Consider the following 62,724-nt stretch of genomic DNA (forward strand, 5'->3'; position numbering starts at 1 on the left):
TGGGGAAAGAGCTCTGGGCTCTTTTTGTTTATTAACACACATTTAACCTCCCGTAGCTGAGTAAATTTTTATACTGTCAAGTATTTCTGTTCGCTGTTTTCGTGCTTTTTTGGTTGTTGTTTGGTCGTTTGTTCGATTGTTTGTTTTATTTTTTATATTTTGTTTTATATTTTTTCAAAAAAGCTTACATTTAACCTCCCGTAGCTGAGTAACTTCTTATACTGTCAAGTATTTCTGTTCGCTGTTTTCGTGCTTTTATCGTTGTTGTTTGGTGGTTTGTTTGATTGTTTGTTTTATTTTTTGCCAATATATAGCCACTATACTTGTTTTTGTAGAGCACCTTCCACTATGACTCCAGCCTTTGGACGAACAAAGACACTTTCAACCTTGCTGGAGGGGAGACTGGGTTCGACACAGAAGAGACCAAGTTACCGACCTACTGGAGCACACCGTTCTCCAAAATTTGTCTTGGTATAAAGATTGACGGCGAGGAAACCACACGTTTTGTCGTCATACAGAAGACCGCTGACTCGCTATACTCACTGATCGCTGACGGGCAATTCCGCGCCACATCACTGGGTCGTGACACGTGGAAAGCGTTGCTTGGTTCCCAAGGCTCATTGCAGCTTAACTGTAACAGAGAAGGGTTCAATGCAGTTAGTGACAGCGGCTGGGCTCCCAAGGCGAGAATCGGTATTCTTGGTAACAATGAGGATGAATGTGCTTCCTGTGATTCAAGAATAGGTTTTGGTACAGGAGGGTTACACGATAACTCCAACACCTGTGGAATCGACGTGAAATACGGAGGAGATAATGGGGACAGGTCCATCAAGACTATGGGATACATCTGGATTCAGTGACAGCCGCTTTCAACTTATTTCTTTTATTTGTAAAGGGAAATGATATGACAAATACTCCTTTTTTACTGTGTCGCTGCGTGGGCAAACTCCATTACAGCTACAAGAAATAGTCCAGCAAAATCAAACACTATGTTAGAATTTTAGTTTTCCTGGCAGAACACCCCACCCCCCCCCCTGCCATTTCAATCATTATTTTGAGTTTCCAAGAATAGTAATTATAAGGAGAATGGATTGTAAACTATAGATCCCATGGGGTGTCGCAGTTATGCCGACTGGGATGATGCTTTATTTCATCAAGGCTAGTTGTTACCAAGGCATATTTTGACGTTAGAAATGGAGTAAGAGTTAGGATTCAATACAAATATAAAACAAACAGCGGTGATAAAAATTATGACAAATCACATTATACTGAACTTGACGTTTTGTATGCTAAGCAGCATCCGTTTTCAAAACAAATATCGTTACAAACTTTTGACTACTATATTGTTATAAAATAGGTCTGAAACTTAGACTGGGAAAATTGATTTCCAGCCGTAAAAAAAAAAAAAAAGTACGACAACCTCTCACTGCCGACGTTGGCATTTAATGAAGGTGATTTGGGGCCCTTGTGTTGAAATAACACCACGCAAATTAAAAAAATATTATCACTCCATGCCAGTTTCAGTAAAACCGGCCGTTCTGAGACTTGAAATGTGCGGTTTGACTCTTTTTGCATTATTCGCCATTACGTGGATTGATCCTTATGTTCACTCTAGGTCCAAAAAAATCTAAAAAGGAAAGTGCTACATGAGCCACTGGAGATAAGGATTTTAGACCTTAGGGTTAAAATAACACCACGTGGATTAAAGCTTATTTTTTTTTACTACAGATCCACCAAACCCGGCCATTTGGAGACTTGGAATGCACAGTTTGGGTCTCTTTGCAAATCTGTTTACTTCAATTTCAGCTAAACAGGACAGTTTAAGAAGTGGAATGTACAGTTTGGGTCTTTTGCAAATCCGCCATCACGTGGATTGATCCTTATTTCCACTCCAAGCTCAAAAGAATCGACTGAAGAATGTGCTACATGAGCAACTGAAAATGGCGAAGTTCTGCCCTTGTGTTGAAATACCATCGCATATAGATTAAAGCTTGTTTTCACTCTAGATCCAGCATAACCGACCTATTTAAGATTTGAAATGTACAGTTTAGGTTTTTTGCAAATCTGCAATCATGTTGATTCATCTTAATTTTCACTCAAGGTTCTAATATAAAGAATCGACTGAAAAAAGTGCAACATGAGCCACGCGTAGATTGAAGCTTACCTTCACTCCAGATCCAGGAAAATCAACCAGTCTGAGGCCTGAAATGTACAGTTTGGATCTTTTTAGCAATTCGGCATCACCTGTATCCATGCTAATTGTTATTCCTTGTCCAAAAAATTGAAATAAGAAAGTGCAACACGAGCAACTGAAAATGTCCATTTGGGCTATTGTTTTAAAAAAATCTCCACATAGATTAAAGCTTATTATCACCCCAGAACTAACGTGGCGGCCACTTTGAGACTTGAAATGTACAGATTGGGTCCTTTTGCAAATCCGCCATCACGTGGATTCATCCTAATTTTCACTCCAGGTCCAGAAGAACGACAAAGAAAATGCTACATAAGCCACTGAAAATGTCGATCTTTGGCCCTTCTGTTGAAATTCCATAACGTTGATAAAAGATTATTATCACCCCAGATCTAGCAAAACTGGCCCCTCTGGGACTTCTAATGTACAGATTGGGTCCTTTTGCAAATCCGCCATCACGTGGATTCATCCTAATTTTAACTCAAGGTCCAAAAGAATCGACTTAAGCTATTTGCTACATGAGCCACTGAAAATGTCGATTTTTGGCCCTTTTGTTGAAATACCATAACATTGATTAAAGCTTTTTATCATCCCAGATCTAGCAAAACCGGCCTTTTGAGACTTGAAATGTACAGTTTGGGTTATTTTGCGAATACGCCATCACGTGCATTGATCTTATTTTTTAGTCCAGGTCCAAAAATATTGACTAAAGAAACTGCTATATAAGCCACACAAAATTTCGATTTTTTGCCCCTTGTACTGTGTTGAAATACCATAACGTTGATTAAAGCTTACTATCACCCCAGAACTAACGTGGCGGCCACTTTGAGACTTGAAATGTACAGATTGGGTCCTTTTGCAAATCCGCCATCACGTGGATTCATCCTAATTTTCACTCCAGGTCCAGAAGAACGACAAAGAAAATGCTACATAAGCCACTGAAAATGTCGATCTTTGGCCCTTCTGTTGAGATACCATAACGTTGATAAAAGATTATTATCACCCCAGATCTAGCAAAACCGGCCACTCTGGGACTTCAAATGTACAAATTGAGTCTTTTTGCATATCCGCCATCACGTGGATTCATCCTAATTTTTACTGCAGGTCCAAAAGAACAACTAAAGAAATTAATTATTTAATATTTTCACTCCAGTTGCAGCAAAAAACAGCCAGTTTGAGACTTAAAATGTTCTATTTGGGTCTTTTTGCATATCTGCCATTTACATGAATTTATTCTTATTTTAACTCCAGTTCCAGCAAAACCGGCCAGTTTGAGACTTAAAATGTTCAATTTGGATCCTTTGCAAATCCACCATCGCGTTTATTCATCCTTAATTTCACTCCAGCTCCAAAAGAATCGAATAAGAAAGTGCTCCATGAGCCACTGAAAATGACGATTTTGTGCCCTTGTGTTGAAACACCACCACGTACATTATAGTATATTTTTACTCTAGATCCCAGCAAAACCGGCTCGTTTGAGACCTGAATTGCACAGTTTGGGTCTTTTTGTATATCCGCCAATACGTAAATTCATCCTTATTTTCATTCCAGGTCCAAAAGAATCGAATAAGAAAGTGTTACAAGAGCCTCTGAAAATTACAATTTTGGGCCCTATACCACGACGTGGGTTATAGCTTATTTTCACTTCACGTTTAGTAAAACAAACTAGTTTGAAACTTGAAATGTTTTTTTGGGCCCTTGTGTACATGTATGTGAAAAAATATTATCAGGTAGATTAAAGCTTTTTATTTTACTCCAGATCCTGCATAACCAGACAGTTTAAGACCTGAAATGCACAGTTTGGGTCGATTTGCAAATCCTAATTTTCACTACAAGTCAAGATGAATCTAATAAGAAAGTTTTACATGATCCATTGAAAATGACTGATTGTTGAACGAACAAATGCTGCTAATTTTTGCGGTGGAGGTAGGTTTTGCCAGACGCTATAATGTCAAAATGATCCTATTGACCTCTGGTTTTGATATGATCAGCAATAGCTGATGGATAATCGCATTTAGCAATGGCCTTAAAATGTTCTGTTTTTGTGTCATGAACTCGTCATTTTGTTTTCCCTATATAAAAATCATTTCAGTCACAGCAGCTAGCTTTGAAGATGACTTTTGATCGTTTGAACGGTTAAGGCGGTCCTTGTACGGAAAGATGGATTTGGTGCATCTTGTGTTCTGAAAAATGCTCTGGAAGATAACAAGTTTAATTCACAGGTTTTTAGACGTTGAGTAATTTGGTTGCTGGGACGACCTTAGAAGGGTAGCAGGATTAAGGTATTTTTTTAGAGACTGTCGCAACCGGGACTGTGTATGGCTTGGTTCTGTGTCGTGTCCACCGAAGTTGCCCCGTCCCGTTCAGTTTACAGAATTTGTTGGAGTTTGCCACTGAGAAGAGCCATTTATTTTTTGATGACCAGTCCTACAACCAAATTGACGGTGTGGACATCCCTTAACTCCCTCTCCCAAGCCTCCCTTGTAGGGGGTTGAATCCAGCGTGAGAAAAGAAAGACCAGAGACCATTTTGTGTGGACATAAATGATATTTTTGTAATTAGTCACCCTACATAAAAAGTTTGAGTGGGTGTTTAACAGTTCTAATTTAACCAGAAGGTGTGTTGTATGCATCGTTGTATAAAGAACATAACTTAGCGAGTCAAGTAAAGCGTAGTCGTCTGTTTCTCCTAGGCGCACACGAGCGTTGCCTTTCGACCAGTTCGTAGAACCTACCATAAACTGGGACGCGTATATTTGTTTTCGTTGAATCTTACTTGAATTTATTTAGGGTTTTAGTCCGCACTCTGAAACAGACAACAGGTCAAAACTATATTTCCTCAGATGAATGTTGTCATAAAGCAGAAACTCCAGCGGAGCCATTGACAAACTTAAATTGGAGTCAGAATTTCGTTATTTCGATTAACTCTGAGGATGGCTGTTTCATTATATTATCGTCGTTTCATTATATTATTGTCGTCGTCGGATTTTGCTCAATTAATTTTTTCTAGATAACAGAATAAAAATCAATCACAATCATTATTGTCTTAAAGGAAACTTACCTGCTGAGCGTTTTGCTTAAAGGGGTAAATAGGTTCTGGGATCGACGGATTTGGTCTAAAAAGAAACACGGATTGTGGATTTTTGCGATACACTGAGCGGATTCGTGGATTTCGAAACTACGTCAGACCGCGTATAAAGTGAAAATGTTGGCGTGGATTCCGAATTTTTCGAATCAGAAAGTTCGGATCGTGGATACTAGACGAAACGGATCACTTTTGTCGGTCTTCGTCGGTTTGTTGGCGGAATTGAAGCAAAAGCAAGCAATCAAACAAACTTCTTCAATAAAACCAACAACATTATCCATTGCACTGAAACTATACCATACGAAGTTTTTAAGTAGTGCGGATTCAAATTTGAACGAAAATTGTGGCGGATTGATCGATTCGTCCAAACAATAGCATGGATCGGCGGATTTGCGTACCCCTGTTCATCCCCCCTCTTTCGTTAGTAATTAGACAAGAAAATAAGCTAAATATCCTTGTACAGCATAAGACAAAAAGAACTTATTCTTCCATTGGCATTACGAAGCTACAGTGGCTGAAGAGACTTTACCTCGTGCGTTATATTTGTTTAGTAGTTTTGACCATACCATAAAAGTGTGCTTGATCAAACAGACGACTTTAACGCTACTGTTTCTTAATTATTAATTAATCCCATTGTCCATTGAACCAAATTCTTTTTGTGTGAGAAATTTGGGACACCGAAAAATGTATATAGCTTTAATTATGTTTTCAGCTGATCACCATATCATAGCATCATATTTGTCTTACTAAAAATTACTAGTGTTTAATTCCTAAGATATGTTAATTAAATAGGATAATGTATAGAAAATTTTGTGATATACTTGGTTTTGAATAAACACTTGACCCATGTATCCTTTGAATTACTGGCTTTTTTTATTCAGACGTGCTAAGTTATTTACACACAGTATGTTTCAACACCGCTCACGGCTTGATACTTTATATTCAATTCAATAACTTCATTCGTTTTAGAAAGTTTAAAGTTGTAACTGTTAATCAGCCTTCACAGATTTTAATAACAGTAGAGAGACAAACTTTCCGACCCTTTGATTTATTCTTTAGCAATAACGTGATTGCAAGGAATTTGTAAGTCGAGTAGGTTATTAGAAAAACACGCGATATTTTAGCTTACAATGCATCAGAATGGGCCCATAGGACGTTATTGTATGTTTACAGTTAAGTATTATACATATATTTTCTTTAAAGAATGACGGACGTCGACATCAGATTCGATCCATCATCGTGAGGCCGACAGAGCTCTAAAAGGTTTATTGAAATGTTTGCTGAACTGCACTCATGCACATCACACCGGATTCTTATCAATTAAATGTCTACCGACATTTAAAATTTGTAGAACTTTCATCCTGAAGAAAAGAGTCGATCTCATTTTAGGTCAGTTATAAGAATTTGTTAAATTGTTAAAAAATCCACTTTTGCATTTCAGCCGAATAGTTCACTGACGCAATGTCAGAACAAAATATTCACCTATTCATTCGACTAATTAAGGGCTGTAGATTTTGTTTAGAAAATAGAAAGTTAATCAACTCAACCTAAAATAATCTGAATAATATATATGGTCCTGTTTGAAGCCGGCAAAACAGAAGCAACCAAAACAAACACGAAGGAAATAAGAAGAATAGAGGACATTGAGATTTAAAAAAGAAATCACAAGTAGTTTCAAACAAATTCCTTTACTGCTGAGTGATGTAACATATAGTAAATGTGAAAATTCTTCGTCTCTAGAGCACTCTCCGAGGGCGGAATCCTTACTCAATTGTAAGATTATAAAAGGAGTATATCCATAACTCTTATTATTATATAAACATCAATGAAATACCAGGAAATCTTTCGCATGAAAAAATCATATCTTCACACGTGAAAATAACATGTTATTTTCACATGTGAAGATATCGATTTCGGAACATTTTCTGGCAAGTTTGCCCTGTTTCAATGCTTAATGAGCCAAAGAAAATCGATATTAAGTCGAAACATCCTCGGATCTTCCTCGGCAATCTTCGGATATCTTCGGACATTTTCGGAAAAGTTCGGAAAATGTTCGGAAACATTCGTACGACCTTCGGACAACATTTTGAAAATCTTCGGAAATCTTCGGAAAATAGTCGGAAATCTTCGGAAAATCGTCAAAAACATCGTAATTAGTAGGTTTATATAATAAACAGAATATTACATGGTTGCTTGGAGATTTGAAGTTTATCTTCTCGTGTTCAAATCAATATCCCACTCGTTCGCTGCGCTCACTCGTGAGATATCGATTTGAACACTCGAAGATAAATTTCATATCTCCGCGCAACCATGTAATATCCTCTATATATGTTTCTAAAATATGATTACACTTCAATTTTTCTAGAATTTTTCAAAAGCGGGCGAGTTATTATTCAGAGGAAGTGTGTTACGTTTTCAGTGATAAATATATAGATGAACAATATTTGCCTTTGAACCAATGACCGCAAAGAAACATTAGTTCACCAATGGATACAACTGAGGGCAATTGAACGCCATTGGTTCAAACAAACAATAAATTAAATAAACAATGAAAACATATCGACAGCAGCAACTTGACCATTATAAATGTTTTTAGTTGAAAGTTGTATAGATTAAAAACACGGTAAGGCTTTTTGCGGAATATATCGTTCAAGATCAGTCATGTCTCCCATTCCAATGTTCTTTGGCATGTTCCTGTTTTCGTCTGTATTACCAGAGGCCGGTTGCTCGGTAGGTAAGTTTCTACTAAAAAGTTTAATGGTAATCTTTGCAAATATTGCTTGTTTTATCTAACCTATTATGAGAAGAACATATAAATATTTTAGCCATAACATTAGTTGATTCTTGCGAAGGGTGACTACAATTCCTATCAATTTTCTAACTGGATCGTTCTTATTGACAGAAGTGATCAATTTGTTATTTCTATCCTTATAAATGATTATTTTTTTTAACTTAAATTACAGTAAAAGAAATAGGACAGAAAGGTCAATATTAAAAATCATACATCGAAACAAACTGGATTTCATCAAGGGATAGCGAATGGGGATTTAGAAGACTCAAAATTTAATTGAAGAATTTTTGCAACTGAGCTGATTATACTTTAAGGTCTGATTTCAAGGGGACACTTCCATGGCCGAATTACCCACAAAACAAAACTATGTATTTGTTGCTGCTATAATTACGAGCGATTTGTTATCGTCGATAAAAGTAATGTAGTCGTTGTCGAGCCCCCCCCCCCTGGGTATCAAGTACCTGAATTAGAAATTTAAATTCATACATTGGCTTTCTTTCGGGGCCGGGTCGTAAGATTTTGTTCCATCTCTCATCACTCAGAAATAATTTTAAGCAGGACAACAAAACAACACTGTAAGTTTCTTCAGTAAGGGACGATTTCCCTTGAATAATATTATACACTTAATGTCTGGTCCAGAGGAAAACAGTTAGTTTTTTTTTCCCGAGAAACTCGATGCTCCCCGAAACGAAGTCGAGGGAAACATCGAGACTCGAGGGAAAACAAAACTAACTGTTTCCCGAGGGAACAGACATTAAGTGCTTTGTTATATATCCTAAAGAACAAATTAAACAAACAATCGACATAGCGTTAACAACAGCACGCCTGATCACGACTTTTTTTTTCTTTTATCAAAAACTGCAAGGGGGGGGACTGCGATGGACTAGCATTCTATCCAGGAGGGAGTAGAAATAATCTTAGCCGCTTAATGCGATCGAAACCGGGATAAGCTGTGACAGTATGGGCCATTTGGCTTGAGGCTCCGCTTTTATTTATTTTTAGGATTGATTTCTTTAAAACTCGAAATTGCGCATGCCTTCCAAATTTTGATTTAAAAAAAATTTGGTGGCATTTAGAAGTTCTTGTTGGCACAAGCGATCAGCGGTCTCCCCATTTATGCGGACCTCTGCGGAAGCAGCATCACACGATACTCGATTGTCGAGATGTTCGCTGTAAATGGTGATGTTTCTTCGGAATTCAAACCTCAAATCGCGGCTATGTTCTTTGAATACCAGTCTCTCGGAGTGTGTTTTGTCTGATTCTTGAAGAAAAACGTCTCTGAAACGGTGTTTAATGGGCTATTTAGTGCGAAATGTAGCCTTGGATTCAGGCTTTCGCTCGCTAACAAGGGACTCGATAGATGCCGTGGTGCTCAAGTTTTGAAGGCAATACCTACCAAATTGCGGGCGTTATTGTGGGATTTAGCAATCTGCGGATCGTGTACCGTCTAACGTTGGACATAAACCGAGATGAGAAGCAGGTAGGCTGCATGTGTGTCAAAATCTGCTCGAGAGAGTTCGATTTCAATAAAGGCGAAAAAAATCGAAAATGCTGGTACATGTGCTGATAAAAACGGTCACAACTTTTGAAATATTGAAAACGTACATGGGATTTTGCACATATTTGCAGATAAACGACTACTCTAGTCGGCTGTATAGGCGAGAAGTATTAGGTTGGTCCCAAAATTTAAAAAAATACCCTCTAAATCGAAGCCAATTACAGCCTTCACTCGATGGCGATTAGTAGTGGTCATAATACGCTCGATTTTGCCTTTTCAGGAGAATTGAGAGGCAAGTTGTGACTGTCTTGGAGAACTAGAAAGGTTTATGAGCAAGTTGATATAAAATTTGCGGCCAGATGATGCGAAATAAATATTTTATAGTGTTACGAAAAGTGCCTACTTTTCAATTTTCGAGACGTTGTGACGGGGGCTGACAAAGGAAAATATTTTATGGCTTCCTAACGCGTCCAGAATATCATTTCAAATCAAACCAAATCTGTTTTAGTTCTTACCTCGGTAAAGTCTTTCAGTTGACAGAGTTTCAGGCAAAATTATTTTTTACGCGAAATTGAGTGGGTGTTTCTAAGAAAGACGCCCTCTTAATTGCTTGCAAAATATCCTGTGAGATTTTTTAGTTGAACCACTATACATAGGAGACATATTTTTTCAGAAAACACTTTTAATATTCAGACAGTCATTTTCCTCCAGCACGCCTTTCTTTGTTCATAGTCTAATTATGTCGTTTTCAAAAACACATTGAATTTAAGTCTTTTTCCTATACAATGTTGTTGAAGGGAAATTGCTCGAGAAAAGAAAGACCCGAGTTGTTTAAAAATATATCATTACCTGCGTACATATAAGCGCAAGATAACTTCTGATCTTCAATTTAAAACTGATCATCCATTTTCTCAAAAGCCCAGGATAGACTAAACGACAAAATCTAAGGATTAAAACCGTACGTTTATATTTAATAATGTGCATTTATAGCGAGGATAGTTCTAAACCCCTTTACAGTCACCATATCTGTGGAATCGTTGTTGTGGCTGCTTTAGTTTCCATTTCGTGGAAAAAAAAGATGGCCTGTTGCTGAACCGTCGAAGAACCACTGAGGGCATTGCCATTCGGTCCCAGTCCTCCTTTCTACACCCTCACTCCTTGCTTTAACTTAACTTCATAAAACACCACTCAAATAACGAGGAAATCAACAACAAAATAAGTAATACAGCGACCGAATTAGCCGTTTAAGTTTCGTGTTAGATAGATCGAGGTAGATCGGGGTGAAATAATCTATTTTAGAAACCTCGACATTTTTCACAAAATTATACTAATTATATTTGGATTTCTCTTGCCTGCCTATCAAACAGTGTATTCCGCCATGGCTAATAAGCGTCGCCGCTAACAAAATGATAACAATCGCCTTGCCCAAGGTTGGTGATTCTATAACCATACTGATTGGTTCTCAAGATTTGTATTGTTCTGGTAAATAAAATTGCGAAAAATTTAAAAGCGTTATCATTTTTGAACAGGGGATTGGGGGGGGGGGGGGGTGGGGGGAAACCTCATTTGTTACACGACTCAAAAAGGAGGCACAGCGGTGAAAAGCAACCGAGTGTGCGCAGTAGCTATCGAATGGTTGCTAAGGCATAGTGAATAGCTTGAAAAAGTTCTTTGTTTTTGTCGCATTTTTCGGTCTTGACCGTGCACAAAACACAATAGTTATTTGCATTTTTCAGGAGCCCATTAGTAATGGGCTCCTGCATTTTTTTGTTCCCTTCAAGTTTGCCGAACAACAAAACAACAAACAGTGATAACGGTGACCAGTCTGGAAAAAGTAAGGCTTGCGAATTATACTAATTATTATGAAATGAGTTACCACTTTTTGGTTGTTAAATGTCAACCGTGACAAATTTTCGCTTGTTTTTCCGCGCCTGCGAAACCATTTTCTGTAATGTGAAACAACTGTGAGAAAACTGGCTGAAAATACCAAAAAACCGCCACTATTCGCGTTTCACACGCATGCAGTCATTGATATTTAATCTTTCTCAGTAAAACAAAACTTTGGGTGGCGTCTTTGTTGGCAACGGTTTGATTGACACCGACTTGCACCGTTTCCCTGCACCGCTATGCCGTCAAAGAAAAGTGCAGACTTTCCTACCCCCCTCCCCCCCACCCCCATCCGTTTCTTAGTTAATTTGAGCAGCAAAACAAAATTTACATATTGTATTTTATGTTATATTTTTTAATGAATTAACCAACGTTGACAACAGATTAGATCCGTCACCGTGAAGCCGTGAGAGCTCTTAGAGTTTTACTGAACTGCACTTTCGCACATCACACGAGCCGTTTCAATTCTATATCCCTCGCGTTCGGTATATCAATTCACTGAACCAGTGGAAGAACAAGATTTTGACCGTTTTATGTTCAAAAGGGGATGTTAAGTTGGTTTCGAAATCACTAAGTAGCGTAAACGAGCCAAATTGAAACGACCTGAAGAATGTGTCTTTGTCAAGGACAAGACATAAAGCCAAAACAGAACAAATCAAAACGAAACAAAAAAGAAAACAACCAGAAGCAAAACTAAACTAACAGAAATAAGATAAGAAAGCATATATTAGAAGGGAGTTACCTGAAGTAATAAATATAAGTAGATTCAAAATCACGGTAGGATATTACACGGATAGACGTTTTGAATTTCGGGAGATTGATTGTATAAGATCGGTCGGTCATGTCTTCCATTTTATTATTCTGTGCCCTGTTTTTGTTTTTGTCTCTAATACCAGAGGACGGCTGTTCTACAGGTACGTTTCTCCTATTTTCTTTTTTTTTCCTTTTTTAAGGAGACGTTAATATTTGAGCCATAAGAGTGACTAAACTGCCTAAAAAAACATATTTGGAATAGTGCTCATTGACATTATTGATATATTTGTTTTATTTCATTATTTGGTTTAACCCTAAGCAACGGTAAAGAAGCATGGCAGAAGCTTATTATTTAAAATAAAGATCATGTGAAGCATACAAACTGAGGGGGTAGCGAAAGGAAATTTATGAGGCTCAATATTTGATTTCATTAAGACTATTGGCAACTGAACAGATAGTACTCTAAAGACCGTTAAAAGGGAAATAGTTTCGTGAGCCGAATAACATCTGAAAACAATATTAAAATATGTATCTTCCCACAACCCAAACAAAAATTTGTATATGCCGCTGCAAAAAATAACAAGCGCTATTATTGCCAATTTCAAAGGTTCCATAACGTTTTATCGTACCACTACATAAATGCACTTGTTGTTTACCTCCACAATACCATTCAGGTATGCCTAAACATCAAGTACCCGAATTAGAAGTTTTCAATAAAAAAAGATTTTACTTCATAAAGCCAAAAAACGTTTTATTAAGTTCCATCTAATGTCGCTTAGGATAATTTTCAATTGGACAACGGAACGTGACTGTGAGTTCCGAAACAGGTAATTAACCTTGATGCATGATCGTGTTTGTTTCTGCGGGAAGCAGTAACTCCCTTCTACTGTTTTCCTAACACTTTTTTTCTTATTTGCTAAACTTAACTATTTTCTAACTAATTAGTGGAGCTCTGCTTTTGAGGAAACATGGCTAACATACCGATGCAGAAAAGTAGCTATATGGCTTTCCCATGAGGAAACTGACCAAAATGCTCCAAAATTTAATTATTGTATGCAAAAACAAAGCGCGTTGTGGCAATTGTTTAGGAAGTTAAAGGAAAAAACACACTAATAAAACTGTCCACGGGGCGCTGACAGTCTCTCAGTGGACATTTTGCCAACGCACAAAACTGTAAAGCACACCAAAATTGCATGGTTGAGTATACAAAAAAACCGGTCAGGTAACCGTTTACTGTTGATAGAGTCGTACAATTAATTGCTAGTTGGCACATACCTAGTCAAGTAGTTTGGACAAGTATTCTGGGGAACTACTAAACAATAGAAGGTTCAATTTATTTCTTTGTTATTTTTTAAGCTATGACATGGTATGCGACGCCATGCTATACCACACCAACGCCGCACAACGCCGCGCCATGCCATACCACGTCATGCCATGCCGGAGCTTGTCATTCCACGGTTTGCCATCAATGGCATTTCAAGACAAACTATGCCATTGTATGTCATTCCATGCAATTTAATGCCATGCTAAGCACTGTACTGTAAATGTCACTTTTAAAAGCAGAAAACTTGAGGGTTATGCTATTACGCTAATAGCATTTAAAATGAAACCATAAAGATACAGTGAATGACTGATAAAATGAGTAAAACTTTACTGGCTCACTTACACAGAAATTCCTGGAAGCTGCTTCGATAAAGCTGTTGGGGTTACCAATCGTAGTATCATTCCTGATGATCAGATAACAGCATCCTCTCAATATGACGATGGCTACCAGGCCTTTTAGGGTCGCCTTAACGGAGACCGAGGCGATGGCTGGTGTGCAAAAGAAGCTAACAGAAATGACGACTGGCTTCAGATTGATCTTGGAAAATCGATTGAAGTGTGCGCTGTTGCAACGCAGGGAGACAGAAATGGGAATGAATGGGCTACAGACTTCACGATTTCATACTCAAGCCATGGAATCAGCTGGACACAATATAAAGGACCAAATGGCGCGGTTGTGGTAAGCCTCCATTTACATTCTAAAATCAAGTACTCAGCTACATGTACGATTTTTTTTTAGCTTTTGGAATGTATAAGACGCTCCAGTTTACAACGAATAACCCTGGCTTTTACCTTGAAGGGAATGTGGGCTTTGCGTATCCAGAATGATCACAATTTTGGTCGTTGCGATATGAAAATAAAAAAATTGTAAATATTTCAAAGGTATTTCTTCGTCAAAATGTAAAAATTCGCTATGTTATTAAGTTACACACAAATTTAATGAAACAAATTAATTCTTAATGATTGTAAACTTACAATGAAGTGAATGAATGAATGACAAGGAAGCAAACAATTTACGCGAGTATTTAAAATGAAACTGACAAAATTTATTTCAAACAGTGAAAACTATCTATGGCTAATAAAGCTTCAACCTTAGACGCACCTTTAGTTGGATTTTTACTGACGCGTAAATTTTCACGTGCTTAAAAAAATTGTATGAACTACTTGCGTAAACGTGAACGCAAGTCGTTCATACATTGTCTTTATTTATTTTTTTTTTTCACGCACGTAAACGCACATAAAAAATAACGTGAAAGTGAAAATCCGCCCTTACTCAGTGAAGCGTATTACCTCTTTACACAGGAATTTCACAGGCAGGGTGATAGCAACACAATTGACCAACACAAGTTCCCAGTGCTAGTACCTGCAAGATATATTCGCTTTCATCCAACTAAGCAACATCAGTGGAATTGTCTCAGGGTCGAGGTATATGGAATGGATGGTGAGCTTTCATGTTTCCATATGCTGTCCCAGCCTGCGAGCAGGTTCTCTTGTTTAGGATACAGCTATTCCAATTACGTTGTCGGATCAAAGCTAAGTTTTGCAAGACAAGATCGAAAGGTTCGATGGGTAGAAGAAAGCTACTGCACTCGTTGAATGCTATTGGTACTTAACGACCTGATGGCAAACATGATTTTCTACGCTTGCGTTCTCTTTAGACATGTGTAAACAAGGTACATTTAGCATACCGAATTTAAGAATAATTTTCCAAACTCAAAGCCATGTGGCAGTGAAGATGAAGTTGCAGAGAAAGGCTTTCTGAGAAGTAAAACAAATACTTTACGTGCAAAAATAAAAAATTACGCATTTCGTCTAGGTCAATAGGCAAATTTTCAATAATACCCAGACCACCAATCGATCCTGTTTCGAAGGCTTAAACACTACATCGGACAATGCATGTTAATTGAGATAGCTGTATCTCACAATTACAAAGCTACGAGTACCGTAACTTACAAGTCAAAAAAGGTTAACCTTAAACAGGAAACTGTGCTTGCAGGCTATTGCTGTCCCAACCTCAGAAGGGAAGGCTGTCTGATAAGCAATTTCTGCATAATGTAACAATGAAAAATGTTTTCAGGTCTAAGCAGCCAACGACGGAGGCTCGGATAACATTTTGATTCTTCTGGGAATTACAAAAACGAAACGTAGCTGTTGATTTATTATGCATTGCTGTTAAGGAAATGAAGATAATCAATTTTGTCTGTGTCTTCCGTTCGTGAGTTTCTTCCGCTGGTTTTCTTCGGCTACTTCCGCGGATTTTTTCGTATTTTTTCGCATCTTTATAACATTTGAAACTGCTATACTTTCAAATAAAACGCTCTTGTCACGTGCCGGCGCTCTATCCTTGACAAGAAAACCCAAGTACCTATGCGGCCGTATTCTGTTGAATTATTTCTTTACCACTTTTTAGAATTAGATCTATTTAGCTTTCCTGACGATATTGCAAATTGTCAGGGTAACTTTACATGATGTCGGGGAAAGGTGGTGGGGGAACCTTGAAAAGCCGTGAAATTGTGACAAGAGATTACAACAAAGCGATGCACTGTTATTGCCTGATTTGAGGCTGATTAGACAATTTTTCACTTGCGGATTTCTGTTTATCTGGTTGCGTTCGAAGTATATTCATTTGGCAAAGTGTAATAAAGTGAAGTCATGACAGTGCCGGTTTCTTCTTTTCCAGGCCAATGTCGTCACTTGCAGTTTACAGCGGCCCGAGTGTTCAAAGAAAAACGTCTGGTAAACCACGTGATTCATACTGCTGACGTAATGGATGAGGGCCTCTGTAGGGTACTATGTTTTTCAGATTACAACTGTGTCAGTTATAATTTTATGACGGGAAGTGAAACTGGAAAACACAAATGTGAACTGAATAATGCTACCCATGAAGAGCATAAAGAAGACCTGGAGGAAAACCTACATTTTGTGCACCGAGGAGCTTCGGTAAGAATGAAAGTCAAATCTTCGCAATTTGATCCAAATGAATTCAGTGCCGCAATGCTGAGTTATCAGTACCAACAAAATTCCTCCCAATCTCCCAATCTCACACTCTCTTATTATAATAAGGCTTCTCGTACTAATGCTTTACGTGTACAATTCACCGTTGTTACGTTATTCGATTAAGAAATGAGGGAGGCAAATCTTCAACGGACAGCAGTATAAAACTTTGAACGGTCATTCACAAGAAATGAAGTAAAAAGACAAAAAAAACAAACAAAACACGTTTCAATTATAACTCAAATTATTTTTTTTTTAAAAAGAACCTGCTTGAGCGACCTTTTTTATTACAACTACATAAGCTTTAAAAATACAATGTAATATTTTATCTTAATTTTTATAAACATGTTTTTTTTTTTTAAAGATTGAAGCGCAGCCAGGATGAGACATAATAAAATCAATAAAAACGTTCACTGGCTAAAAATATTAAAATTAATGAGCTTTCGGCTGTCGCTCTACAGCCTTCCCCTGAATTTAGACCACCAATTGAACAACAACCGAACGTAGTTTACAAAATTCCTTGCGCTGATTGTGACTGGTGCTATGTGGGTGAAACCGGCCGATGTTTTGAAACCCGCAAAAAAGAACATATCAGGAATGTAAAAACCTGTGCGAATGGCTCAAACATTGCGAAACATGCGTGGTCATCCGACCATCGCATAGACTTTGAGAACTCTAGTGTCAATGACAGAGGCTCTTTTCGCATTAGTAAAACTTTGGAGGCTTGGCACACCTCTGCTACTAAGCATGCTGACAATAATTCAAAGCCCATTCCAAGCCAATACTGTATTTTTTTTAAAAAAATAGCCTCTTAATTTGCACTTTTTTACTTCGCTTTTGTTTTTCATTATCTTCTTTTTATCTCACCTTTCTTGTATATATTTTATTCATTTTGTACTCAATTTTTAATCCGTCGAAGGCTGTAGAGCGACAGCCGAAAGCTCATTATTTTTAATATTTTTAGCCAGTGAACGTTTTTACTGATTTTATTATGTTTTTTATTTTATTCTTATAATTTGTTATATAATTAGTTATATAATTACATAACTAGTTATAACTAATTAGTTAATTAGTTATATTTCTTATTATCTTTTAGAAGCGTCATTATTTTAAAGCATTAAGCATATACAATGGCAATAATTGTGAATATATTTTTTTTTAAATTAAGCTTTCTGGGAGGACTACTTGTTCATAAGCTCTGCTGCTACTTGTTCCCACTTTGAAATAAATTCGTCATTATAAATAAAATAAAAATTATTTTATTTATTATATATATGACTGGATTTATGAAAACCAGGTTAGTGAAATTGTCACCGTTGTTAGCGCAAATCGACGTAAACGCGTTTTTTTCTCGCCGCCAAAGTAGACGATATAAAAACTAAAGTGAATGTCAGTCTTTTTTTCTCTCCTCCTCTCTCTTTTCTACCTTTCAGCGCTGTAGTTCATTTTTTTCCTTTCTCAGCATGTTTTTAGGCCACATCGCAGTGTAATGTACTTGGTCAAAAACACTCAGGTCACCGGCTTTTCTTTGACCACGTTTTCATAAATCCAGTTATATATATATATGTCTGAATTTATCAAAACCAGGTCAAGGAAATTTTCACCGTTTTAAGCGCAAATCGCTGTAAAAGCGTTTTTTTCTCGCCAGAAACTATCTCCAAACTCGATGATATAAAAACTAAAGGGAATGTCAGTCTTTTTTTTCCCTTCTCCTCTCTCTTCTCTACCTTTCAGCGCTGTATTTCTTTTTTTTTTTTCCCCCTTTCTTGTTGCGTTTTGAGCCAATTCGCGCAGTAACGTACTTGTTCAAGAATACTGACGTCACTTTTCTCTGACCCGGTTTTGATAAATTCAGACATATGATTCAATAGTATGAGCAGGGAAAGCCTGGATTTCTCTCTAGATGCATAGAAAATGATTGATTGTAACTCGAGAAGCTCATTCTTGGCCTTTCCGGTCATACTATTGAATCATATGTCTGAATTTATCAAAACCAGGTCAAGGAAATTTTCACCGTTTTAAGCGCAAATCGCTGTAAAAGCGTTTTTTTCTCGCCAGAAACTATCTCCAAACTCGATGATATAAAAACTAAAGGGAATGTCAGTCTTTTTTTCCCTTCTCCTCTCTCTTCTCTACCTTTCAGCGCTGTATTTCTTTTTTTTTTTTTCCCCCCCTTTCTTGTTGCGTTTTGAGCCAATTCGCGCAGTAACGTACTTGTTCAAGAATACTGACGTCACTTTTCTCTGACCCGGTTTTGATAAATTCAGACATATGATTCAATAGTATGAGCAGGGAAAGCCTGGATTTCTCTCTAGATGCATAGAAAATGATTGATTGTAACTCGAGAAGCTCATTCTTGGCCTTTCCGGTCATACTATTGAATCATATGTCTGAATTTATCAAAACCAGGTCAAGGAAATTTTCACCGTTTTAAGCGCAAATCGCTGTAAAAGCGTTTTTTTCTCGCCAGAAACTATCTCCAAACTCGATGATATAAAAACTAAAGGGAATGTCAGTCTTTTTTTCCCTTCTCCTCTCTCTTCTCTACCTTTCAGCGCTGTATTTCTTTTTTTTTTTTCCCCCCCTTTCTTGTTGCGTTTTGAGCCAATTCGCGCAGTAACGTACTTGTTCAAGAATACTGACGTCACTTTTCTCTGACCCGGTTTTGATAAATTCAGACATATGATTCAATAGTATGAGCAGGGAAAGCCTGGATTTCTCTCTAGATGCATAGAAAATGATTGATTGTAACTCGAGAAGCTCATTCTTGGCCTTTCCGGTCATACTATTGAATCATATGTCTGAATTTATCAAAACCAGGTCAAGGAAATTTTCACCGTTTTAAGCGCAAATCGCTGTAAAAGCGTTTTTTTCTCGCCAGAAACTATCTCCAAACTCGATGATATAAAAACTAAAGGGAATGTCAGTCTTTTTTTCCCTTCTCCTCTCTCTTCTCTACCTTTCAGCGCTGTATTTCTTTTTTTTTTTTTTCCCCCCTTTCTTGTTGCGTTTTGAGCCAATTCGCGCAGTAACGTACTTGTTCAAGAATACTGACGTCACTTTTCTCTGACCCGGTTTTGATAAATTCAGACATATGATTCAATAGTATGAGCAGGGAAAGCCTGGATTTCTCTCTAGATGCATAGAAAATGATTGATTGTAACTCGAGAAGCTCATTCTTGGCCTTTCCGGTCATACTATTGAATCATATGTCTGAATTTATCAAAACCAGGTCAAGGAAATTTTCACCGTTTTAAGCGCAAATCGCTGTAAAAGCGTTTTTTTCTCGCCAGAAACTATCTCCAAACTCGATGATATAAAAACTAAAGGGAATGTCAGTCTTTTTTTCCCTTCTCCTCTCTCTTCTCTACCTTTCAGCGCTGTATTTCTTTTTTTTTTTTCCCCCCTTTCTTGTTGCGTTTTGAGCCAATTCGCGCAGTAACGTACTTGTTCAAGAATACTGACGTCACTTTTCTCTGACCCGGTTTTGATAAATTCAGACATATGATTCAATAGTATGAGCAGGGAAAGCCTGGATTTCTCTCTAGATGCATAGAAAATGATTGATTGTAACTCGAGAAGCTCATTCTTGGCCTTTCCGGTCATACTATTGAATCATATGTCTGAATTTATCAAAACCAGGTCAAGGAAATTTTCACCGTTTTAAGCGCAAATCGCTGTAAAAGCGTTTTTTTCTCGCCAGAAACTATCTCCAAACTCGATGATATAAAAACTAAAGGGAATGTCAGTCTTTTTTTCCCTTCTCCTCTCTCTTCTCTACCTTTCAGCGCTGTATTTCTTTTTTTTTTTTCCCCCCCCTTTCTTGTTGCGTTTTGAGCCAATTCGCGCAGTAACGTACTTGTTCAAGAATACTGACGTCACTTTTCTCTGACCCGGTTTTGATAAATTCAGACATATGATTCAATAGTATGAGCAGGGAAAGCCTGGATTTCTCTCTAGATGCATAGAAAATGATTGATTGTAACTCGAGAAGCTCATTCTTGGCCTTTCCGGTCATACTATTGAATCATATGTCTGAATTTATCAAAACCAGGTCAAGGAAATTTTCACCGTTTTAAGCGCAAATCGCTGTAAAAGCGTTTTTTTCTCGCCAGAAACTATCTCCAAACTCGATGATATAAAAACTAAAGGGAATGTCAGTCTTTTTTTCCCTTCTCCTCTCTCTTCTCTACCTTTCAGCGCTGTATTTCTTTTTTTTTTTCCCCCCCTTTCTTGTTGCGTTTTGAGCCAATTCGCGCAGTAACGTACTTGTTCAAGAATACTGACGTCACTTTTCTCTGACCCGGTTTTGATAAATTCAGACATATGATTCAATAGTATGAGCAGGGAAAGCCTGGATTTCTCTCTAGATGCATAGAAAATGATTGATTGTAACTCGAGAAGCTCATTCTTGGCCTTTCCGGTCATACTATTGAATCATATGTCTGAATTTATCAAAACCAGGTCAAGGAAATTTTCACCGTTTTAAGCGCAAATCGCTGTAAAAGCGTTTTTTTCTCGCCAGAAACTATCTCCAAACTCGATGATATAAAAACTAAAGGGAATGTCAGTCTTTTTTTCCCTTCTCCTCTCTCTTCTCTACCTTTCAGCGCTGTATTTCTTTTTTTTTTTTTCCCCCCTTTCTTGTTGCGTTTTGAGCCAATTCGCGCAGTAACGTACTTGTTCAAGAATACTGACGTCACTTTTCTCTGACCCGGTTTTGATAAATTCAGACATATGATTCAATAGTATGAGCAGGGAAAGCCTGGATTTCTCTCTAGATGCATAGAAAATGATTGATTGTAACTCGAGAAGCTCATTCTTGGCCTTTCCGGTCATACTATTGAATCATATGTCTGAATTTATCAAAACCAGGTCAAGGAAATTTTCACCGTTTTAAGCGCAAATCGCTGTAAAAGCGTTTTTTTCTCGCCAGAAACTATCTCCAAACTCGATGATATAAAAACTAAAGGGAATGTCAGTCTTTTTTTCCCTTCTCCTCTCTCTTCTCTACCTTTCAGCGCTGTATTTCTTTTTTTTTTTTTCCCCCCCTTTCTTGTTGCGTTTTGAGCCAATTCGCGCAGTAACGTACTTGTTCAAGAATACTGACGTCACTTTTCTCTGACCCGGTTTTGATAAATTCAGACATATGATTCAATAGTATGAGCAGGGAAAGCCTGGATTTCTCTCTAGATGCATAGAAAATGATTGATTGTAACTCGAGAAGCTCATTCTTGGCCTTTCCGGTCATACTATTGAATCATATGTCTGAATTTATCAAAACCAGGTCAAGGAAATTTTCACCGTTTTAAGCGCAAATCGCTGTAAAAGCGTTTTTTTCTCGCCAGAAACTATCTCCAAACTCGATGATATAAAAACTAAAGGGAATGTCAGTCTTTTTTTCCCTTCTCCTCTCTCTTCTCTACCTTTCAGCGCTGTATTTCTTTTTTTTTTTTTCCCCCCTTTCTTGTTGCGTTTTGAGCCAATTCGCGCAGTAACGTACTTGTTCAAGAATACTGACGTCACTTTTCTCTGACCCGGTTTTGATAAATTCAGACATATGATTCAATAGTATGAGCAGGGAAAGCCTGGATTTCTCTCTAGATGCATAGAAAATGATTGATTGTAACTCGAGAAGCTCATTCTTGGCCTTTCCGGTCATACTATTGAATCATATGTCTGAATTTATCAAAACCAGGTCAAGGAAATTTTCACCGTTTTAAGCGCAAATCGCTGTAAAAGCGTTTTTTTCTCGCCAGAAACTATCTCCAAACTCGATGATATAAAAACTAAAGGGAATGTCAGTCTTTTTTTCCCTTCTCCTCTCTCTTCTCTACCTTTCAGCGCTGTATTTCTTTTTTTTTTTTCCCCCCCTTTCTTGTTGCGTTTTGAGCCAATTCGCGCAGTAACGTACTTGTTCAAGAATACTGACGTCACTTTTCTCTGACCCGGTTTTGATAAATTCAGACATATGATTCAATAGTATGAGCAGGGAAAGCCTGGATTTCTCTCTAGATGCATAGAAAATGATTGATTGTAACTCGAGAAGCTCATTCTTGGCCTTTCCGGTCATACTATTGAATCATATGTCTGAATTTATCAAAACCAGGTCAAGGAAATTTTCACCGTTTTAAGCGCAAATCGCTGTAAAAGCGTTTTTTTCTCGCCAGAAACTATCTCCAAACTCGATGATATAAAAACTAAAGGGAATGTCAGTCTTTTTTTCCCTTCTCCTCTCTCTTCTCTACCTTTCAGCGCTGTATTTCTTTTTTTTTTTCCCCCCCTTTCTTGTTGCGTTTTGAGCCAATTCGCGCAGTAACGTACTTGTTCAAGAATACTGACGTCACTTTTCTCTGACCCGGTTTTGATAAATTCAGACATATGATTCAATAGTATGAGCAGGGAAAGCCTGGATTTCTCTCTAGATGCATAGAAAATGATTGATTGTAACTCGAGAAGCTCATTCTTGGCCTTTCCGGTCATACTATTGAATCATATGTCTGAATTTATCAAAACCAGGTCAAGGAAATTTTCACCGTTTTAAGCGCAAATCGCTGTAAAAGCGTTTTTTTCTCGCCAGAAACTATCTCCAAACTCGATGATATAAAAACTAAAGGGAATGTCAGTCTTTTTTTCCCTTCTCCTCTCTCTTCTCTACCTTTCAGCGCTGTATTTCTTTTTTTTTTTTCCCCCCCCTTTCTTGTTGCGTTTTGAGCCAATTCGCGCAGTAACGTACTTGTTCAAGAATACTGACGTCACTTTTCTCTGACCCGGTTTTGATAAATTCAGACATATGATTCAATAGTATGAGCAGGGAAAGCCTGGATTTCTCTCTAGATGCATAGAAAATGATTGATTGTAACTCGAGAAGCTCATTCTTGGCCTTTCCGGTCATACTATTGAATCATATGTCTGAATTTATCAAAACCAGGTCAAGGAAATTTTCACCGTTTTAAGCGCAAATCGCTGTAAAAGCGTTTTTTTCTCGCCAGAAACTATCTCCAAACTCGATGATATAAAAACTAAAGGGAATGTCAGTCTTTTTTTCCCTTCTCCTCTCTCTTCTCTACCTTTCAGCGCTGTATTTCTTTTTTTTTTTTTTTCCCCCCTTTCTTGTTGCGTTTTGAGCCAATTCGCGCAGTAACGTACTTGTTCAAGAATACTGACGTCACTTTTCTCTGACCCGGTTTTGATAAATTCAGACATATGATTCAATAGTATGAGCAGGGAAAGCCTGGATTTCTCTCTAGATGCATAGAAAATGATTGATTGTAACTCGAGAAGCTCATTCTTGGCCTTTCCGGTCATACTATTGAATCATATGTCTGAATTTATCAAAACCAGGTCAAGGAAATTTTCACCGTTTTAAGCGCAAATCGCTGTAAAAGCGTTTTTTTCTCGCCAGAAACTATCTCCAAACTCGATGATATAAAAACTAAAGGGAATGTCAGTCTTTTTTTCCCTTCTCCTCTCTCTTCTCTACCTTTCAGCGCTGTATTTCTTTTTTTTTTTTTTCCCCCCTTTCTTGTTGCGTTTTGAGCCAATTCGCGCAGTAACGTACTTGTTCAAGAATACTGACGTCACTTTTCTCTGACCCGGTTTTGATAAATTCAGACATATGATTCAATAGTATGAGCAGGGAAAGCCTGGATTTCTCTCTAGATGCATAGAAAATGATTGATTGTAACTCGAGAAGCTCATTCTTGGCCTTTCCGGTCATACTATTGAATCATATGTCTGAATTTATCAAAACCAGGTCAAGGAAATTTTCACCGTTTTAAGCGCAAATCGCTGTAAAAGCGTTTTTTTCTCGCCAGAAACTATCTCCAAACTCGATGATATAAAAACTAAAGGGAATGTCAGTCTTTTTTTCCCTTCTCCTCTCTCTTCTCTACCTTTCAGCGCTGTATTTCTTTTTTTTTTTTTTCCCCCCTTTCTTGTTGCGTTTTGAGCCAATTCGCGCAGTAACGTACTTGTTCAAGAATACTGACGTCACTTTTCTCTGACCCGGTTTTGATAAATTCAGACATATGATTCAATAGTATGAGCAGGGAAAGCCTGGATTTCTCTCTAGATGCATAGAAAATGATTGATTGTAACTCGAGAAGCTCATTCTTGGCCTTTCCGGTCATACTATTGAATCATATGTCTGAATTTATCAAAACCAGGTCAAGGAAATTTTCACCGTTTTAAGCGCAAATCGCTGTAAAAGCGTTTTTTTCTCGCCAGAAACTATCTCCAAACTCGATGATATAAAAACTAAAGGGAATGTCAGTCTTTTTTTCCCTTCTCCTCTCTCTTCTCTACCTTTCAGCGCTGTATTTCTTTTTTTTTTTTTTTCCCCCCTTTCTTGTTGCGTTTTGAGCCAATTCGCGCAGTAACGTACTTGTTCAAGAATACTGACGTCACTTTTCTCTGACCCGGTTTTGATAAATTCAGACATATGATTCAATAGTATGAGCAGGGAAAGCCTGGATTTCTCTCTAGATGCATAGAAAATGATTGATTGTAACTCGAGAAGCTCATTCTTGGCCTTTCCGGTCATACTATTGAATCATATGTCTGAATTTATCAAAACCAGGTCAAGGAAATTTTCACCGTTTTAAGCGCAAATCGCTGTAAAAGCGTTTTTTTCTCGCCAGAAACTATCTCCAAACTCGATGATATAAAAACTAAAGGGAATGTCAGTCTTTTTTTCCCTTCTCCTCTCTCTTCTCTACCTTTCAGCGCTGTATTTCTTTTTTTTTTTTTCCCCCCTTTCTTGTTGCGTTTTGAGCCAATTCGCGCAGTAACGTACTTGTTCAAGAATACTGACGTCACTTTTCTCTGACCCGGTTTTGATAAATTCAGACATATGATTCAATAGTATGAGCAGGGAAAGCCTGGATTTCTCTCTAGATGCATAGAAAATGATTGATTGTAACTCGAGAAGCTCATTCTTGGCCTTTCCGGTCATACTATTGAATCATATGTCTGAATTTATCAAAACCAGGTCAAGGAAATTTTCACCGTTTTAAGCGCAAATCGCTGTAAAAGCGTTTTTTTCTCGCCAGAAACTATCTCCAAACTCGATGATATAAAAACTAAAGGGAATGTCAGTCTTTTTTTCCCTTCTCCTCTCTCTTCTCTACCTTTCAGCGCTGTATTTCTTTTTTTTTTTTTTCCCCCTTTCTTGTTGCGTTTTGAGCCAATTCGCGCAGTAACGTACTTGTTCAAGAATACTGACGTCACTTTTCTCTGACCCGGTTTTGATAAATTCAGACATATGATTCAATAGTATGAGCAGGGAAAGCCTGGATTTCTCTCTAGATGCATAGAAAATGATTGATTGTAACTCGAGAAGCTCATTCTTGGCCTTTCCGGTCATACTATTGAATCATATGTCTGAATTTATCAAAACCAGGTCAAGGAAATTTTCACCGTTTTAAGCGCAAATCGCTGTAAAAGCGTTTTTTTCTCGCCAGAAACTATCTCCAAACTCGATGATATAAAAACTAAAGGGAATGTCAGTCTTTTTTTTCCCTTCTCCTCTCTCTTCTCTACCTTTCAGCGCTGTATTTCTTTTTTTTTTTTTTCCCCCCTTTCTTGTTGCGTTTTGAGCCAATTCGCGCAGTAACGTACTTGTTCAAGAATACTGACGTCACTTTTCTCTGACCCGGTTTTGATAAATTCAGACATATGATTCAATAGTATGAGCAGGGAAAGCCTGGATTTCTCTCTAGATGCATAGAAAATGATTGATTGTAACTCGAGAAGCTCATTCTTGGCCTTTCCGGTCATACTATTGAATCATATGTCTGAATTTATCAAAACCAGGTCAAGGAAATTTTCACCGTTTTAAGCGCAAATCGCTGTAAAAGCGTTTTTTTCTCGCCAGAAACTATCTCCAAACTCGATGATATAAAAACTAAAGGGAATGTCAGTCTTTTTTTTCCCTTCTCCTCTCTCTTCTCTACCTTTCAGCGCTGTATTTCTTTTTTTTTTTTTTTCCCCCCTTTCTTGTTGCGTTTTGAGCCAATTCGCGCAGTAACGTACTTGTTCAAGAATACTGACGTCACTTTTCTCTGACCCGGTTTTGATAAATTCAGACATATGATTCAATAGTATGAGCAGGGAAAGCCTGGATTTCTCTCTAGATGCATAGAAAATGTTTGATTGTAACTCGAGAAGCTCATTCTTGGCCTTTCCGGTCATACTATTGAATCATATGTCTGAATTTATCAAAACCAGGTCAAGGAAATTTTCACCGTTTTAAGCGCAAATCGCTGTAAAAGCGTTTTTTTCTCGCCAGAAACTATCTCCAAACTCGATGATATAAAAACTAAAGGGAATGTCAGTCTTTTTTTCCCTTCTCCTCTCTCTTCTCTACCTTTCAGCGCTGTATTTCTTTTTTTTTTTTTCCCCCCTTTCTTGTTGCGTTTTGAGCCAATTCGCGCAGTAACGTACTTGTTCAAGAATACTGACGTCACTTTTCTCTGACCCGGTTTTGATAAATTCAGACATATGATTCAATAGTATGAGCAGGGAAAGCCTGGATTTCTCTCTAGATGCATAGAAAATGATTGATTGTAACTCGAGAAGCTCATTCTTGGCCTTTCCGGTCATACTATTGAATCATATGTCTGAATTTATCAAAACCAGGTCAAGGAAATTTTCACCGTTTTAAGCGCAAATCGCTGTAAAAGCGTTTTTTTCTCGCCAGAAACTATCTCCAAACTCGATGATATAAAAACTAAAGGGAATGTCAGTCTTTTTTTCCCTTCTCCTCTCTCTTCTCTACCTTTCAGCGCTGTATTTCTTTTTTTTTTTTTTTGCCCCTTTCTTGTTGCGTTTTGAGCCAATTTGCGCAGTAACGTACTTGTTCAAGAATACTGACGTCACTTTTCTCTGACCCGGTTTTGATAAATTCAGACATATGATTCAATAGTATGAGCAGGGAAAGCCTGGATTTCTCTCTAGATGCATAGAAAATGTTTGATTGTAACTCGAGAAGCTCATTCTTGGCCTTTCCGGTCATACTATTGAATCATATGTCTGAATTTATCAAAACCAGGTCAAGGAAATTTTCACCGTTTTAAGCGCAAATCGCTGTAAAAGCGTTTTTTTCTCGCCAGAAACTATCTCCAAACTCGATGATATAAAAACTAAAGGGAATGTCAGTCTTTTTTTCCCTTCTCCTCTCTCTTCTCTACCTTTCAGCGCTGTATTTCTTTTTTTTTTTTTCCCCCCTTTCTTGTTGCGTTTTGAGCCAATTCGCGCAGTAACGTACTTGTTCAAGAATACTGACGTCACTTTTCTCTGACCCGGTTTTGATAAATTCAGACATATGATTCAATAGTATGAGCAGGGAAAGCCTGGATTTCTCTCTAGATGCATAGAAAATGATTGATTGTAACTCGAGAAGCTCATTCTTGGCCTTTCCGGTCATACTATTGAATCATATGTCTGAATTTATCAAAACCAGGTCAAGGAAATTTTCACCGTTTTAAGCGCAAATCGCTGTAAAAGCGTTTTTTTCTCGCCAGAAACTATCTCCAAACTCGATGATATAAAAACTAAAGGGAATGTCAGTCTTTTTTTCCCTTCTCCTCTCTCTTCTCTACCTTTCAGCGCTGTATTTCTTTTTTTTTTTTTCCCCCTTTCTTGTTGCGTTTTGAGCCAATTCGCGCAGTAACGTACTTGTTCAAGAATACTGACGTCACTTTTCTCTGACCCGGTTTTGATAAATTCAGACATATGATTCAATAGTATGAGCAGGGAAAGCCTGGATTTCTCTCTAGATGCATAGAAAATGTTTGATTGTAACTCGAGAAGCTCATTCTTGGCCTTTCCGGTCATACTATTGAATCATATGTCTGAATTTATCAAAACCAGGTCAAGGAAATTTTCACCGTTTTAAGCGCAAATCGCTGTAAAAGCGTTTTTTTCTCGCCAGAAACTATCTCCAAACTCGATGATATAAAAACTAAAGGGAATGTCAGTCTTTTTTTCCCTTCTCCTCTCTCTTCTCTACCTTTCAGCGCTGTATTTCTTTTTTTTTTTTTCCCCCCTTTCTTGTTGCGTTTTGAGCCAATTCGCGCAGTAACGTACTTGTTCAAGAATACTGACGTCACTTTTCTCTGACCCGGTTTTGATAAATTCAGACATATGATTCAATAGTATGAGCAGGGAAAGCCTGGATTTCTCTCTAGATGCATAGAAAATGATTGATTGTAACTCGAGAAGCTCATTCTTGGCCTTTCCGGTCATACTATTGAATCATATGTCTGAATTTATCAAAACCAGGTCAAGGAAATTTTCACCGTTTTAAGCGCAAATCGCTGTAAAAGCGTTTTTTTCTCGCCAGAAACTATCTCCAAACTCGATGATATAAAAACTAAAGGGAATGTCAGTCTTTTTTTCCCTTCTCCTCTCTCTTCTCTACCTTTCAGCGCTGTATTTCTTTTTTTTTTTTTTGCCCCTTTCTTGTTGCGTTTTGAGCCAATTTGCGCAGTAACGTACTTGTTCAAGAATACTGACGTCACTTTTCTCTGACCCGGTTTTGATAAATTCAGACATATGATTCAATAGTATGAGCAGGGAAAGCCTGGATTTCTCTCTAGATGCATAGAAAATGTTTGATTGTAACTCGAGAAGCTCATTCTTGGCCTTTCCGGTCATACTATTGAATCATATGTCTGAATTTATCAAAACCAGGTCAAGGAAATTTTCACCGTTTTAAGCGCAAATCGCTGTAAAAGCGTTTTTTTCTCGCCAGAAACTATCTCCAAACTCGATGATATAAAAACTAAAGGGAATGTCAGTCTTTTTTTCCCTTCTCCTCTCTCTTCTCTACCTTTCAGCGCTGTATTTCTTTTTTTTTTTTCCCCCTTTCTTGTTGCGTTTTGAGCCAATTCGCGCAGTAACGTACTTGTTCAAGAATACTGACGTCACTTTTCTCTGACCCGGTTTTGATAAATTCAGACATATGATTCAATAGTATGAGCAGGGAAAGCCTGGATTTCTCTCTAGATGCATAGAAAATGATTGATTGTAACTCGAGAAGCTCATTCTTGGCCTTTCCGGTCATACTATTGAATCATATGTCTGAATTTATCAAAACCAGGTCAAGGAAATTTTCACCGTTTTAAGCGCAAATCGCTGTAAAAGCGTTTTTTTCTCGCCAGAAACTATCTCCAAACTCGATGATATAAAAACTAAAGGGAATGTCAGTCTTTTTTTCCCTTCTCCTCTCTCTTCTCTACCTTTCAGCGCTGTATTTCTTTTTTTTTTTTTCCCCCTTTCTTGTTGCGTTTTGAGCCAATTCGCGCAGTAACGTACTTGTTCAAGAATACTGACGTCACTTTTCTCTGACCCGGTTTTGATAAATTCAGACATATGATTCAATAGTATGAGCAGGGAAAGCCTGGATTTCTCTCTAGATGCATAGAAAATGATTGATTGTAACTCGAGAAGCTCATTCTTGGCCTTTCCGGTCATACTATTGAATCATATGTCTGAATTTATCAAAACCAGGTCAAGGAAATTTTCACCGTTTTAAGCGCAAATCGCTGTAAAAGCGTTTTTTTCTCGCCAGAAACTATCTCCAAACTCGATGATATAAAAACTAAAGGGAATGTCAGTCTTTTTTTCCCTTCTCCTCTCTCTTCTCTACCTTTCAGCGCTGTATTTCTTTTTTTTTTTTTTTGCCCCTTTCTTGTTGCGTTTTGAGCCAATTTGCGCAGTAACGTACTTGTTCAAGAATACTGACGTCACTTTTCTCTGACCCGGTTTTGATAAATTCAGACATATGATTCAATAGTATGAGCAGGGAAAGCCTGGATTTCTCTCTAGATGCATAGAAAATGTTTGATTGTAACTCGAGAAGCTCATTCTTGGCCTTTCCGGTCATACTATTGAATCATATGTCTGAATTTATCAAAACCAGGTCAAGGAAATTTTCACCGTTTTAAGCGCAAATCGCTGTAAAAGCGTTTTTTTCTCGCCAGAAACTATCTCCAAACTCGATGATATAAAAACTAAAGGGAATGTCAGTCTTTTTTTCCCTTCTCCTCTCTCTTCTCTACCTTTCAGCGCTGTATTTCTTTTTTTTTTTTTTTCCCCCCTTTCTTGTTGCGTTTTGAGCCAATTCGCGCAGTAACGTACTTGTTCAAGAATACTGACGTCACTTTTCTCTGACCCGGTTTTGATAAATTCAGACATATGATTCAATAGTATGAGCAGGGAAAGCCTGGATTTCTCTCTAGATGCATAGAAAATGATTGATTGTAACTCGAGAAGCTCATTCTTGGCCTTTCCGGTCATACTATTGAATCATATGTCTGAATTTATCAAAACCAGGTCAAGGAAATTTTCACCGTTTTAAGCGCAAATCGCTGTAAAAGCGTTTTTTTCTCGCCAGAAACTATCTCCAAACTCGATGATATAAAAACTAAAGGGAATGTCAGTCTTTTTTTCCCTTCTCCTCTCTCTTCTCTACCTTTCAGCGCTGTATTTCTTTTTTTTTTTTTTTGCCCCTTTCTTGTTGCGTTTTGAGCCAATTTGCGCAGTAACGTACTTGTTCAAGAATACTGACGTCACTTTTCTCTGACCCGGTTTTGATAAATTCAGACATATGATTCAATAGTATGAGCAGGGAAAGCCTGGATTTCTCTCTAGATGCATAGAAAATGTTTGATTGTAACTCGAGAAGCTCATTCTTGGCCTTTCCGGTCATACTATTGAATCATATGTCTGAATTTATCAAAACCAGGTCAAGGAAATTTTCACCGTTTTAAGCGCAAATCGCTGTAAAAGCGTTTTTTTCTCGCCAGAAACTATCTCCAAACTCGATGATATAAAAACTAAAGGGAATGTCAGTCTTTTTTTCCCTTCTCCTCTCTCTTCTCTACCTTTCAGCGCTGTATTTCTTTTTTTTTTTTTCCCCCCCTTTCTTGTTGCGTTTTGAGCCAATTCGCGCAGTAACGTACTTGTTCAAGAATACTGACGTCACTTTTCTCTGACCCGGTTTTGATAAATTCAGACATATGATTCAATAGTATGAGCAGGGAAAGCCTGGATTTCTCTCTAGATGCATAGAAAATGATTGATTGTAACTCGAGAAGCTCATTCTTGGCCTTTCCGGTCATACTATTGAATCATATGTCTGAATTTATCAAAACCAGGTCAAGGAAATTTTCACCGTTTTAAGCGCAAATCGCTGTAAAAGCGTTTTTTTCTCGCCAGAAACTATCTCCAAACTCGATGATATAAAAACTAAAGGGAATGTCAGTCTTTTTTTCCCTTCTCCTCTCTCTTCTCTACCTTTCAGCGCTGTATTTCTTTTTTTTTTTTTCCCCCCTTTCTTGTTGCGTTTTGAGCCAATTCGCGCAGTAACGTACTTGTTCAAGAATACTGACGTCACTTTTCTCTGACCCGGTTTTGATAAATTCAGACATATGATTCAATAGTATGAGCAGGGAAAGCCTGGATTTCTCTCTAGATGCATAGAAAATGATTGATTGTAACTCGAGAAGCTCATTCTTGGCCTTTCCGGTCATACTATTGAATCATATGTCTGAATTTATCAAAACCAGGTCAAGGAAATTTTCACCGTTTTAAGCGCAAATCGCTGTAAAAGCGTTTTTTTCTCGCCAGAAACTATCTCCAAACTCGATGATATAAAAACTAAAGGGAATGTCAGTCTTTTTTTCCCTTCTCCTCTCTCTTCTCTACCTTTCAGCGCTGTATTTCTTTTTTTTTTTTTTTGCCCCTTTCTTGTTGCGTTTTGAGCCAATTTGCGCAGTAACGTACTTGTTCAAGAATACTGACGTCACTTTTCTCTGACCCGGTTTTGATAAATTCAGACATATGATTCAATAGTATGAGCAGGGAAAGCCTGGATTTCTCTCTAGATGCATAGAAAATGATTGATTGTAACTCGAGAAGCTCATTCTTGGCCTTTCCGGTCATACTATTGAATCATATGTCTGAATTTATCAAAACCAGGTCAAGGAAATTTTCACCGTTTTAAGCGCAAATCGCTGTAAAAGCGTTTTTTTCTCGCCAGAAACTATCTCCAAACTCGATGATATAAAAACTAAAGGGAATGTCAGTCTTTTTTTCCCTTCTCCTCTCTCTTCTCTACCTTTCAGCGCTGTATTTCTTTTTTTTTTTTTTCCCCCCTTTCTTGTTGCGTTTTGAGCCAATTCGCGCAGTAACGTACTTGTTCAAGAATACTGACGTCACTTTTCTCTGACCCGGTTTTGATAAATTCAGACATATGATTCAATAGTATGAGCAGGGAAAGCCTGGATTTCTCTCTAGATGCATAGAAAATGATTGATTGTAACTCGAGAAGCTCATTCTTGGCCTTTCCGGTCATACTATTGAATCATATGTCTGAATTTATCAAAACCAGGTCAAGGAAATTTTCACCGTTTTAAGCGCAAATCGCTGTAAAAGCGTTTTTTTCTCGCCAGAAACTATCTCCAAACTCGATGATATAAAAACTAAAGGGAATGTCAGTCTTTTTTTCCCTTCTCCTCTCTCTTCTCTACCTTTCAGCGCTGTATTTCTTTTTTTTTTTTTTTCCCCCTTTCTTGTTGCGTTTTGAGCCAATTCGCGCAGTAACGTACTTGTTCAAGAATACTGACGTCACTTTTCTCTGACCCGGTTTTGATAAATTCAGACATATGATTCAATAGTATGAGCAGGGAAAGCCTGGATTTCTCTCTAGATGCATAGAAAATGATTGATTGTAACTCGAGAAGCTCATTCTTGGCCTTTCCGGTCATACTATTGAATCATATGTCTGAATTTATCAAAACCAGGTCAAGGAAATTTTCACCGTTTTAAGCGCAAATCGCTGTAAAAGCGTTTTTTTCTCGCCAGAAACTATCTCCAAACTCGATGATATAAAAACTAAAGGGAATGTCAGTCTTTTTTTCCCTTCTCCTCTCTCTTCTCTACCTTTCAGCGCTGTATTTCTTTTTTTTTTTTTTCCCCCTTTCTTGTTGCGTTTTGAGCCAATTCGCGCAGTAACGTACTTGTTCAAGAATACTGACGTCACTTTTCTCTGACCCGGTTTTGATAAATTCAGACATATGATTCAATAGTATGAGCAGGGAAAGCCTGGATTTCTCTCTAGATGCATAGAAAATGATTGATTGTAACTCGAGAAGCTCATTCTTGGCCTTTCCGGTCATACTATTGAATCAATTGATTCAATAGTATGAGCAGGGAAAGCCTGGATTTCTCTCTAGATGCATAGAAAATGATTGATTGTAACTCGAGAAGCTCATTCTTGGCCTTTCCGGTCATACTATTGAATCATATGTCTGAATTTATCAAAACCAGGTCAAGGAAATTTTCACCGTTTTAAGCGCAAATCGCTGTAAAAGCGTTTTTTTCTCGCCAGAAACTATCTCCAAACTCGATGATATAAAAACTAAAGGGAATGTCAGTCTTTTTTTTCCCTTCTCCTCTCTCTTCTCTACCTTTCAGCGCTGTATTTCTTTTTTTTTTTTTCCCCCTTTCTTGTTGCGTTTTGAGCCAATTCGCGCAGTAACGTACTTGTTCAAGAATACTGACGTCACTTTTCTCTGACCCGGTTTTGATAAATTCAGACATATGATTCAATAGTATGAGCAGGGAAAGCCTGGATTTCTCTCTAGATGCATAGAAAATGATTGATTGTAACTCGAGAAGCTCATTCTTGGCCTTTCCGGTCATACTATTGAATCATATGTCTGAATTTATCAAAACCAGGTCAAGGAAATTTTCACCGTTTTAAGCGCAAATCGCTGTAAAAGCGTTTTTTTCTCGCCAGAAACTATCTCCAAACTCGATGATATAAAAACTAAAGGGAATGTCAGTCTTTTTTTCCCTTCTCCTCTCTCTTCTCTACCTTTCAGCGCTGTATTTCTTTTTTTTTTTTTCCCCCTTTCTTGTTGCGTTTTGAGCCAATTCGCGCAGTAACGTACTTGTTCAAGAATACTGACGTCACTTTTCTCTGACCCGGTTTTGATAAATTCAGACATATGATTCAATAGTATGAGCAGGGAAAGCCTGGATTTCTCTCTAGATGCATAGAAAATGATTGATTGTAACTCGAGAAGCTCATTCTTGGCCTTTCCGGTCATACTATTGAATCAATTGATTCAATAGTATGAGCAGGGAAAGCCTGGATTTCTCTCTAGATGCATAGAAAATGATTGATTGTAACTCGAGAAGCTCATTCTTGGCCTTTCCGGTCATACTATTGAATCATATGTCTGAATTTATCAAAACCAGGTCAAGGAAATTTTCACCGTTTTAAGCGCAAATCGCTGTAAAAGCGTTTTTTTCTCGCCAGAAACTATCTCCAAACTCGATGATATAAAAACTAAAGGGAATGTCAGTCTTTTTTTCCCTTCTCCTCTCTCTTCTCTACCTTTCAGCGCTGTATTTCTTTTTTTTTTTTTTTCCCCCCTTTCTTGTTGCGTTTTGAGCCAATTCGCGCAGTAACGTACTTGTTCAAGAATACTGACGTCACTTTTCTCTGACCCGGTTTTGATAAATTCAGACATATGATTCAATAGTATGAGCAGGGAAAGCCTGGATTTCTCTCTAGATGCATAGAAAATGATTGATTGTAACTCGAGAAGCTCATTCTTGGCCTTTCCGGTCATACTATTGAATCAATTGATTCAATAGTATGAGCAGGGAAAGCCTGGATTTCTCTCTAGATGCATAGAAAATGATTGATTGTAACTCGAGAAGCTCATTCTTGGCCTTTCCGGTCATACTATTGAATCATATGTCTGAATTTATCAAAACCAGGTCAAGGAAATTTTCACCGTTTTAAGCGCAAATCGCTGTAAAAGCGTTTTTTTCTCGCCAGAAACTATCTCCAAACTCGATGACATAAAAACTAAAGGGAATGTCAGTCTTTTTTTCCCTTCTCCTCTCTCTTCTCTACCTTTCAGCGCTGTATTTCTTTTTTTTTTTTTTTTCCCCCCCTTTCTTGTTGCGTTTTGAGCCAATTCGCGCAGTAACGTACTTGTTCAAGAATACTGACGTCACTTTTCTCTGACCCGGTTTTGATAAATTCAGACATATGATTCAATAGTATGAGCAGGGAAAGCCTGGATTTCTCTCTAGATGCATAGAAAATGATTGATTGTAACTCGAGAAGCTCATTCTTGGCCTTTCCGGTCATACTATTGAATCAATTGATTCAATAGTATGAGCAGGGAAAGCCTGGATTTCTCTCTAGATGCATAGAAAATGATTGATTGTAACTCGAGAAGCTCATTCTTGGCCTTTCCGGTCATACTATTGAATCATATGTCTGAATTTATCAAAACCAGGTCAAGGAAATTTTCACCGTTTTAAGCGCAAATCGCTGTAAAAGCGTTTTTTTCTCGCCAGAAACTATCTCCAAACTCGATGATATAAAAACTAAAGGGAATGTCAGTCTTTTTTTCCCTTCTCCTCTCTCTTCTCTACCTTTCAGCGCTGTATTTCTTTTTTTTTTTTTTGCCCCTTTCTTGTTGCGTTTTGAGCCAATTTGCGCAGTAACGTACTTGTTCAAGAATACTGACGTCACTTTTCTCTGACCCGGTTTTGATAAATTCAGACATATGATTCAATAGTATGAGCAGGGAAAGCCTGGATTTCTCTCTAGATGCATAGAAAATGATTGATTGTAACTCGAGAAGCTCATTCTTGGCCTTTCCGGTCATACTATTGAATCATATGTCTGAATTTATCAAAACCAGGTCAAGGAAATTTTCACCGTTTTAAGCGCAAATCGCTGTAAAAGCGTTTTTTTCTCGCCAGAAACTATCTCCAAACTCGATGATATAAAAACTAAAGGGAATGTCAGTCTTTTTTTCCCTTCTCCTCTCTCTTCTCTACCTTTCAGCGCTGTATTTCTTTTTTTTTTTTTCCCCCCTTTCTTGTTGCGTTTTGAGCCAATTCGCGCAGTAACGTACTTGTTCAAGAATACTGACGTCACTTTTCTCTGACCCGGTTTTGATAAATTCAGACATATGATTCAATAGTATGAGCAGGGAAAGCCTGGATTTCTCTCTAGATGCATAGAAAATGATTGATTGTAACTCGAGAAGCTCATTCTTGGCCTTTCCGGTCATACTATTGAATCATATGTCTGAATTTATCAAAACCAGGTCAAGGAAATTTTCACCGTTTTAAGCGCAAATCGCTGTAAAAGCGTTTTTTTCTCGCCAGAAACTATCTCCAAACTCGATGATATAAAAACTAAAGGGAATGTCAGTCTTTTTTTCCCTTCTCCTCTCTCTTCTCTACCTTTCAGCGCTGTATTTCTTTTTTTTTTTTTCCCCCCTTTCTTGTTGCGTTTTGAGCCAATTCGCGCAGTAACGTACTTGTTCAAGAATACTGACGTCACTTTTCTCTGACCCGGTTTTGATAAATTCAGACATATGATTCAATAGTATGAGCAGGGAAAGCCTGGATTTCTCTCTAGATGCATAGAAAATGATTGATTGTAACTCGAGAAGCTCATTCTTGGCCTTTCCGGTCATACTATTGAATCAATTGATTCAATAGTATGAGCAGGGAAAGCCTGGATTTCTCTCTAGATGCATAGAAAATGATTGATTGTAACTCGAGAAGCTCATTCTTGGCCTTTCCGGTCATACTATTGAATCATATGTCTGAATTTATCAAAACCAGGTCAAGGAAATTTTCACCGTTTTAAGCGCAAATCGCTGTAAAAGCGTTTTTTTCTCGCCAGAAACTATCTCCAAACTCGATGATATAAAAACTAAAGGGAATGTCAGTCTTTTTTTCCCTTCTCCTCTCTCTTCTCTACCTTTCAGCGCTGTATTTCTTTTTTTTTTTTTTTCCCCCCTTTCTTGTTGCGTTTTGAGCCAATTCGCGCAGTAACGTACTTGTTCAAGAATACTGACGTCACTTTTCTCTGACCCGGTTTTGATAAATTCAGACATATGATTCAATAGTATGAGCAGGGAAAGCCTGGATTTCTCTCTAGATGCATAGAAAATGATTGATTGTAACTCGAGAAGCTCATTCTTGGCCTTTCCGGTCATACTATTGAATCAATTGATTCAATAGTATGAGCAGGGAAAGCCTGGATTTCTCTCTAGATGCATAGAAAATGATTGATTGTAACTCGAGAAGCTCATTCTTGGCCTTTCCGGTCATACTATTGAATCATATGTCTGAATTTATCAAAACCAGGTCAAGGAAATTTTCACCGTTTTAAGCGCAAATCGCTGTAAAAGCGTTTTTTTCTCGCCAGAAACTATCTCCAAACTCGATGACATAAAAACTAAAGGGAATGTCAGTCTTTTTTTCCCTTCTCCTCTCTCTTCTCTACCTTTCAGCGCTGTATTTCTTTTTTTTTTTTTTTCCCCCCTTTCTTGTTGCGTTTTGAGCCAATTCGCGCAGTAACGTACTTGTTCAAGAATACTGACGTCACTTTTCTCTGACCCGGTTTTGATAAATTCAGACATATGATTCAATAGTATGAGCAGGGAAAGCCTGGATTTCTCTCTAGATGCATAGAAAATGATTGATTGTAACTCGAGAAGCTCATTCTTGGCCTTTCCGGTCATACTATTGAATCAATTGATTCAATAGTATGAGCAGGGAAAGCCTGGATTTCTCTCTAGATGCATAGAAAATGATTGATTGTAACTCGAGAAGCTCATTCTTGGCCTTTCCGGTCATACTATTGAATCATATGTCTGAATTTATCAAAACCAGGTCAAGGAAATTTTCACCGTTTTAAGCGCAAATCGCTGTAAAAGCGTTTTTTTCTCGCCAGAAACTATCTCCAAACTCGATGATATAAAAACTAAAGGGAATGTCAGTCTTTTTTTCCCTTCTCCTCTCTCTTCTCTACCTTTCAGCGCTGTATTTCTTTTTTTTTTTTTTCCCCCTTTCTTGTTGCGTTTTGAGCCAATTCGCGCAGTAACGTACTTGTTCAAGAATACTGACGTCACTTTTCTCTGACCCGGTTTTGATAAATTCAGACATATGATTCAATAGTATGAGCAGGGAAAGCCTGGATTTCTCTCTAGATGCATAGAAAATGATTGATTGTAACTCGAGAAGCTCATTCTTGGCCTTTCCGGTCATACTATTGAATCAATTGATTCAATAGTATGAGCAGGGAAAGCCTGGATTTCTCTCTAGATGCATAGAAAATGATTGATTGTAACTCGAGAAGCTCATTCTTGGCCTTTCCGGTCATACTATTGAATCATATGTCTGAATTTATCAAAACCAGGTCAAGGAAATTTTCACCGTTTTAAGCGCAAATCGCTGTAAAAGCGTTTTTTTCTCGCCAGAAACTATCTCCAAACTCGATGATATAAAAACTAAAGGGAATGTCAGTCTTTTTTTCCCTTCTCCTCTCTCTTCTCTACCTTTCAGCGCTGTATTTCTTTTTTTTTTTTTTTCCCCCCTTTCTTGTTGCGTTTTGAGCCAATTCGCGCAGTAACGTACTTGTTCAAGAATACTGACGTCACTTTTCTCTGACCCGGTTTTGATAAATTCAGACATATGATTCAATAGTATGAGCAGGGAAAGCCTGGATTTCTCTCTAGATGCATAGAAAATGATTGATTGTAACTCGAGAAGCTCATTCTTGGCCTTTCCGGTCATACTATTGAATCATATGTCTGAATTTATCAAAACCAGGTCAAGGAAATTTTCACCGTTTTAAGCGCAAATCGCTGTAAAAGCGTTTTTTTCTCGCCAGAAACTATCTCCAAACTCGATGATATAAAAACTAAAGGGAATGTCAGTCTTTTTTTCCCTTCTCCTCTCTCTTCTCTACCTTTCAGCGCTGTATTTCTTTTTTTTTTTTTCCCCCCTTTCTTGTTGCGTTTTGAGCCAATTCGCGCAGTAACGTACTTGTTCAAGAATACTGACGTCACTTTTCTCTGACCCGGTTTTGATAAATTCAGACATATGATTCAATAGTATGAGCAGGGAAAGCCTGGATTTCTCTCTAGATGCATAGAAAATGATTGATTGTAACTCGAGAAGCTCATTCTTGGCCTTTCCGGTCATACTATTGAATCAATTGATTCAATAGTATGAGCAGGGAAAGCCTGGATTTCTCTCTAGATGCATAGAAAATGATTGATTGTAACTCGAGAAGCTCATTCTTGGCCTTTCCGGTCATACTATTGAATCATATGTCTGAATTTATCAAAACCAGGTCAAGGAAATTTTCACCGTTTTAAGCGCAAATCGCTGTAAAAGCGTTTTTTTCTCGCCAGAAACTATCTCCAAACTCGATGATATAAAAACTAAAGGGAATGTCAGTCTTTTTTTCCCTTCTCCTCTCTCTTCTCTACCTTTCAGCGCTGTATTTCTTTTTTTTTTTTTTTCCCCCCTTTCTTGTTGCGTTTTGAGCCAATTCGCGCAGTAACGTACTTGTTCAAGAATACTGACGTCACTTTTCTCTGACCCGGTTTTGATAAATTCAGACATATGATTCAATAGTATGAGCAGGGAAAGCCTGGATTTCTCTCTAGATGCATAGAAAATGATTGATTGTAACTCGAGAAGCTCATTCTTGGCCTTTCCGGTCATACTATTGAATCAATTGATTCAATAGTATGAGCAGGGAAAGCCTGGATTTCTCTCTAGATGCATAGAAAATGATTGATTGTAACTCGAGAAGCTCATTCTTGGCCTTTCCGGTCATACTATTGAATCATATGTCTGAATTTATCAAAACCAGGTCAAGGAAATTTTCACCGTTTTAAGCGCAAATCGCTGTAAAAGCGTTTTTTTCTCGCCAGAAACTATCTCCAAACTCGATGATATAAAAACTAAAGGGAATGTCAGTCTTTTTTTCCCTTCTCCTCTCTCTTCTCTACCTTTCAGCGCTGTATTTCTTTTTTTTTTTTTCCCCCTTTCTTGTTGCGTTTTGAGCCAATTCGCGCAGTAACGTACTTGTTCAAGAATACTGACGTCACTTTTCTCTGACCCGGTTTTGATAAATTCAGACATATGATTCAATAGTATGAGCAGGGAAAGCCTGGATTTCTCTCTAGATGCATAGAAAATGATTGATTGTAACTCGAGAAGCTCATTCTTGGCCTTTCCGGTCATACTATTGAATCAATTGATTCAATAGTATGAGCAGGGAAAGCCTGGATTTCTCTCTAGATGCATAGAAAATGATTGATTGTAACTCGAGAAGCTCATTCTTGGCCTTTCCGGTCATACTATTGAATCATATGTCTGAATTTATCAAAACCAGGTCAAGGAAATTTTCACCGTTTTAAGCGCAAATCGCTGTAAAAGCGTTTTTTTCTCGCCAGAAACTATCTCCAAACTCGATGATATAAAAACTAAAGGGAATGTCAGTCTTTTTTTCCCTTCTCCTCTCTCTTCTCTACCTTTCAGCGCTGTATTTCTTTTTTTTTTTTTTCCCCCTTTCTTGTTGCGTTTTGAGCCAATTCGCGCAGTAACGTACTTGTTCAAGAATACTGACGTCACTTTTCTCTGACCCGGTTTTGATAAATTCAGACATATGATTCAATAGTATGAGCAGGGAAAGCCTGGATTTCTCTCTAGATGCATAGAAAATGATTGATTGTAACTCGAGAAGCTCATTCTTGGCCTTTCCGGTCATACTATTGAATCATATGTCTGAATTTATCAAAACCAGGTCAAGGAAATTTTCACCGTTTTAAGCGCAAATCGCTGTAAAAGCGTTTTTTTCTCGCCAGAAACTATCTCCAAACTCGATGATATAAAAACTAAAGGGAATGTCAGTCTTTTTTTTCCCTTCTCCTCTCTCTTCTCTACCTTTCAGCGCTGTATTTCTTTTTTTTTTTTTTCCCCCTTTCTTGTTGCGTTTTGAGCCAATTCGCGCAGTAACGTACTTGTTCAAGAATACTGACGTCACTTTTCTCTGACCCGGTTTTGATAAATTCAGACATATGATTCAATAGTATGAGCAGGGAAAGCCTGGATTTCTCTCTAGATGCATAGAAAATGATTGATTGTAACTCGAGAAGCTCATTCTTGGCCTTTCCGGTCATACTATTGAATCATATGTCTGAATTTATCAAAACCAGGTCAAGGAAATTTTCACCGTTTTAAGCGCAAATCGCTGTAAAAGCGTTTTTTTCTCGCCAGAAACTATCTCCAAACTCGATGATATAAAAACTAAAGGGAATGTCAGTCTTTTTTTCCCTTCTCCTCTCTCTTCTCTACCTTTCAGCGCTGTATTTCTTTTTTTTTTTTTTTTCCCCCTTTCTTGTTGCGTTTTGAGCCAATTCGCGCAGTAACGTACTTGTTCAAGAATACTGACGTCACTTTTCTCTGACCCGGTTTTGATAAATTCAGACATATGATTCAATAGTATGAGCAGGGAAAGCCTGGATTTCTCTCTAGATGCATAGAAAATGATTGATTGTAACTCGAGAAGCTCATTCTTGGCCTTTCCGGTCATACTATTGAATCATATGTCTGAATTTATCAAAACCAGGTCAAGGAAATTTTCACCGTTTTAAGCGCAAATCGCTGTAAAAGCGTTTTTTTCTCGCCAGAAACTATCTCCAAACTCGATGATATAAAAACTAAAGGGAATGTCAGTCTTTTTTTCCCTTCTCCTCTCTCTTCTCTACCTTTCAGCGCTGTATTTCTTTTTTTTTTTTTTTTTTCCCCCTTTCTTGTTGCGTTTTGAGCCAATTCGCGCAGTAACGTACTTGTTCAAGAATACTGACGTCACTTTTCTCTGACCCGGTTTTGATAAATTCAGACATATGATTCAATAGTATGAGCAGGGAAAGCCTGGATTTCTCTCTAGATGCATAGAAAATGATTGATTGTAACTCGAGAAGCTCATTCTTGGCCTTTCCGGTCATACTATTGAATCATATGTCTGAATTTATCAAAACCAGGTCAAGGAAATTTTCACCGTTTTAAGCGCAAATCGCTGTAAAAGCGTTTTTTTCTCGCCAGAAACTATCTCCAAACTCGATGATATAAAAACTAAAGGGAATGTCAGTCTTTTTTTCCCTTCTCCTCTCTCTTCTCTACCTTTCAGCGCTGTATTTCTTTTTTTTTTTTTTTTCCCCCTTTCTTGTTGCGTTTTGAGCCAATTCGCGCAGTAACGTACTTGTTCAAGAATACTGACGTCACTTTTCTCTGACCCGGTTTTGATAAATTCAGACATATGATTCAATAGTATGAGCAGGGAAAGCCTGGATTTCTCTCTAGATGCATAGAAAATGATTGATTGTAACTCGAGAAGCTCATTCTTGGCCTTTCCGGTCATACTATTGAATCATATGTCTGAATTTATCAAAACCAGGTCAAGGAAATTTTCACCGTTTTAAGCGCAAATCGCTGTAAAAGCGTTTTTTTCTCGCCAGAAACTATCTCCAAACTCGATGATATAAAAACTAAAGGGAATGTCAGTCTTTTTTTCCCTTCTCCTCTCTCTTCTCTACCTTTCAGCGCTGTATTTCTTTTTTTTTTTTTTCCCCCCTTTCTTGTTGCGTTTTGAGCCAATTCGCGCAGTAACGTACTTGTTCAAGAATACTGACGTCACTTTTCTCTGACCCGGTTTTGATAAATTCAGACATATGATTCAATAGTATGAGCAGGGAAAGCCTGGATTTCTCTCTAGATGCATAGAAAATGATTGATTGTAACTCGAGAAGCTCATTCTTGGCCTTTCCGGTCATACTATTGAATCATATGTCTGAATTTATCAAAACCAGGTCAAGGAAATTTTCACCGTTTTAAGCGCAAATCGCTGTAAAAGCGTTTTTTTCTCGCCAGAAACTATCTCCAAACTCGATGATATAAAAACTAAAGGGAATGTCAGTCTTTTTTTCCCTTCTCCTCTCTCTTCTCTACCTTTCAGCGCTGTATTTCTTTTTTTTTTTTTTTCCCCCTTTCTTGTTGCGTTTTGAGCCAATTCGCGCAGTAACGTACTTGTTCAAGAATACTGACGTCACTTTTCTCTGACCCGGTTTTGATAAATTCAGACATATGATTCAATAGTATGAGCAGGGAAAGCCTGGATTTCTCTCTAGATGCATAGAAAATGATTGATTGTAACTCGAGAAGCTCATTCTTGGCCTTTCCGGTCATACTATTGAATCATATGTCTGAATTTATCAAAACCAGGTCAAGGAAATTTTCACCGTTTTAAGCGCAAATCGCTGTAAAAGCGTTTTTTTCTCGCCAGAAACTATCTCCAAACTCGATGATATAAAAACTAAAGGGAATGTCAGTCTTTTTTTCCCTTCTCCTCTCTCTTCTCTACCTTTCAGCGCTGTATTTCTTTTTTTTTTTTTCCCCCCTTTCTTGTTGCGTTTTGAGCCAATTCGCGCAGTAACGTACTTGTTCAAGAATACTGACGTCACTTTTCTCTGACCCGGTTTTGATAAATTCAGACATATGATTCAATAGTATGAGCAGGGAAAGCCTGGATTTCTCTCTAGATGCATAGAAAATGATTGATTGTAACTCGAGAAGCTCATTCTTGGCCTTTCCGGTCATACTATTGAATCAATTGATTCAATAGTATGAGCAGGGAAAGCCTGGATTTCTCTCTAGATGCATAGAAAATGATTGATTGTAACTCGAGAAGCTCATTCTTGGCCTTTCCGGTCATACTATTGAATCATATGTCTGAATTTATCAAAACCAGGTCAAGGAAATTTTCACCGTTTTAAGCGCAAATCGCTGTAAAAGCGTTTTTTTCTCGCCAGAAACTATCTCCAAACTCGATGATATAAAAACTAAAGGGAATGTCAGTCTTTTTTTTCCCTTCTCCTCTCTCTTCTCTACCTTTCAGCGCTGTATTTCTTTTTTTTTTTTTTCCCCCTTTCTTGTTGCGTTTTGAGCCAATTCGCGCAGTAACGTACTTGTTCAAGAATACTGACGTCACTTTTCTCTGACCCGGTTTTGATAAATTCAGACATATGATTCAATAGTATGAGCAGGGAAAGCCTGGATTTCTCTCTAGATGCATAGAAAATGATTGATTGTAACTCGAGAAGCTCATTCTTGGCCTTTCCGGTCATACTATTGAATCATATGTCTGAATTTATCAAAACCAGGTCAAGGAAATTTTCACCGTTTTAAGCGCAAATCGCTGTAAAAGCGTTTTTTTCTCGCCAGAAACTATCTCCAAACTCGATGATATAAAAACTAAAGGGAATGTCAGTCTTTTTTTCCCTTCTCCTCTCTCTTCTCTACCTTTCAGCGCTGTATTTCTTTTTTTTTTTTTTCCCCCTTTCTTGTTGCGTTTTGAGCCAATTCGCGCAGTAACGTACTTGTTCAAGAATACTGACGTCACTTTTCTCTGACCCGGTTTTGATAAATTCAGACATATGATTCAATAGTATGAGCAGGGAAAGCCTGGATTTCTCTCTAGATGCATAGAAAATGATTGATTGTAACTCGAGAAGCTCATTCTTGGCCTTTCCGGTCATACTATTGAATCATATGTCTGAATTTATCAAAACCAGGTCAAGGAAATTTTCACCGTTTTAAGCGCAAATCGCTGTAAAAGCGTTTTTTTCTCGCCAGAAACTATCTCCAAACTCGATGATATAAAAACTAAAGGGAATGTCAGTCTTTTTTTCCCTTCTCCTCTCTCTTCTCTACCTTTCAGCGCTGTATTTCTTTTTTTTTTTTTTCCCCCCTTTCTTGTTGCGTTTTGAGCCAATTCGCGCAGTAACGTACTTGTTCAAGAATACTGACGTCACTTTTCTCTGACCCGGTTTTGATAAATTCAGACATATGATTCAATAGTATGAGCAGGGAAAGCCTGGATTTCTCTCTAGATGCATAGAAAATGATTGATTGTAACTCGAGAAGCTCATTCTTGGCCTTTCCGGTCATACTATTGAATCAATTGATTCAATAGTATGAGCAGGGAAAGCCTGGATTTCTCTCTAGATGCATAGAAAATGATTGATTGTAACTCGAGAAGCTCATTCTTGGCCTTTCCGGTCATACTATTGAATCATATGTCTGAATTTATCAAAACCAGGTCAAGGAAATTTTCACCGTTTTAAGCGCAAATCGCTGTAAAAGCGTTTTTTTCTCGCCAGAAACTATCTCCAAACTCGATGATATAAAAACTAAAGGGAATGTCAGTCTTTTTTTCCCTTCTCCTCTCTCTTCTCTACCTTTCAGCGCTGTATTTCTTTTTTTTTTTTTTCCCCCCCTTTCTTGTTGCGTTTTGAGCCAATTCGCGCAGTAACGTACTTGTTCAAGAATACTGACGTCACTTTTCTCTGACCCGGTTTTGATAAATTCAGACATATGATTCAATAGTATGAGCAGGGAAAGCCTGGATTTCTCTCTAGATGCATAGAAAATGATTGATTGTAACTCGAGAAGCTCATTCTTGGCCTTTCCGGTCATACTATTGAATCAATTGATTCAATAGTATGAGCAGGGAAAGCCTGGATTTCTCTCTAGATGCATAGAAAATGATTGATTGTAACTCGAGAAGCTCATTCTTGGCCTTTCCGGTCATACTATTGAATCATATGTCTGAATTTATCAAAACCAGGTCAAGGAAATTTTCACCGTTTTAAGCGCAAATCGCTGTAAAAGCGTTTTTTTCTCGCCAGAAACTATCTCCAAACTCGATGATATAAAAACTAAAGGGAATGTCAGTCTTTTTTTCCCTTCTCCTCTCTCTTCTCTACCTTTCAGCGCTGTATTTCTTTTTTTTTTTTTTTCCCCCTTTCTTGTTGCGTTTTGAGCCAATTCGCGCAGTAACGTACTTGTTCAAGAATACTGACGTCACTTTTCTCTGACCCGGTTTTGATAAATTCAGACATATGATTCAATAGTATGAGCAGGGAAAGCCTGGATTTCTCTCTAGATGCATAGAAAATGATTGATTGTAACTCGAGAAGCTCATTCTTGGCCTTTCCGGTCATACTATTGAATCATATGTCTGAATTTATCAAAACCAGGTCAAGGAAATTTTCACCGTTTTAAGCGCAAATCGCTGTAAAAGCGTTTTTTTCTCGCCAGAAACTATCTCCAAACTCGATGATATAAAAACTAAAGGGAATGTCAGTCTTTTTTTCCCTTCTCCTCTCTCTTCTCTACCTTTCAGCGCTGTATTTCTTTTTTTTTTTTTTTTCCCCCTTTCTTGTTGCGTTTTGAGCCAATTCGCGCAGTAACGTACTTGTTCAAGAATACTGACGTCACTTTTCTCTGACCCGGTTTTGATAAATTCAGACATATGATTCAATAGTATGAGCAGGGAAAGCCTGGATTTCTCTCTAGATGCATAGAAAATGATTGATTGTAACTCGAGAAGCTCATTCTTGGCCTTTCCGGTCATACTATTGAATCATATGTCTGAATTTATCAAAACCAGGTCAAGGAAATTTTCACCGTTTTAAGCGCAAATCGCTGTAAAAGCGTTTTTTTCTCGCCAGAAACTATCTCCAAACTCGATGATATAAAAACTAAAGGGAATGTCAGTCTTTTTTTCCCTTCTCCTCTCTCTTCTCTACCTTTCAGCGCTGTATTTCTTTTTTTTTTTTTTTTTCCCCCTTTCTTGTTGCGTTTTGAGCCAATTCGCGCAGTAACGTACTTGTTCAAGAATACTGACGTCACTTTTCTCTGACCCGGTTTTGATAAATTCAGACATATGATTCAATAGTATGAGCAGGGAAAGCCTGGATTTCTCTCTAGATGCATAGAAAATGATTGATTGTAACTCGAGAAGCTCATTCTTGGCCTTTCCGGTCATACTATTGAATCATATGTCTGAATTTATCAAAACCAGGTCAAGGAAATTTTCACCGTTTTAAGCGCAAATCGCTGTAAAAGCGTTTTTTTCTCGCCAGAAACTATCTCCAAACTCGATGATATAAAAACTAAAGGGAATGTCAGTCTTTTTTTCCCTTCTCCTCTCTCTTCTCTACCTTTCAGCGCTGTATTTCTTTTTTTTTTTTTTTCCCCCTTTCTTGTTGCGTTTTGAGCCAATTCGCGCAGTAACGTACTTGTTCAAGAATACTGACGTCACTTTTCTCTGACCCGGTTTTGATAAATTCAGACATATGATTCAATAGTATGAGCAGGGAAAGCCTGGATTTCTCTCTAGATGCATAGAAAATGATTGATTGTAACTCGAGAAGCTCATTCTTGGCCTTTCCGGTCATACTATTGAATCATATGTCTGAATTTATCAAAACCAGGTCAAGGAAATTTTCACCGTTTTAAGCGCAAATCGCTGTAAAAGCGTTTTTTTCTCGCCAGAAACTATCTCCAAACTCGATGATATAAAAACTAAAGGGAATGTCAGTCTTTTTTTTCCCTTCTCCTCTCTCTTCTCTACCTTTCAGCGCTGTATTTCTTTTTTTTTTTTTTTTCCCCCTTTCTTGTTGCGTTTTGAGCCAATTCGCGCAGTAACGTACTTGTTCAAGAATACTGACGTCACTTTTCTCTGACCCGGTTTTGATAAATTCAGACATATGATTCAATAGTATGAGCAGGGAAAGCCTGGATTTCTCTCTAGATGCATAGAAAATGATTGATTGTAACTCGAGAAGCTCATTCTTGGCCTTTCCGGTCATACTATTGAATCATATGTCTGAATTTATCAAAACCAGGTCAAGGAAATTTTCACCGTTTTAAGCGCAAATCGCTGTAAAAGCGTTTTTTTCTCGCCAGAAACTATCTCCAAACTCGATGATATAAAAACTAAAGGGAATGTCAGTCTTTTTTTCCCTTCTCCTCTCTCTTCTCTACCTTTCAGCGCTGTATTTCTTTTTTTTTTTTTTTTCCCCCTTTCTTGTTGCGTTTTGAGCCAATTCGCGCAGTAACGTACTTGTTCAAGAATACTGACGTCACTTTTCTCTGACCCGGTTTTGATAAATTCAGACATATGATTCAATAGTATGAGCAGGGAAAGCCTGGATTTCTCTCTAGATGCATAGAAAATGATTGATTGTAACTCGAGAAGCTCATTCTTGGCCTTTCCGGTCATACTATTGAATCATATGTCTGAATTTATCAAAACCAGGTCAAGGAAATTTTCACCGTTTTAAGCGCAAATCGCTGTAAAAGCGTTTTTTTCTCGCCAGAAACTATCTCCAAACTCGATGATATAAAAACTAAAGGGAATGTCAGTCTTTTTTTTCCCTTCTCCTCTCTCTTCTCTACCTTTCAGCGCTGTATTTCTTTTTTTTTTTTTTTTCCCCCTTTCTTGTTGCGTTTTGAGCCAATTCGCGCAGTAACGTACTTGTTCAAGAATACTGACGTCACTTTTCTCTGACCCGGTTTTGATAAATTCAGACATATGATTCAATAGTATGAGCAGGGAAAGCCTGGATTTCTCTCTAGATGCATAGAAAATGATTGATTGTAACTCGAGAAGCTCATTCTTGGCCTTTCCGGTCATACTATTGAATCATATGTCTGAATTTATCAAAACCAGGTCAAGGAAATTTTCACCGTTTTAAGCGCAAATCGCTGTAAAAGCGTTTTTTTCTCGCCAGAAACTATCTCCAAACTCGATGATATAAAAACTAAAGGGAATGTCAGTCTTTTTTTCCCTTCTCCTCTCTCTTCTCTACCTTTCAGCGCTGTATTTCTTTTTTTTTTTTTTTTCCCCCTTTCTTGTTGCGTTTTGAGCCAATTCGCGCAGTAACGTACTTGTTCAAGAATACTGACGTCACTTTTCTCTGACCCGGTTTTGATAAATTCAGACATATGATTCAATAGTATGAGCAGGGAAAGCCTGGATTTCTCTCTAGATGCATAGAAAATGATTGATTGTAACTCGAGAAGCTCATTCTTGGCCTTTCCGGTCATACTATTGAATCATATGTCTGAATTTATCAAAACCAGGTCAAGGAAATTTTCACCGTTTTAAGCGCAAATCGCTGTAAAAGCGTTTTTTTCTCGCCAGAAACTATCTCCAAACTCGATGATATAAAAACTAAAGGGAATGTCAGTCTTTTTTTCCCTTCTCCTCTCTCTTCTCTACCTTTCAGCGCTGTATTTCTTTTTTTTTTTTTTTTTCCCCCTTTCTTGTTGCGTTTTGAGCCAATTCGCGCAGTAACGTACTTGTTCAAGAATACTGACGTCACTTTTCTCTGACCCGGTTTTGATAAATTCAGACATATGATTCAATAGTATGAGCAGGGAAAGCCTGGATTTCTCTCTAGATGCATAGAAAATGATTGATTGTAACTCGAGAAGCTCATTCTTGGCCTTTCCGGTCATACTATTGAATCATATGTCTGAATTTATCAAAACCAGGTCAAGGAAATTTTCACCGTTTTAAGCGCAAATCGCTGTAAAAGCGTTTTTTTCTCGCCAGAAACTATCTCCAAACTCGATGATATAAAAACTAAAGGGAATGTCAGTCTTTTTTTCCCTTCTCCTCTCTCTTCTCTACCTTTCAGCGCTGTATTTCTTTTTTTTTTTTTTTTCCCCCTTTCTTGTTGCGTTTTGAGCCAATTCGCGCAGTAACGTACTTGTTCAAGAATACTGACGTCACTTTTCTCTGACCCGGTTTTGATAAATTCAGACATATGATTCAATAGTATGAGCAGGGAAAGCCTGGATTTCTCTCTAGATGCATAGAAAATGATTGATTGTAACTCGAGAAGCTCATTCTTGGCCTTTCCGGTCATACTATTGAATCATATGTCTGAATTTATCAAAACCAGGTCAAGGAAATTTTCACCGTTTTAAGCGCAAATCGCTGTAAAAGCGTTTTTTTCTCGCCAGAAACTATCTCCAAACTCGATGATATAAAAACTAAAGGGAATGTCAGTCTTTTTTTCCCTTCTCCTCTCTCTTCTCTACCTTTCAGCGCTGTATTTCTTTTTTTTTTTTTTTTCCCCCTTTCTTGTTGCGTTTTGAGCCAATTCGCGCAGTAACGTACTTGTTCAAGAATACTGACGTCACTTTTCTCTGACCCGGTTTTGATAAATTCAGACATATGATTCAATAGTATGAGCAGGGAAAGCCTGGATTTCTCTCTAGATGCATAGAAAATGATTGATTGTAACTCGAGAAGCTCATTCTTGGCCTTTCCGGTCATACTATTGAATCATATGTCTGAATTTATCAAAACCAGGTCAAGGAAATTTTCACCGTTTTAAGCGCAAATCGCTGTAAAAGCGTTTTTTTCTCGCCAGAAACTATCTCCAAACTCGATGATATAAAAACTAAAGGGAATGTCAGTCTTTTTTTCCCTTCTCCTCTCTCTTCTCTACCTTTCAGCGCTGTATTTCTTTTTTTTTTTTTTTCCCCCTTTCTTGTTGCGTTTTGAGCCAATTCGCGCAGTAACGTACTTGTTCAAGAATACTGACGTCACTTTTCTCTGACCCGGTTTTGATAAATTCAGACATATGATTCAATAGTATGAGCAGGGAAAGCCTGGATTTCTCTCTAGATGCATAGAAAATGATTGATTGTAACTCGAGAAGCTCATTCTTGGCCTTTCCGGTCATACTATTGAATCATATGTCTGAATTTATCAAAACCAGGTCAAGGAAATTTTCACCGTTTTAAGCGCAAATCGCTGTAAAAGCGTTTTTTTCTCGCCAGAAACTATCTCCAAACTCGATGATATAAAAACTAAAGGGAATGTCAGTCTTTTTTTTCCCTTCTCCTCTCTCTTCTCTACCTTTCAGCGCTGTATTTCTTTTTTTTTTTTTTTTTCCCCCTTTCTTGTTGCGTTTTGAGCCAATTCGCGCAGTAACGTACTTGTTCAAGAATACTGACGTCACTTTTCTCTGACCCGGTTTTGATAAATTCAGACATATGATTCAATAGTATGAGCAGGGAAAGCCTGGATTTCTCTCTAGATGCATAGAAAATGATTGATTGTAACTCGAGAAGCTCATTCTTGGCCTTTCCGGTCATACTATTGAATCATATGTCTGAATTTATCAAAACCAGGTCAAGGAAATTTTCACCGTTTTAAGCGCAAATCGCTGTAAAAGCGTTTTTTTCTCGCCAGAAACTATCTCCAAACTCGATGATATAAAAACTAAAGGGAATGTCAGTCTTTTTTTCCCTTCTCCTCTCTCTTCTCTACCTTTCAGCGCTGTATTTCTTTTTTTTTTTTTTTTTCCCCCTTTCTTGTTGCGTTTTGAGCCAATTCGCGCAGTAACGTACTTGTTCAAGAATACTGACGTCACTTTTCTCTGACCCGGTTTTGATAAATTCAGACATATGATTCAATAGTATGAGCAGGGAAAGCCTGGATTTCTCTCTAGATGCATAGAAAATGATTGATTGTAACTCGAGAAGCTCATTCTTGGCCTTTCCGGTCATACTATTGAATCATATGTCTGAATTTATCAAAACCAGGTCAAGGAAATTTTCACCGTTTTAAGCGCAAATCGCTGTAAAAGCGTTTTTTTCTCGCCAGAAACTATCTCCAAACTCGATGATATAAAAACTAAAGGGAATGTCAGTCTTTTTTTCCCTTCTCCTCTCTCTTCTCTACCTTTCAGCGCTGTATTTCTTTTTTTTTTTTTTTTTCCCCCTTTCTTGTTGCGTTTTGAGCCAATTCGCGCAGTAACGTACTTGTTCAAGAATACTGACGTCACTTTTCTCTGACCCGGTTTTGATAAATTCAGACATATGATTCAATAGTATGAGCAGGGAAAGCCTGGATTTCTCTCTAGATGCATAGAAAATGATTGATTGTAACTCGAGAAGCTCATTCTTGGCCTTTCCGGTCATACTATTGAATCATATGTCTGAATTTATCAAAACCAGGTCAAGGAAATTTTCACCGTTTTAAGCGCAAATCGCTGTAAAAGCGTTTTTTTCTCGCCAGAAACTATCTCCAAACTCGATGATATAAAAACTAAAGGGAATGTCAGTCTTTTTTTCCCTTCTCCTCTCTCTTCTCTACCTTTCAGCGCTGTATTTCTTTTTTTTTTTTTTTTTCCCCCTTTCTTGTTGCGTTTTGAGCCAATTCGCGCAGTAACGTACTTGTTCAAGAATACTGACGTCACTTTTCTCTGACCCGGTTTTGATAAATTCAGACATATGATTCAATAGTATGAGCAGGGAAAGCCTGGATTTCTCTCTAGATGCATAGAAAATGATTGATTGTAACTCGAGAAGCTCATTCTTGGCCTTTCCGGTCATACTATTGAATCATATGTCTGAATTTATCAAAACCAGGTCAAGGAAATTTTCACCGTTTTAAGCGCAAATCGCTGTAAAAGCGTTTTTTTCTCGCCAGAAACTATCTCCAAACTCGATGATATAAAAACTAAAGGGAATGTCAGTCTTTTTTTCCCTTCTCCTCTCTCTTCTCTACCTTTCAGCGCTGTATTTCTTTTTTTTTTTTTTTCCCCCTTTCTTGTTGCGTTTTGAGCCAATTCGCGCAGTAACGTACTTGTTCAAGAATACTGACGTCACTTTTCTCTGACCCGGTTTTGATAAATTCAGACATATGATTCAATAGTATGAGCAGGGAAAGCCTGGATTTCTCTCTAGATGCATAGAAAATGATTGATTGTAACTCGAGAAGCTCATTCTTGGCCTTTCCGGTCATACTATTGAATCATATGTCTGAATTTATCAAAACCAGGTCAAGGAAATTTTCACCGTTTTAAGCGCAAATCGCTGTAAAAGCGTTTTTTTCTCGCCAGAAACTATCTCCAAACTCGATGATATAAAAACTAAAGGGAATGTCAGTCTTTTTTTCCCTTCTCCTCTCTCTTCTCTACCTTTCAGCGCTGTATTTCTTTTTTTTTTTTTTTTCCCCCTTTCTTGTTGCGTTTTGAGCCAATTCGCGCAGTAACGTACTTGTTCAAGAATACTGACGTCACTTTTCTCTGACCCGGTTTTGATAAATTCAGACATATGATTCAATAGTATGAGCAGGGAAAGCCTGGATTTCTCTCTAGATGCATAGAAAATGATTGATTGTAACTCGAGAAGCTCATTCTTGGCCTTTCCGGTCATACTATTGAATCATATGTCTGAATTTATCAAAACCAGGTCAAGGAAATTTTCACCGTTTTAAGCGCAAATCGCTGTAAAAGCGTTTTTTTCTCGCCAGAAACTATCTCCAAACTCGATGATATAAAAACTAAAGGGAATGTCAGTCTTTTTTTCCCTTCTCCTCTCTCTTCTCTACCTTTCAGCGCTGTATTTCTTTTTTTTTTTTTTTTCCCCCTTTCTTGTTGCGTTTTGAGCCAATTCGCGCAGTAACGTACTTGTTCAAGAATACTGACGTCACTTTTCTCTGACCCGGTTTTGATAAATTCAGACATATGATTCAATAGTATGAGCAGGGAAAGCCTGGATTTCTCTCTAGATGCATAGAAAATGATTGATTGTAACTCGAGAAGCTCATTCTTGGCCTTTCCGGTCATACTATTGAATCATATGTCTGAATTTATCAAAACCAGGTCAAGGAAATTTTCACCGTTTTAAGCGCAAATCGCTGTAAAAGCGTTTTTTTCTCGCCAGAAACTATCTCCAAACTCGATGATATAAAAACTAAAGGGAATGTCAGTCTTTTTTTTCCCTTCTCCTCTCTCTTCTCTACCTTTCAGCGCTGTATTTCTTTTTTTTTTTTTTTCCCCCTTTCTTGTTGCGTTTTGAGCCAATTCGCGCAGTAACGTACTTGTTCAAGAATACTGACGTCACTTTTCTCTGACCCGGTTTTGATAAATTCAGACATATGATTCAATAGTATGAGCAGGGAAAGCCTGGATTTCTCTCTAGATGCATAGAAAATGATTGATTGTAACTCGAGAAGCTCATTCTTGGCCTTTCCGGTCATACTATTGAATCATATGTCTGAATTTATCAAAACCAGGTCAAGGAAATTTTCACCGTTTTAAGCGCAAATCGCTGTAAAAGCGTTTTTTTCTCGCCAGAAACTATCTCCAAACTCGATGATATAAAAACTAAAGGGAATGTCAGTCTTTTTTTCCCTTCTCCTCTCTCTTCTCTACCTTTCAGCGCTGTATTTCTTTTTTTTTTTTTCCCCCCCTTTCTTGTTGCGTTTTGAGCCAATTCGCGCAGTAACGTACTTGTTCAAGAATACTGACGTCACCTTTTCTCTGACCCGGTTTTGATAAATTCAGACATATATATATATTTTTTATTTTTTATTATAATTTTATCATTTAAAAATATAAGCGTGTGTTCCTAGGCGCCCTCGTCAAACAAGTTAACAACCAGTTTGGGAGTGACAGTTCAAACTATACTATACTCACGTTTTGTGTGATGCCCTTTTTTATTGTAGACCGCGAGCAGTCGGTTTTTGTTCCTGAAATGCTACGTGAGACCGGAAGAGTTCAAATTGCGCCCGAGCGTCTCGCGGCTCGCGGCTCTCAGCACCGCCGCTCGCAACTCGTTCGCATTCGTGTTTTTGTGATGCACGTTAAGAAAAGAAATAGTCTGCTCGAAGTCTATCTTTATCGCAAAAAAAAGTAATAATAATCGAATATTGTACTCGGTAAAGAATGTTAGCTGCATTTTTTATGTTCTAGAACGCGTGTATGAACAACCTTTGTAAGAACAACGCAACCTGTCAAAGCGGTTTTACAGACAGAGGATATCGCTGTCTCTGTTTCCCTGGATTTACTGGTCAGGATTGTGAAAGTGGTGAGGAAAACATACTTGCTGCTTTTCTATCCTGGTTATTACAGATCAATTTATGTAGATTTATTTCTTTACACAGCAAGACCTTGTAACGGACAGCTGGTACAAAGCAGTTTGATCCTGGCAACTGGTCACAAACACCATTAAGACCGCACCAATCATTGACCTTATAACAGCTATTATAAAAACAACAACAAAGTAAAAAAACAACAACAACAACAACAACAACAACAACCATCAACATCTCTTCTCAAAATGTTGCTATTTAGTTGGTTTTGTACCCTGATCACATGGCAGCAATCCCCGATTTTTTTTTTTTTTAACTTGTCACGTTACCCTTTATCGGTCGATTAAAAAGTACCAATTTAGCAGCTTTAGGTGGACCATTACCCAATTACTTGCAAAGCGATAACTGTATGACGATATGAGACGTTTACAGCACGAATGTGCTGGAGGAACACACACCTGCAGTGCGGATGCTGTGTGCAATAACACCAAACGGTCATATAACTGCACTTGTAAACCTGGATACGAAGGAGACGGACGGGATTGCGAAGGTTAAATGATTTATTAATTTTCGAATGTCGTTTAAGCAGCTATTATTGGTTGAGAAATTGGTCACAGTACATTGTTGTATTAAAATACGAAAAAAAAAATAGAAAGGATCCATTAAACCATCTCAATGCAATGGTCACGCGACACATCTCCACGTTCTGGCCAGGTCCTGTACACATGCGCATAGCCTATTACCCGTGGAGTGGGGCAGCCATAGACAGCTGTTTCGTTCTTGTTAGGGCTCATCAGCACGGCATATGATCTTGTGTAAGACCCTTACGCCTGGCTATGCTGATGAGTCCTAACAAGGACGAAACAGCTGTCCATGGCTGCCACCTGCACGGGTAATAGGCTGTGCGCATGCGTAAAGGTCCTGGCCAGATCGTCCGTAAAGATGTGTCGTGGGACCATTGCATTCAGATGGTTTATTTTGAAAGGATCCAGTTGGGACCTGGCTGTTGTCCCTACATGAATTGTTTTCGTTACAAGCCACTTCACTCTCTTATTGCCTCTCTCCTTTTTTTTTAAGATATCGACGAGTGTGCCACAGAAAGACATGACTGCGGTGCTCTTGAACGGTGTCATAACACCAAGGGATCTTATGACTGTCCATGTGAGTGAAATTCGCCTCCTTTCCCATTTAAATCTTTTCCTACTCAATTACATTTTTTGGGATCGATGGAACGACATTGTTAAAATTCGCATCAAAGTAATCCAACACAATTTTTCTCAACAGCTGCGCAAGATTGATAACCAATCATAAGAATCGACCTCTGTTGTCCATTTTATTCGTCAAAATCCTCAGAAACCAATAAAGAATGCCGTCTAATTTTTAAAACATTTGCTGTAAAATTACGACCGCGCACTTTTATTTAAACGCCGGAAGGGTTTACATAACTAATAGTCTGCTATTTATTTTTTAATCTCTCCCTGTTGATACAGCTTTGACATGCAAGGACATTTACGACAGAAATTTGTAAGTGAGCGGCAGTTATTTTGCTGCTGCTGTTGTTGTAGTTAGTGTACAGCGTATAACTACAAGCACATAACAGCACCTCAAACCAAACAGGTGAAGGGATAAACAGCAATAATAAGAACAAAAGTACCCCACTTATGAACATTACTTTATAGGGAACAGGAAAAGAGAAGCAAGTCAAATAAGACCGACAAATCCCCCAAGATAAACACCGTTTGGTTTCACCGCAATACGTGTCAAGTTTTACATCTGAATAATCGAACTACAAAAATGAGAATTTTGCGAGTTTTAATATAAAATATTGCCCCACCAAATCTTATTTGCTGACATATTTAAATTTCATAACGTTCTCTGAATTTCTGCTTATCGAAACAAAAAAAAAAACCTTTCAAGCGTCACTTGACTGTTTCCATTAAAATATATGTTCATTGTCCTTTTTAACCCATGGAATAGCATGTTGTCATAATTATGAACTCGAGTACAGACATGCTGTAGGTGGCTAAACGGGCTCATGATTAAGATCGCTACTGCGAGTGCCACTTGCTAGCAGCTTTTGCTTACCTTTGAAGGGTCAGGCCAAATGGTGAAAAACTTTGGTTGATTTTCTTGCACATTTGCTCTCAATCAGAATCAACGGAAGTCATCATGCACGTAGCCTGCGAGGTAGACGTCAAAAAGGGAAGGGGCCAGGGAGGGAGACAAAGACAGTGGGAAAAAAGAAGAGGAGGCTGGCCTGCCTCGCAGACTGTTATGCACGTCATTACAAGTGCATGGAAGCGGTGTCCAAGCGGAGTTGCTAGAAGAGCACGTTTCTTACTTAGGTCTTTTTTTCCCTTAAGTGCTCTAGAGAGGTGTCCGTCTTAGGCGTATCAAAAATTGCCTAATGTTGTGGTTATGAAATTTATCTATTGAATGTTTGAAAGGAATAACTTTGTTTTTCAAATAGAATAGATAAGAAAGAGAGCCGGCAAAGAAATGATTTTGTTTGCGTCAATTCTTTGCAAATCATCTCCATATATATTCATTTTAAGAAAATAATTATCTCGTTCCAAACCGAAGATGACTATTCAGACAAAACGTTTAATTTTAAACATGGCAATCAAGAATACCAATCAGTAATGAACGTTACAGGTCCAATGTAGACAAAGCGTACCAGATGAAAGTAGGATCTGAAATCATCCTCGTTTACTGTCATCTAAACAAAAATGGACTTGGCGCATGTGGTGTAGGCGGCTGGACGCTGGTCATGAAGATTGACGGTACAAAGGTATTTAGTTACTTGCGTTTTTGCCGTTTGTAACCAACCAACGAACCAACTTACAGAAAAGCAGTTCTTCAGCTCATATCTCAAATTCGACAAGGAAAAATAGATGGAGTGACGGGAGAGCATAAAAATTAAGGAATAAAAACGAGATGATGGGAAAAATAGAGCTCTGGGCTATAAGTTTTAAAAAAGCTTACATTTCAACCTTCCGTTGTTGTGTACATTCTTATACTGTCAAGTATTTCTGTTCGCTGCTTTCTTGTTTTTGTTGGTGTTTGTTTGTTTGTTTATTTGTTTTATATTCTGTCAATATATAGCTTGTTATATTTGTTTTTGTAGAACACCTTCCACTATGATTCCAGCTTTTGGTCGAACAAAGAAACATTCAACCTTGCTGGAGGGGAGACTGGGTTAGACACAGAAGAGACCAAGTTGCCGACCTACTGGAGCACACCGTTCTCCAAAATATGTCTTGGTATGAATATTTACGGCGAAGAAACCACAAATTTTGTCGTCATACACAAGGCCGCTGACTCGCTATACTCACTGATCGCTGACGGGCAATTCCGCAACACATCACTGGGCCGTGACACATGGAAAACATTGCTGGGCTCTCAAGGCTCGCTGCAGCTTAACTGTAACAGAGAAGGGTTCAATGCAGCTAGTGATTACGTGTGGCTGTCCAAAGCCAGAATCGGTATCCTTGGTAACAACGAAAATGAGTGTGCGACCTGTGATTCACGAATAGGTTTTGGTACAGGAGGAGCACACGATAACTCCAACACGTGTGGAAACGAAGCACTAGCTGCACCAGATAATGGTGATAAGCACATCAAAACCATGGGATACATATTGATTCAGTGACACCCGCATTCAACACGTTCTTTTTTATTGGTAAAGGGAAATGATATGACAAAGACTCCTTTTTTAACTGTGCCGTTTCCTTACTTATAAAGTGATAAATGAGATATTTCAATCCAGTAATACACCAGAGCCGTACGTCGGATTTTTTATCTGTGGAGGCAAACTCCGCTTAACTTCTCTGCGGGGCAAACTCCATTCTAGCTACAAGAAATAGTCCAGCAAAAACACTATGTTAGAATTTTAGTTCGCCTGGCAGAACAACTCCACCCCCCCCCCCCCCCTCCCCGCTAGATATGGTCCTGTACACTTCAAAGGCACGAATGGTGAAAGGTTTTTTATCTCAAGACTTTGAATTTTTTACTTCCCTATATGTAACACAAATAAATTAAGTGACGAAGGGTGAACATTTTTTTTCTAGGTCAAATTGTACGTACGTAGCATTTACACATGCACCCTCCAGTTCAATCATTATTCCGAGTTTACAAGGATTGTAAGAAGCATGGATTGTAAACTATAGATCCCATGGGGTTTTGCAGTTATGCCGACTGCGATGACACTTTGTTTCATCAAGGCTATTTGTTACGAAGGCATCATTTGACATTAGAAATGGAATAAGAGTTAGGATTCAATACAATTTCATCAAGGCTATTTGTTACGAAGGCATCATTTGACATTAGAAATGGAATAAGAGTTAGGATTCAATACAATTTGTATTGAATCCTAACTCTTATTCTATTTCTAATGTCAAATTTGTCATAATTTTTATCACCGCTGTTTTATATGTAATATAAAACAGCGGTGATAAAAATTATGACAAATCACATTTTTTCTTAACTTGACGTTTCGTATGCCAGCAGCATACGTTTTTAAAACAAAAATCGTTACAAACTTTTGACTTCTATATTGTTATAAAAGGGGGTCAGAAACTTAGACTGGGAAAATTGATCTCCAGCCGTAAAAAAAATAATACAACAACCTCTCACTGCCGACGTTGGCATTTAATGAAGGTAATTTGGGGCCCTTGTGTTGATTCATTATTGCACCACGCAGATTAAAATATATTATTATCAATACACGCGGCCAAATTGAAAACCGCCCTATTGAAAACACACGCTTTGCGGGCCGCAAATGACTCCTAGCGGACCGTTAATGCATTAACGGCCCTGCAGCTGATTGGTTCTCAGTTCATCATCCGATTAACTTTAACCAATCAGCGTCGCTGACGCGGGAAAAGCATTCAGGTGCGTACGTGTACAGCAAGAGTCTCGAACAGTTTTTCGACAAGCGAATATTGTGTTCGGTAGGAAAAATCAAAGTCTATTTGTTCTACGTAGGACAATTTGTGTCGCATAGTGTCATTTGTGGCCCGAGCGCGAAGCGCTCGGGCCACAAATGACACTACGCGGGCGCAAATAAACAATATTCCCTCAAAAAGTCATTTTATTCCCTTATTATCACTCCATGCCAGTTTCAGTAAAACCGGCCGTTTTGAGACTTGAAATGCACAGTTTGGGTCTTTTTGAATTATTCGCCAATACGTGGATTCATCCTTATGTTCACTCCAGGTCCAAAAGAATCTAAAAAGGAAAGTGCTACATGAGCCACTGCAAATAACGATTTTGGACCTTGGGGTTAAAATAGCACCACGTAGACTAAATTATTTTTACTACAGATCCAGCAAACCCGGTCATCGCGTGGATTAATCCTTATTTTCACTTCAGGTCCAAAAGAATCGAATTAGAATTAGAGCCACTGAAAATGACGATTCGGGTCCTTGTGTTGAAATACCACCAAATAGATCAAAGCTTATTATCACTCCAGATCCAGCAAAACCGATCAGATTGAGATTTGAAATGTACTGTTTGAGTCTTTTTGCAAATCCACCATCACGCGGATTTATCCTAATTTTCACTCCAGATCCACAAAAATCGACTAAAGAAATTGCTACATGGGCCACTGAAAATGTCAATTTTTGGCCCTTGTGTTGAAATACCGTAACGTTGATTAAAGCTTATTATCATCCCAGATCTAGCAAAACCGGCCACTTTGAAACTTGAAATTTACAGTTTGGGTCTCTTTGCAAATCCGCCATCACGTGAAATTATAATAATTTTCACTCCAGGTCCAAAAAGAATCGACTAAAGAAATTGCTACATGAGCCCCTGAAAGGTCGATTTCTGGCCCTTGTGTTGAAATACCATAACGTTGATTAAAGCTTATTATCACCCCAGATCTAACAAAACCGGCCACTTTGAGACCTGAAATGTACAGTTTGGGTCTTTTTGCAAATCCGCCATCACGTGGATTTATTCTAATTTTAATTTCAATCCAAGTTCAAAAGAATCGAGTAAAGAAAGTGCTGCATGAACCCTGAAAATGTCGACTTTTGGCCCCTGTGTTGAAATACAATAACGGTGATAAAAGCTTATTATCACCGCAGATCTAGCAAAACCGGCCACTTTGAGACTTGAAATTTACCGTTTGGGTCTTTTTGCAAATCCGCCATCACGTGCATTTATCCTAATTTTCACTCCAGGTCCAAAAAGAATCGACTAAAGAAATTGCTGCATGAGCCACTGAAAATGTCGATTTTTGGCCCTTGTGTTGAAATACCTTAACGTTGATTAAAGTTTATTATCATCCCAGATCTAGCAAAAGTGGCCACTTTGTGACCTGAAATGTACAGTTTGGGTCTTTTTACAAATCCGCCATCACGTTGATTCATCCTTATTTTCACTCCAGGTCCAAAAAGAATCGACTAAAGAAATTGCTGCATGAGCCACTGAAAATGTCGATGGCCCGGGAAACCATAACGTGAAAGCAATCACCCAGACAACAAAACGGCCACGAGACTGAAATGACAGTGGGCGCAAATCGCCATCACGTGGAACCAACAACAGAAAAGAACAGAAGAAAGTGGGAACCCGAAAAGCGACGGCCCCGGGAACAAACGGGAAAGCAATCACCGCAGACAGCAAACCGGCCACTGAGACTGAAAACCGTTGGGTCTGCAAATCCGCCATCACGTGCAATCCTAATCACTCCAGGTCCAAAAGAATCGACAAGAAGCTGAGCCCCTGAAAGGTCGACTGGCCGTGTTGAAATACCATAACGTTGATAAAGCTATATCACCCCAGATCACAAAACGGCCACTGAGACCTGAAATGTACAGTGGGTCTGCAAATCCGCCATCACGTGGAATCCATTATTTCAATCAGCAAAGAAGAGAAAGAAAGTGCTGCATGAACCCGAAAATGTCGACTTTTGGCCCGTGTGAAATACAATAACGGTGATAAAAGCTTATTATCACCGCAGATCTAGCAAAACCGGCCACTTTGAGACTTGAAATTTACCGTTTGGGTCTTTTTGCAAATCCGCCATCACGTGCATTTATCCTAATTTTCACTCCAGGTCCAAAAAGAATCGACTAAAGAAATTGCTGCATGAGCCACTGAAAATGTCGATTTTTGGCCCTTGTGTTGAAATACCTTAACGTTGATTAAAGTTTATTATCATCCCAGATCTAGCAAAAGTGGCCACTTTGTGACCTGAAATGTACAGTTTGGGTCTTTTTACAAATCCGCCATCACGTTGATTCATCCTTATTTTCACTCCAGGTCCAAAAAGAATCGACTAAAGAAATTGCTGCATGAGCCACTGAAAATGTCGATTTTTTGGCCCTTGGGTTGAAATACCATAACGTTGATTAATGCTCATTATCATCCCAGATCTAGCAAAAGCGGCCACTTTGAGACTTTAAATGCACAGTTTGGGTCTTTTTGCAAATCGGCCATCACGTGGAGTCATCCTAGTTTTCATTTCAGGTCCAAAAGAATCGACTAAAGAAATTGCTACATGAGCCACTAATAATGTCGATTTTGGGCCCTTGTGTTGAAATAGCACGGCGTGGATTAAAGTTTAATTTCACCCCAGATCTAGAAAA

At 38.1% G+C, this 62,724-nt stretch overlaps 1 protein-coding gene and 1 pseudogene across 2 annotated transcripts in view; both read left to right on the top strand.

Moving 5' to 3' along the window:
- Positions 1 to 860, top strand: part of LOC144636997 (uncharacterized) — a 23,966-nt gene extending 23,106 nt beyond the window's left edge. Inside the window, exon 10 of the mRNA XM_078496177.1 lies at positions 336 to 860. Within this exon, the coding sequence (XP_078352303.1) occupies positions 336 to 860 (525 nt within the window). The remainder of the gene's footprint in view (positions 1 to 335) is intronic.
- Positions 861 to 12,250: 11,390 nt separating this feature from the next.
- LOC144634727 (uncharacterized) lies at positions 12,251 to 58,847 on the top strand (annotated as a pseudogene). The gene is made up of 11 exons (XR_013567245.1): positions 12,251 to 12,365; positions 13,875 to 14,206; positions 14,830 to 14,968; positions 16,208 to 16,467; positions 55,011 to 55,125; positions 55,206 to 55,210; positions 55,562 to 55,679; positions 56,207 to 56,290; positions 56,620 to 56,653; positions 57,785 to 57,920; positions 58,257 to 58,847. The product of XR_013567245.1 is annotated as an uncharacterized LOC144634727 (transcript).
- Positions 58,848 to 62,724: the final 3,877 nt, after the last annotated feature.

Source organism: Oculina patagonica, chromosome 13, assembly GCF_052425735.1.
Source record: "Oculina patagonica isolate OP01 chromosome 13, crgOcupat, whole genome shotgun sequence".
In the NCBI taxonomy this organism is placed as follows: Eukaryota; Metazoa; Cnidaria; class Anthozoa; order Scleractinia; family Oculinidae; genus Oculina; species Oculina patagonica.